This window comes from Cornus florida, unplaced genomic scaffold (assembly GCF_030987335.1).
Source record: "Cornus florida cultivar Cherokee Brave unplaced genomic scaffold, ASM3098733v1 CherokeeBrave_3.0.0_Hap2_Chr03, whole genome shotgun sequence".
Lineage (NCBI taxonomy): Eukaryota > Viridiplantae > Streptophyta > Magnoliopsida > Cornales > Cornaceae > Cornus > Cornus florida.
Genome location: NW_026775573.1, coordinates 25,695,823 through 25,767,911, shown reverse-complemented (window position 1 = coordinate 25,767,911; position 72,089 = coordinate 25,695,823). Strand labels below are relative to the sequence as shown.

General features: G+C 34.0%; 4 protein-coding genes across 6 annotated transcripts; all 4 read right to left on the bottom strand.

Annotated features, from left to right (window-relative positions):
- Positions 1-9,330: 9,330 nt before the first annotated feature.
- On the bottom strand, positions 9,331-11,697 carry LOC132300004 (abscisate beta-glucosyltransferase-like). The gene has a single exon (XM_059796931.1). It carries the CDS (start codon positions 11,538-11,540, stop codon positions 10,086-10,088), a length of 1,455 nt encoding a protein of 484 aa, XP_059652914.1. The 5' UTR covers positions 11,541-11,697; the 3' UTR covers positions 9,331-10,085.
- An 8,028-nt stretch (positions 11,698-19,725) lies between these two features.
- LOC132300003 (abscisate beta-glucosyltransferase-like) lies at positions 19,726-22,823 on the bottom strand. Its single transcript, XM_059796930.1, has one exon. The coding sequence runs from the start codon at positions 21,722-21,724 to the stop codon at positions 20,270-20,272; it is 1,455 nt and encodes a 484-aa protein (XP_059652913.1). The 5' UTR covers positions 21,725-22,823; the 3' UTR covers positions 19,726-20,269.
- A 3,712-nt stretch (positions 22,824-26,535) lies between these two features.
- Positions 26,536-42,014, bottom strand: LOC132300001 (CBS domain-containing protein CBSX1, chloroplastic-like). Of its 2 annotated transcripts, XM_059796928.1 has the most exons (8): positions 41,547-41,996; positions 38,433-38,520; positions 38,289-38,353; positions 33,758-33,806; positions 32,989-33,047; positions 27,866-27,981; positions 27,103-27,160; positions 26,536-27,000 (listed from the first exon to the last, which is right to left on the bottom strand). In XM_059796928.1, the coding sequence occupies exons 1-8, from the start codon at positions 41,769-41,771 to the stop codon at positions 26,926-26,928; spliced, it is 735 nt and encodes a 244-aa protein (XP_059652911.1). In that variant the 5' UTR covers positions 41,772-41,996; the 3' UTR covers positions 26,536-26,925. The 2 variants fall into 2 exon arrangements, with proteins under 2 accessions (XP_059652911.1, XP_059652912.1); XM_059796929.1 differs by lacking the exons at positions 26,536-27,000; positions 27,103-27,160; positions 27,866-27,981 and adding an exon at positions 28,923-29,362 and having other exon boundaries at positions 41,547-42,014.
- Positions 42,015-46,043: 4,029 nt separating this feature from the next.
- On the bottom strand, positions 46,044-57,586 carry LOC132300000 (probable E3 ubiquitin ligase SUD1). Of its 2 annotated transcripts, none has more exons than XM_059796926.1 (9): positions 57,116-57,586; positions 53,119-53,811; positions 51,106-51,873; positions 50,806-51,017; positions 50,339-50,701; positions 48,041-48,201; positions 47,720-47,883; positions 47,492-47,638; positions 46,044-46,944 (listed from the first exon to the last, which is right to left on the bottom strand). In XM_059796926.1, exons 1-9 carry the CDS (start codon positions 57,431-57,433, stop codon positions 46,438-46,440), a joined length of 3,333 nt encoding a protein of 1,110 aa, XP_059652909.1. In that variant the 5' UTR covers positions 57,434-57,586; the 3' UTR covers positions 46,044-46,437. The 2 variants fall into 2 exon arrangements, with proteins under 2 accessions (XP_059652909.1, XP_059652910.1); XM_059796927.1 differs by having other exon boundaries at positions 48,041-48,198.
- Between the last annotated feature and the right edge of the window lie 14,503 nt (positions 57,587-72,089).

Here is a 72,089-nt window from a genome sequence, read left to right as displayed (position 1 = left end):
TGACGTTTCAAGCTTTAATTGTCTCTTCTAATTCCGACATCCTCTTTCTCTGATCCGGCCTTCTCTTTGCCGGCCTCCTTTTTGTCGGCCTCCTCCTCTTCTCTATCTCTACCTCTCTTATTTTTCTAACATAAAAAACCCTCGTAATCAAGTAATCTTATGTGTATATATAACCACATTAATACCCTAATCATTTTCCAATTATGACTACCATATAAAACCTTCCATAATTAATCATTAATTAATTAAATCATATATACATATATATCAATATATATATATATATATATATATATATATATATATATCCTTCCATAACACTTATTAAATATATTTTTATAATTATACAAAAATAATTATTAAAATAATCACATAACCATGGGCCTTTATTAATTAACCCAATAAGACTTCATACAAGCCCAAGATCACATCTTTTGGTTCAACTTCCCTTAACACAAAATTCAATTAATTTAAATAAATCAAATAATTAAATAAATACTTAAATTAAAATAACTAATTACATGAAGCACATAAATAAAACAAGAAATTACAATCAAGTCCCACCATGCCAATAAAATCAACTCATCAATAATTCATTCAATAATCAAATACACACACAACAATCATCATATCAATCACATAATATAATTTAATTAAAACAAGACAATTAATCTAAGCACTCAATTTAAATAAAACAAATCATTTAAAAATTAAATAAAAATAATTAATCCCAATTAAATCAAACAAATTATTTTAAAATAAAATAAAATTAATTAATCCCAATTAATAAATCCTTTAAACACACTCCCCCCCCCCCCCCCCCCCCGGCGAAAGTATAAAATAATGCAGAAAAATTTCAGAAAATCCCAGAAAATTCTAGAAAAATCCCAAAAATTCTGGAAACTTTAATTAACCCTTTTGGATCATAGATCACCCTATAAATTGATTTTTTAAATATATGCAACACATATATATCTTAATTAAAATCCAAAATTCCAAAAGAATAAAAATAGAATATTTCATTCTTTTAATTTATAAGATCTAACCATAATTTAATTAATAAATTTAATTTAAAGTCTCGATACTCTAGGTGAAATACTTATGAGTTCTAAGAGGAAAAATAGAGAAGAACTCGCATGAAGGTTTCAAAATGTAACCGACGCTTCAAGCTTTAATTGTCTCTTCTAATTCCGCCATCCTCTTTCTCTAATCCGGCCTCCTCTTTTTCTCTTTCTCTACCTCTCTTATTTTTCTAACGCGAAAAACCCTTGTAATAAACTAATCCTATGTGTATATATAACCACATTAATACCCTAATCTTTTTCCAATTATGATTACCATATAAAACCTTCCATACTTAATTATTAATTAATTAAATCATATATACCTATATATATATATATATATATATATATATATATATATATATATATATATCATTCCATAACACTTATTAAATATATTTTTATAATTATATAAATATGATTATTAAAATAATCACATAACCATAGGCCTTTATTAATTAACCTAATAAGGCTTCATACAAGCCCAAGACCACATCTTTTGGTCCAACTTCCCTTAAACTGAAATTCAATTAATTTAAATAAATCAAATAATTAAATAAATACTTAAATTAAAATAACTAATTGCGTGGAGTACATATACAAAACAAGAAATTACAATCAAGTCACACCATACCAATAAAATCATCACATCAATAATTTAATCAATAATCAAAATACACACACAACATTCATCATATCAATCACAAAATATAATTTAATTAAAATAAGACAATTAATTTAAACACTCAATTTAAATAAAACAAATCATTTAAAAATAAAATAAAAATAATTAATTCCAATTAAATCAAACAAATTATTTCAAAATAAAAAAAAATTAATTAATCCTAATTAATAAATCTTTTAAAACATCCAGTATTACAAAATCCCTCTTTTTTCTCTCAGCCGCCTCAAATTTGGTGTGGTGGGGGAGAATAGATGCTTGTGTTTCTTTACCAATGGATCTTTTACTATTAGTATTAGGGAATCTCTCATTTATTGAAAAAATATCTTTTCGTGCCGTCTGTTGATGTTGGCGACAGGCTTTCTTGCAATGCCAATATCTGTTTCAACATCAGTCACAGGAGCAATTGCCATCGATTGTTTTCTTGACAGCACAATAACATGATAGTGCACAGCCAATCCTGTATACAACAGGAAAGCTACACTTGTTGACCCGATGTGTTTATAATGTGGTGGATATTCCAGAACTTCGTGGATCACGTTTTCTCTTGTCCAAGTATGGCTGGCTTTTACTTTTCTCTACTTCATCAAAGAACCCATCATGTTCTAAACTTCTCTTCCTCAACCCATTTTTTGGTTCAATAATTGATTCGGCAGAAACATTGCTGATCTCTGCAATGTCTGGGTTGGTAGGTGGGTGCGGTTATAATGGTCATTTAGGTAATTAGATATTTTGTAATAAAAGAGATTAAAAAATTAAGGGTAAAGTTGTCTTTTTCCATGTATTTAACAAAACATCTAACGAAAAAATAGAAATGTATCTAAGTAATAGTTATTTTCGAAAGATGTTCGGGAGTGATATTTGGCCGAAGGGATGTGAGTGAAATTAACTCTTTATAATAATATTATGTGTAGAAGATATTCAAGACAAAAATGTAATAAATACAACATTCAAATTTCAGTTCTTGCATTTAACAAACAATCTTAATATATTCAGTATTTAAAATTAATATAATATCAAACAAGTTTACAGATTAATACATTCAGCATTTAAAGTTTTAGCGCTTAAAATTCAGTACTCGAAAGAGAAAATAAATAGAATTTCAAAGAAAGAATTGAAGCGAAGGAAACTTAAAAAGAGAAAGTAAAGGATAAAACATTAAGGATACATTTGTCATTTGTTAAATAATTATCTTTTGAAAACTGTTTAGGTAGATAAAATTTCAGCGCTAAAAATTCAAATACATTTGGCTTTGTTTGGTTAGGCTGAAACAGCGGGAAAAGAAAAGAAAGAGAAAATTTTTAAACTTTTTAAAAGTTTGGATAGATAGAAAGAGAATCGTAATGGAAATTTTAGTTTCTCGCGTGGAGTATTTTCCCCCAAAAACTTTCCCTCAAAAAACAAGCGGTAATTTTATTTTCGCGTGAAAGAATTACCTATTTATTTGCACTTCCTCTTTTACCCAGCAGTTTAATCGTTGCAAAGTTCTCTCCAAAGGTAAGTTCTCTTTCAACGTTTCTCTGGCAACGCAAATTATACATATAGAAATTTTTTATTTATTTTTAATTATCTGTTCTATATTTATTTACAGTTCCTATTTTACCCAGAAGTTTAATCGTTGCAAAGTTCTCTCCAAAGGTAAGTTCTCTCTCAACGTTTCTCTGGCAACGCAAATTATACAGATAGAATTTATTTATTTTTTTAAAATTATCTGTTCTATATTGTAATTCTAGCCACTCATAATTTCAAATAATTATCTGTTCTATATTTTAACGATTTCTTTCGTTCCAAATATATACACAATATGTAATATATATAGAGAGAATTATGACTGGTGGTGTGTTTTTCGATTGATCCATACGGACCATACCCTTTAAGTGCTTTGTCCGGCATAAATGCCTTTCTAAAAGTGCTTGTTTTTTTTTAACATTTATCATAGAGTCTCTAGTTCTTACAAGTTAACCTTTTTGATATCTCAAAGGGGTGACGTCAATGTATGCCTTCAATTACTTTTGTCTTTTCTTAATTGGATGAATATCATAAGTGTGATGTTTATATGCTTTCAATTATTATATATATATATATTGGATACAGGGTATATATAGATTCTGGGTATATCCAAATTATTATATATATATAATTATGCAGGAATCACCCAACTTCGTGAATCAAGTAAGGCATTCTTCATATACTTTTTTCAATACAATATACATAGTATGTGTGCTTGTGCTCAATGAGTCTTTCTTCATAAGATTTCATTGTTGGGTTCTCATTAATTTTAGTTTACTCAAGTGAGTTTTGATTTGTCTCTTTGTTTTTTTATATCTTCCTTGTGCTGCTTTGTGTTTCCCTTTTCTTTATGTTTATTTGACATATATTAGATTAGGTGTCTTCTTAATGTGCTTATAGTTTTGTGAATTGGTTATCAGTGAGTTTGATTCATGGAATTGCATGCTTTGGTGTTATTTTCAAATGAGTTGTATTTTTCCTTAATTAAACAGCAAAAAAGTGATGGTTAGCCTATATTAGTTATCATTGTGTTGTAACCATTGAAACTAAAATGGTATTTCTTTGTCATACTATATGTGTTTGATTATAATTGTTTCTTGTTATTAAAATTTTCAGATGGATAGTAATGACAAACATGATGAAGAGCTCAGTGTCATTGTTACACAATTTGTTGGTACTGTAGCTTATATGTGTACATACTACTTACCACAATTTGATAGGGGTCCACAACGTAATTGTTATTTGACTAGATGAGAATTTGTGAGTGACATTATGCGATCTAATGAACACTGTCATAACTTATTGCGGATGAATGTGGAATCCTTTCAAAGATTCGTGTACATATTTCGAGGAACTGGGAGGCTGAAAGACACTGTGCATTGTAGCATTGAGGAACAACTTGCAATGTTTTTACACATCGTATCACATAGTGTTAAAAATCGAAGTGCAAAATACTACTTTAAGCGTTCAGGTGAAACTATATCTCGACATTTTAAAACCGTATTAGATGCAATAATAGGCATGGAAGAAGACTTCTTAAAACAACCTAGCTCTGAAACAGAGACACCAAAGGAGATACGCGATAATAACAGAATGTGGCCATATTTTAAGGTATTGTCTTATTTAAATAACCTAACATTACTTCAAAATACCTAAAAAAAATTAACTTTATAGATATTTTTTAATATAGGATTGTGTGGGAGCAATTGACGGTACACACCTCCTGGCAAAAGTTCCAGCTGAATATGTAGCAAGATTTCGTGGTAGAAAACAATGGCCTTAACAAAATGTATTAGCAGCTTGCACATTTGATTTGAGATTCACTTATGTACTAGCTGGATGGGAAGCTTTGGCATCCGATTCTAGAGTTTTAGAAGGTGCCACTCACAGAGAAAATAAACTTACATGTCCCCCAGGTAATTATGTAATTTTCAGGTATATATAATCCTTTTAAAACTTCTAAAAAAATTACTAAAACTACTATTGTAATTTTTTTAGGTAAGTACTACCTTGCAGATGCGGGTTTTCCTCTATTGGAGAATTACATTACACCCTTTAGAAGCACACAATACCACCTAAATGAAATAAGCGGGCGTGTTCCTACAACTTCAAAAGAATTGTTCAACCATAGACATTCTTCATCACGGAACGCAATTGAGCGAGCCTCTGGGATATTAAAAAAACGATTCCGAATCTTAGTAGATGAACCAATGTTTTATTTTAACACTCAAGTAAAGTTAGTGATTGCTTGTTGTATCGTGCACAACCACTTTCGGGGAGTGATGCCAGATGATCCACTTTTAAATGATGTTGATAACGAGATTAGTACTCAACCAGTATATACTCATGATGTTGTTGAGACACATTTAACTAGGACTGAAGACGGAAGGGAAGGCAAGAGAATTCGAACACAAATAATGAACGAAATGTGGCATGATTTTAGTAGTGGACGTCGCTAGAATTTATATTATCATTAATGTAAACTTGTTTTTCAACATTTTGCTCGCTTGTATATGATAAGTTGATTTTGGTGGACACAAGTATTTATTAGATTGCAGTGCATTTCTATTTTCCTCAATAAAATTCTTGAATGGTACAATTTTGCTGAGTTTGTTTAGGATAACCAATAGGCTAACTAGTAGTACTAACATTATGTTTATACTCTCAAGGATTCTTACAATGACAATAATTTTTTGCATCAATTGTTTAGTTTTGGTAAAACTTTAAATTGTTTAGAATTGTATAGTTTAATTTTATTCGAATGTAATTGTTGAATTATTGTTCTTTTCTTTGATTTAATATTTAGTTGATATTATTAATTTTTATAATAGGAATGGAGCCAAATGGGAAGAAAAAAGGCAAGAATGTGGTATGGTCTAAAGAGATGGATAACTGTCTTATTATGGAACTTGTGCATCAAGCTAATGAGGGCTATAAAGTAGATAAAGGTTTCAAAGAGCATACTTATACCACAGCTTGTTCAATTTTAAATTCAAATTTTCAGCTGTCACTAAATCGAGAACATTGTGTTAATCGCTTGAAAACTATTAAGAAAAAGTATAGACTTATTCAAGATATGTTGAGCAAAAGTGGATTTTCTTGGAATGGGGTTATGAAAATGGTAGAATGCAGCGATCAAGTATGGGCTTCATTTGTTACGGTATGTACTTATTTTCAAATAATACTTTATTTGATAATTTTTAAATTAATCTAAGATTACTTATCTTTATTCATATTCTTAACTCTCTTCTTTCAATTTTACTTTTCTTTTACATACTTCCTTTTTTTATCATTACAGTGGACTTTTTAATGATAGTTACAAGTTTTTTAGATGCATGCATTTATATTACCTTTTATTTATTTATTAATATTTGATTCTTTCAAATGTTGACTAGGCAAATCCTGATGCAAAGGGTTTAAGAGGTAAAAAAAAATGACTTGATTGATGAATTGACTATAGTTTGCGGCACTGATCATGCAACCGGAGAATGGGCTAGTTCTGCGAAGGATATAAATGCTAATATGTCAAAGCAAATGAATGATAGTGAAGAGGAATATACACCTTTAGCGAATCCTGGTGGCAACATGATTGGGGATGACTTAGGTGACTCTGAAGGTAATTGTTTTGCTAATCCATCGGGTAATATTGGTAGCCAAACAACTGGGGACAAGCGTAACCAAGGATCTTCTTCATGTCCATCAAAACGTCGTGTGAAGAAACCACGAACCGCAGAAAGTGTTGCTGAAACAATGACTACTATTGCAAATAACATGGCAAGATTAGCTGATGCATATGAGAAAAGCAAGCCATGTATCAATTATTCAGAACTTTACAAAGCTGTGATGGATGTTGAAGAGCTTGATATCCCTAGCCGAATGAATGCATTTGAGTTCTTGAATGCTGATCCTATCAAAGCAAGAGCCTTTCTGATTTATCCTTCTGAGATGCGTTACTTGTTTTTACTTCGACAACTCTTCCCAAGTAGTTCTTCTACTATTTAAATTTTTATGGAAAAACTTTGTTTTATGAATGTTTTATTAAAAGACCATATTGAACTTTTGATTTGGTATATTAATGCAAGTTAATTCCGTATGGATATGCATATATATATATATATATATATATATATATATATATATAGTTATATGGTGAAATATTTGATTTTTCTCTCAAAGGGTAGTTTTGGTATGTATAATCATTTTCTTTTCACTTTCATGCTATCCAAACTAACAAACTAATATTTTTCTACAATTTTCTTGGATAAATTTTCATGCTAACCAAATGCATGCTAGAAAATTACTTTTCTTGTTATTCACTTCACTTTTCTTTCACTTTTTATTTCTTTTCTTTTCTACCTTATTTCCATCTAACCAAACGGAAAAGAGAAAAGTGAAGCGATAGAAACTTAGAAAGAGAAAGTAAAGGATAAATATTAAGGATATTCTTGTCATTTGTTAAACAATTATCGTTTGAAAACTGTTTAAGTAGATGAAATGGCCAAAAACACGTCAAATTCGGTGCATATTCAGGGTTAATTCTTTGGTCCTCTTATCATTATTCATTTTTTTATTGATGCTATAACTGTTGGCTTCAGTGTTGGGCCTGGACTCTTCCATAAATGAACTGGGCCTTCAAACCTATTGGGCTTGGTTTAGCGCTTACACCTTGGGGGCTCCTTGCTTTAACCGGATCAAATTTTATTTTTTCTTTGACAAAAAAATGAAGATAATTGCTCATTTGATTTTAGATAACATATACATTTTATTTCTTGGTTGTGAGTTTTATTATTATTCATTTGTTGTATAAATTTGTATTTACTTTAATAAGCTAAATTCATGTAGCAGTGATTTATTGAGGGTTTTATTTTTATTTTTATTTTTATTTTTGAAAGGTAAAAAATTAAAAAATTAAAAAAAAAAAAATCATGGTTTGAAACTAAACCGTTGATTCGATTTGGTTCCACCAGCTCTAATTCCAGTTTCAATTTTAATCATTAAAACTGATTCCGTTTAAATTTAGTGTGTACTCCTAGAGATAAACTCCCACGTTGTAGGCCATGGGTACGCATGGACCTATGGAAAATTGGAAATGCATGCCAGACGCCAGAACCCATATTCGAAAGAAAGAAGGCGGGTAATAGTTCTTTTTCCTTCTTCTTTTGTTTTTTTTTTCTCTTTAATAATGGGATATCCCCAATTCAAATACCTAAAGAATAATAAAAAGAATCTAATTGAAGTGTATTTTGTCATAGTTTTCTGGAAGAGTTATGTGCATCAATAAAAACGCATCATATTAATTTTTTGTCAAGTTTTTTTTATACATAAAATAGTTATATTTATTTTTTCGATACAAATTAAGTGACTTTATTTCGTACATGCCTAAAGAATTACTAACAAATAACTGGTATCATCTATTTTTAATTATATAAGTATACCAACAACATGGCGTATTGAATGTCTTCTTCAAATTATGAGTTTGAAAGAGAAATTTTAATTTGACTATGTCCATAATTATAGAGATTGTGTCCATCAAAGAATGGATATGATGCAAAAAAAGGTGTGATTGTCAAGTAGATTAGGAAATGCAGAGAGTCGAAATCTTACACTTCAAAATTCACCGAAGGCAATAACCTACTGAATTATAAAAACATTTGTTTTATTCCACATACAAGTCTTATCTTTTTATTATCATAAATTAAAAATAACAAAAAAAATTAATTTTTATTAGAATAAATTACACATGAATAAATCATTTAGCAAATATTACTTCGACACTTTTTTAGTATGAAAAGTTAATAATATTTTTTATATTTTAAATTTTTTTATAAAAATTTACTTTTTGATCCAACACTATTAAAAAATAACCCACTCAAAGGATGGGCAAGATGGTAATTTTAAAAATAATAATAATAATCAGAGAAAAAGTATTATTGAGCACACTCGCATAAGATCAAAGTAATAAATTTGTGTAATTTAAACAAATTTAAATTATATACAGGTAGTTGGTTAAAATCTAAGAAAAAGAACTATAATACCAAATAAATTGGTATGAATTTGTAAAGACTCAAATTATCATCTCACAAATTTTCAATTTTTTATTTCTAAAACAAAATTGGTACTTAAGCAAGTGTAAGCTTTTCAAGTCAGCATTGGTAAATTCTCTTCCTTTTTAAAATGAAAGGAAATGATGAGAAAAAAGCTAGATCATAGTAATCACATGTGAATTTTTATTTTGTTCTTGTTACCCGCAAAACTTACTGTACTATTATTTTTTTTCCAAAATATGGTGACAAAATTCTTCTTTTCAATTCATCATATATAAATTGCACGACTCAAAAAATAATAAATAAATAAATAAAGGAAGAATTTTTGCAAATTAAAGTTACATGTTTTTATCTATTATATTATTTTTGCTAATTTTTTGTTTTGGGGTTATTTTCTTATTCACTTTGGTTACAAATTACAATTATGTTTGGAAAATGATATGTATCACAAATTCATTCTCCTTAATAAGAAAACCTGGATAAGTTTTCATAATAAAAAATCTGGTCGGGTAAGTTTTAAAAATAATTTAAAGAAAAATAGTGATAGTTATACCAAATATTTACAATAAATTGACTAATTAATTATTTATATCAAATACAATTAAGACCTCCGCTTCCACTTCGTTTCTTTTCTTTTCTTTTTTGCAACAAAATTTTATGTTCACTGTTAAGAAAACAAAAAAGAATAAAGGGATAAAAATGTATGAAAAACTAGGATAACAATTTTGATATTCACTGTGTTGCTGCATAACCACCCCCACCACCTCCACGAAGTTCTCCGACGACTCAGTGCGAATCTCCGGCCGAACCCAATCCTTCTTTCCGGCGAGTCTTCAACTCCTCAATCAAAGCAACAGCGTCATTATAAGAGGACCCACCTTCTTCCACCGCTCTCCTCGCCTTCTCCGCCAACTCCTTCGCCCGACGCCTCATCTCCGGCGTCTCACCGCCTCCCATCAACCGCCGCACCGCCGCCTCCACCTTCTCCCTCCCCACCACCTCCTTCCTCTCCATATTCCACGACGCCCACTCCAAACTCCCCACCCTCACCCCAATCCGCAACACCTCCGTCACCAGCTTCTCATTGTAGAACTGCTCCGCCGAGAGCGGCCAAGTCACCATCGGCACGCCAGCGCAAACACCCTCCAGAGTCGAATTCCACCCACAGTGGGTGATAAAACCCCCCACCGCCTCGTGTTCCAAGATCAGTAACTGTGGAGCCCACCCTTTGATGATCAACCCTTTCTGGGTTTCCATCATTCTCTGCTTAAACCCATCGGGTAACCAATTTTTATCACTTTTCTCATTAGATTCCATTATTTTTCCGATCACCAAAATGAAACTGTAATCAGACGACTCGAGACCGTAAGCAATTTCATGGAGCTGAGTCGGCTTCAATCGAACTAGGCTACCAAAACTAACATATAAAACTGAATTGGGAGTTTTTGAATCGAGCCATTTCAAGCAGCTCTGTTCATCAATGGCGGAATTTTGCCCTCTTTCGGCTTTATCTGCAACGTTTCTGTTGCAGAGCGAGACGGGTCCGATTAGATATGCCTTATTTCCCATGACATTTCTGAAACAATCAACATAAGCAGGCTCCAATTCATAAAAGCTATTGATGACTTGGGCAAAGCTGTTTTGCTCGGCTCTCGTGGATTTCCCGGGAAATTCAATTTCTCTTCTCGCGAAGATCGAAAGCTGAGACCTCGTCAATTCGATCCGATCAGGAAGACCCTCGAGAACGAAAGGCTCTGAATCAGAACCCACCTTCAGATGAGGCTCGTGTTTTTTAATACTGTCTTCGCAGACGCGAGAGAAGCAGCAATTGCCGTTGAAGATGACTCTGGGGACGCCGATGGCGTCGACGACGTCGGGGACCCAGCGGTGGAACGTGTCGGTGACGAGGCAGTCGGGGCGGCGGCGGAGGAGGAGCTGCTTGAGGGGTTCTTGGAGGATGGAGGTGTCGGTGAAGGGCGGGGCCGACATGTCGACGGAGGAGATGGTGGTGAGCTGCTCGCCGGGCGGTGGTTGGAGGGTGTGGAGGTGGATGTCGTGGCCGGAGCTTTTGTCGCGGTTGATGACTTTGTGGAAGACGACGGCGTCGTTTGGGATTGCGAGTATGGTGGCTTTGACACCGTGAGAGGCAAATAGTCTGGCGAGGTCTATCATTGGGATCAAGTGACCTCCACCCACAAATGGGAAGAAGAACATCTCCAGTTTGGTAGATTCTGAGTCCATGGCTGCCTAGAGAGAGAAAATGAAGATAGAGCGAGAAAGAGGGGGTTGTAATGGAAGTTTAAACTAGGTATCGCTTGGACATATATAGCATCCATGTCTTTTTACTATTGAAAACTCTTACCTGTATTATCAATTTAATACTTTGAACTCTTCCAGTATCAATTTTAAAAGACTTTAATGTTGCCTTTGGAACATTGTATCAGTATCTCTTGAATATTTAATTAACAAATTTAAAAAAGTTAGTTAAGTAAATGATAATGACATCATCATAATAACATTATAGTTAATAACAATATCATAATATTATTTTTTACTCACGTAACAAAAATTAGATTAGTTTGATAAGACTATTTTATCATTTTCATGCGTTAAATGACTTCTAGACTTAATCTGTTTTGCGGCGCTAACACACCATTATATTATGCATATTAGTGTCTTACTCCAAAACATGGTCGGTGTACTACAACAAGACTAGCAATTGATAATGATATATATATATATATATATATATATATATATATATATATATTTCACAGTTTCATACCCAAACAGCCACAAAGAAGAAAAAGACTTTCAGTCGAAATATGGACCAACAGTTGAAAGAACCTAGTCTTGAGTAGGCTTGTGGGATTGATAAGGACCTTAGCGCTGACTATTAGCTAAGATATAGAAGAATTTATAATTTTCTATTAATAATTTGCCAATCCAGTGCACAAAAGTAAAAGTTTAAAGAAATAAATTCGTGTAATTTTTTTCTATTCATAAATTTTTTTCCTTAATTATCAAAGGGTGTGAACCAAATATGAAAAGATGCGATTTGAATAGGTACTTTTTAATTATTATAAGCATGGCATCCCATGCAAATATGCAACTGAAGCCATAACACACAAAGAATAGATATTAAACAGTTTTGTGATCCATACATGAGAACTCATTCTAGTATGATTCACTCAGTACCTGATCAGAGATTGTGGACTTATGTGCATTGTAGCCATGTGGAAGCTTCAGTTCCAAGAAAAAAGTTAGACAAAAAAAAGCCAGGAAAGGAGATGAAGATGAACCTGCACCTGCAACTAGTGATGCTAGAAAGAGCAAATCCCAACAATGCTCACAGTGGGAGAATATGGGCACAACAAGAGAACATGCAAAGTAGGTCCACCCAAACAGGTAACTCACTTTTAATATTAAGTCATAACCTAATGCCCTTTAACTTGTGACATTATTTGACATTATATAAGAGTTTGCTGGAACATACAAATACAGCAACAACCAGTCAAGTTGGAAGTGGAAGTTCAAGTTTTACAAGTTAATAAGTTTTGCCGGAGATTAAGCTACTGGACTGAACTGCAACAATACTGAAACTAAATAGGGAAGAAAAAAAAAGGTTACACGGACTAAAGGACAAAAAAAATCCGGCACCTAACACAATACATTTTATTTTATTTTTTTATTATTATTTTTTTTACAACAGATTCAATAGAGAGGTCAGGAAAAGTGATACAGAGGTACAGAGGAAACAGATAAAATGAGAAACCAAGGAGCTAACAAAGACACGGATGAAGCTCCATCAGAAATACAGAAAAATAAATAAATAAATAAATAACAGAGGCAACCACCAAGATGAAGAAGAAGGGCTAAACCCTTTTTAGTCATTTCACAAAATATTATATATATATTATAAAATGTGTTGCTAAGGGCATTTTAGTCCAATTTTTATAAATAGGATCTATTTGCACAAATGTTATAGTTTAGGAGTGTTTTTTGCACGAAAGGAATGCAATATGCACTGTAAACATATTATAAGAGTGTTTTTTGCACTTGGCCTATTTTAAATTTATATGATATTATACCATCCACGGAAAAATGAGTTTTTATGCTCTACAAAAAGAATGTGTGACTTGTGGTGGGCCCAATACTATGAAATGGCATATCCTAGGAATCAATCCATCGACTAAACAAAGTTTTTACTTTTTGCTATCAAGCTTTTTTTTTTTTAATTTGGGAAACTCACACATACTGTATCCAGTGAGGTTCGAACCTCTAACCTCCCTTTGAGAAGTATGAACCTTATACCACTAAGTCACAGGCCTGTTGGTAAGTTTTTATTAAGATAAATTACACTATACTTCTCTAAAGATTAGGGACTTGTTTGGCTGGACTTTCTGTAACCTCAAAACGGGCTTCTAAGTACAAAAAGTCATTTGCCAATAATAAAGAGCGTTTAGTAAAATTTCTGAAATGGACTTTTAAAAAGTCTCCGATTGACCAAAGCCAATCAAATATGTTTCCTAATTGACTTCCCACAAACTACACACTTTTTTAAGTAATAAATATAAAATTTCAATATTGTCCATTATTTAACTTATTTCTATTACTGAATTTCATTGCAAACTTTTATCTTTCTATTTTTACATCATCTTCTTCTTTCGTTCTCTACCGAAAAATTTTAAAAAATAATGCTGAGCAAAATTTCACAAAACTTCATTGAAAAAAATATTATTGAAAAACAATTCAACAAAGGAAGAACAAAAAGATTGAGCAGTTGCATGAAAAAATAATATTGCCTCCTATTTGACTTCATTGTCTGAAGAGTTCCAAGATTTATAAACTCTCATCCAAACTTCAATCTATGTGGAATTCTAAATAATTTTTTTTCCTCTAAAATATATATATATATATATATATATATAGACACACACACACACAATATATATATATGTGTGTGTGTGTGTGTGTATAATTTTTTTTTCTTTTTTGAAGGCTACCCATTCCGCTGTTAAAGTGATTTATAAATATAAATAAGAATAAAAATGGAATATTTTTGCTGCCATCTCTCTCTTTTGTTTATTTTTCTTTCCTTTTCTTTTTTCCATCCCTTTCAACTTCTATCATGTAGTCAAGGAAAAAAAAAAATTCTACAATGTAAATTGGGTTAAATTTGTATATCCTGATCTTCAGTTTGCCAATTAATCGTTGTTATATCATTAGCAATTTCACTCCATCACTTTAATTATGATTTTTTTTTCTTTCCTTCTTTGTACATTCCAATTCAACTCTTTACTATTATTCATGGTTTATTAAGGATATAATTGTCAAGTTAAATTATGTTACTAGTTAAAAGAGCTTCAAACAATTTATCCACCAAACAACTTTTTTGTTTTAAATTCCTTTTATCAAAATGCATTCTTCAAAGCCGATTGAGTGGAAGGAATTTTAGAAAGTAAAAGTTTCGCCAAACAGGGCCTAGATAACGTACATATAAATAAACCGTTTAGCTTGTATTACTTTGACACTCTTTTAAGTGTAAAAAGTCAATAATATCTTTTATATTTTAATTTTTTTATGAAAACTTATTATTTTATTCGACACTATTAAAAAATAAGGTGAAAATCATAAAACCTCCCTCTTGCTTTCAAAAACTATCAATTAACTCCCTTAATCACTCCATCCCCGTTAGCTTCCCGTCTAAAATTAATAGGACCGTATCACGTGAAAATCATGTGCGACAGTTACATCATTTTGCTGACCAAAATAACCTTGTAATTCGTAATGACAAAATTGCCCTTCTCACATTATAATTTTAGTTTAATAAAATATTAAAATACTATCAAGGGCATTGTTATCATTTCGCAATAACTTAATGTGGGCAACGTGATAGTTTTTGCTAGTTCAAGGGATTTTTTTATAACTGGGGGGTTATATGACGTTCTTGGAAACAACAAGGGGTTTTTATGATTTTAGCCCTATTAAAAGGAACGGCAAGATGATAATTTTATAAAGAATAATAATAATAAGGGAAGGAGTGTTATTGAGCACACTTGCAGGCGATTAAAGTAATAACTTTGTGTAATTTAAACCTCAATGTAAATTTATCCTTTTTATTATATATAGGTAGTTGGCTAAAATCCAAGAAAAAGTGCTAGAATGCCAAATAAATTGGTATGGATTTTATGGATTTATAGGGACTCAAATTATCATCTAACAAAATTGGACTTAGATCCTCTAAGTTATCCGAAGTTGAATTCTCTACAGATTGACATGTGACATTTAAAATCTATCTACTATTTGTGTTAAATCACGTCAACTAATTTAAAGAAAGTTTGAAAGCCGCATTGTTTTGAGACAAAAAAATTTTACCAAAGTTTGAAAACTGTACCATTTTGAAATTAAAAAATAAAAAAATCACTATTCTTTAACGAAGTTTACGTCGTTCTCTCTCCCTCATCTTTTCCAAAAAAAGATGATTGGGGGAATATTTTGTGCCAAAAATGAATGCTCTTTCCCACCATTTTTGGCGCCTAGAAGTTTTGGTTCACTCTCTTTTTCTGAAATCTGAATTGCAAAATTCCCCTCTTTTTTTAAAATTTAAACTACAAAATCCACCACAAAGGCTTTTAATTTGCACATTCATTTTTGGCTCGAAATATTTCCCCAATCGTGGGAATAAGCAAGAGGAGAGGGAGAGGGAGCGATTGTTTTCCAGAAAAGATGAGGAGAGAGAATGATGTTAACGTCGTTAAAGTATGGTGAATTTTTCTTATTTTCAAAAGGTACAGTTTTCAAATTTTGATAAATTTTTCTTATCTCAAAACGGTACAATTTTAAACTTTTAATTAAATTAATGGGTTAATTTCACTAACGCCCCCTCAGGTTTGACCAAATATCACTCTGAAACAACTTTCGAGAATTACTATCACTTAGGTTCAATTTTACTTTTTCATCATTAACACCGTAAAAAACGTGTGAAAAGACAAATCTACCCTTATTTTTAAAATTCATTTTAAACTAAAATATCAATAAATTTAAAAAGACAAAATTGTCCCTGACAGTTTCTCTCTCTAAAATATATATGTGTGTGTGTATATATATATACACAAATATATATACAAATAGGCTAGGTGGCCTTGCACCAGCAACAACGACGGCGATGATGATGGCGACGGTGATGGAACTACTCCAAAGATAATGAAGACCAGCAACGATTCCGACTAGGTTTTATCTGAAACAATCATTCCCACAAACAAAAACCCAAATCACCATCGACCCTGTGAGCTAGAGTTTTGGGGTGACTCCCATGAAGCCACAAGGCCGCCGCGTAGAATCCTTATTTGTCCCCTTTTCCGGTGCCTCGAACACCTCTCAAGTTGCATACAAGTTTAAGAGCAATCAGAGGGTCTTGGTCCAAGGCTAACTGTAACCGGCGGGTTATTGCTTTGGAGGGTATATCAGGAACCACATAGAAGAAGAAATCTAGACATGAATTTCCAGTGGATAAGAAATCTGGGGAGGGGTTTTGTGTCAAACCCATATTTAGTGGCTCCTTATTGTAACCGGAGACCATCAAATCCGTGAAGGGTTTGCTGATGGCTGGGGTCGGGGTGTAAATTTCTGGTGGACCGACTAGTGGAAATGGAAGGTCAGATTCCAAACTTTGACTGCTAAGATTATACATGTAGCGCTTTATCAGTGGGGGACGAAATTTTGTATAGCGGATGTCTCTGAATCGAACACATCTGAGATTTGCTTGAAGCAACATTTTGATGTAGAATTAGAAACATATAAGAATCTGACATTAAAAAAAATGGTTAATATTACGCCTTCACCTTCTTCTCTCTGCGCGACGTCGTTCCTTGCTGTCTGATCTCCGATCCACAACCTCTCATTTATCTATATATACATACACATATATATATATATATATATATATATATATATATATATATTCACATGAAGAAGGATAGAAGGTCAGGTCCAGATTTGGGACAGCGCCGGCCAAACAAATCTCGTCACGTTACGCTCGCACTCCAAGGCCACGATCGGAGTGGAATTTCAGACGGCAAACGCCGGCCAAGCGATAGGCTCTGTTTGCAATGGTTTGAAATTTGTTAATTATTGGTCTCAATTTTTTCTTTTATTGAATGAGTTACGATTGATTGGTTTGTGTACCAGACATTAATTACTCAATTGGTTTTTTTTTTTTTAATTCACAATTGGGTTATCTGATCTCCATAACCTCCAAATGGGAAGGAAAAAGAGAAATGTGCGTGATATATGAGTGGGTAGGTTTTTAAAATTACATAAACACCCATAATTTTTATGAGGTGGTAGATTTTAGTAGGGGTAGTTTTGTATAATAGTTTTTCCATTTATATATATATATATATATATAATATAATATAATATAATTGTAAATTGAAAAATATTTAGGGATAATTTAGTCTTTTAATCTAGTTTTGTAGGTCAAAGCATCATTTTGACAAAGTCAAAGGGTATTTTAGTTAATTTACATGGTGTCAAAACTCTGCATGTGACGATTGGGGCGTGAGTGAAAAACGGAACAAATATATACAATATGGGTGACAGTAATTTTTGAAAGTTGTTTTAGAGTGATATTTGGTTAAACCTCAGGGGTTATTAATGAAATTAATCCTAAATTAATTGACATAGTTTAACACAAGTAGCAAATAGATTTTAAATATCACGTGTCAATTTGCAGATAATTTAACTTAGAATAACTTTAAAAATATTTAACTTAGAGGACTCAAATCCAACAAAATTTTAATTTTTTATTCCCAAAACAAAATTGGTACTTAAGCAAATGTAAGCTTTTCAAGTCAGCATTGGTAAATTCTTTTCCTTTTTAAAATGAAAGGAAATGATGAGAAAAAGATAGATAATGGCAATCACACCTTAATTTTTATTTTGTTCTTTGTCACTCGCAAAACTTCTTGTACTATTTTTTTTTTTCTTCCCAAAATATGGTGACAAAATTCTTCTTTATAATTCATATATAAATCGCACGAATTCAAAAAAAAAATCGCAAATTAAAGTTACTTGTTTATATCTAAGGTAATTTACAGTTACCTCCCCTGCAGATAGGTCAAATCACGCCTGCATCCCCTCTAATTTGGATAATTTCGCTTACCTACCTTAATTTAAAAACTTTGTAAAAAACACACCCATCTGGTCAGCTTCTGGCACAGTCAACGCTGACATCATTACTTTCTCACCCTCAAAATGACTATACTACCCCTGTAATGTCCATGAAGACAATTCTGTCCTCTTTAAAGAAAATACAATTACCAAATCACCTTCATACCTCATATCCCCCCCACCCCACACACACACACACACACACACAGAACTCCTTCCATCATGTTCAGGTCTGATGGGTTCGCAGACAGCGAATCGTCATATGGCCGGGTTTGTTGGTCGCCGAAGGAGACGACTTTGATGAAACCATGGTGGAATTCGAGTCAGCGGCGAGTGTGGACGTGTAGCTGTGGTTTTCTCAAATTCCATGATCTTCTCCTCAAATATGTGTATGCATATCTGGGTATGTCAATGTGCGTTTAAGAAAGGTGTCACGGTGTGGTTAAGAAAGAAAATTGATGGGGGTTCTGATTGAGGGATATAATGGATTCCAGACCACGTTTCTGGAAATTGATCAGAATTTGTTTAGGGTTTCGTTTGGAGACGTGTCTGGTAATTGATTCGAATTTATTTAGGGTTTTGATTTGAGATGTAGAGCGTATTGTTTAGCGTTTCAATTAGAGACGGAAATGGGTCAACAATTTCATTGTGTTCCACTCTGCTGGAGACGAAGATGGAGAGGGTTTCAATCTCGATTGGAGAAGAGATTGACTTTGATGTTGTGTGTGTGTGTGTGTGTGTGTGATTATACATATTGATTTTGATGTAAGGCTTATGGTTTGGTGGTAGAAAGATAAAGACAATGGTGGTGGGGGATGGTTGGGTGGTTTGATCGAGGTGTCACGATGGTGGGTTTTGACGAGGTTTCGGTGGTGGTGCAATGGGCGGCGAGAGGTGGTGGGGGTTGATTGGGTGGTTTGATTGACGTTAAGTTGGTGGGGGTTGATGGCGAGGTGTCACGATGGTGGGTTTTGCCGAGGTGTCGGTGGTGGTGCAATTGGGTTGGGGGGGTGATTTCATTGAGTGGTCTGATTGAGGTTAAGTTGGTGGGGGTTGATTGGGTCGGTTTGGGATCTTGAGTACTCACACTCATTATCTGTGCAGAAGAATTGATGAGGAAGACGAAGAACCTAATTCTCTCTTTCTACAATTTTTCACTCTCTCTCTTGCTTTATTATAATTGTATTTTATACCACTAAATGTGCAATAGCCATAAAAGTAAACTAACAATCAAGATTTTTTAGATTAAAAATGAATTAAAATAACGAGGATAGAAGAATAATTTCATTACTCCGGTCACCGCATATGAACGCCGGCCACTTGTAGGGGAAGTAACCGAAATTATGCTAACTAGGAGAGATGCGGACGTAATTTGACATGTCTTTAAGGGAGGTAACTGTATATTACCTTTAGTTTATTTATTTTATGTTTTTTCGGAGTTATTTTCTTATTCACTTTGGTTATAATTCTGTTTGGAATGATACATACCATTTTCCTTAATAAGAAAGCCTGCTCGGGTAAGCTTTAATAATAATCTAACGAATATACAATTCATATAAGATACTTATCCAACAAAAAAATAACATATGACAGCTAATTTCATTCTTTTTTACTTTTCTTTCTTTGTAACAAAATTTGTTTTTTTTGTTTTTTTTTTTTTTTTTTTTCAAGACAAAATTTGATATTCACTGTTAAGAAGAAGAACAAGGGATAAATATGTATGAAAAACCTAGGATATTCAATGTAAGTGTTGCTGCATAACCACCCACACCACCTCCACAAAGTTCTCCGACGACTCAATGCGAATCTCCGGCAGAATCCAATCCTTCTTTCCGGCGAGTCTTCAGCTCCTCAATCAAAGCAACAGCGTCATTATAAGACGACCCACCTTCTTCCACCGCTCTCCTCGCCTTCTCCGCCAACTCCTTCGCCCGACGCCTCATCTCCGGCGTCTCACCGCCTCCCATCAACCGCCGCACCGCCGCCTCCACCTTCTCCCTCCCCACCACCTCCTTCCTCTCCATATTCCACGACGCCCACTCCAAACTCCCCACCCTCACCCCAATCCGCAACACTTCCGTCACCAGCTTCTCATTATAGAACTGGTCCGCCGAGAGCGGCCAAGTCACCATCGGCACGCCAGCGCAAACACACTCCAGAGTTGAATTCCACCCACAGTGGGTCATAAAACCCCCCACCGCCTCATGTTCCAAGATCAGCAACTGTGGAGCCCACCCTTTGATGATCAACCCTTTCTGGGTTTCCATCATTCTCTGCTCAAACGCATCGGGTAACCAATTTTTATCACTTTTTTCATTCGATTCCATTATTTTTCCGATCACCCAAATGAAACTGTGATCAGACGACTCGAGACCGTAAGCAATTTCATGGAGCTGAGTCGGCTTCAATCGAACTAAGCTACCAAAACTAACATATATAACTGAATTGGGAGTTTTTGAATCTAGCCATTTCAAGCAGCTCTGTTCATCAATGGCGGAATTTTGCCCTCTTTCGGCTTTATCTGCAACGTTTCTGTTGCAGAGCGAGACGGGTCCGATTAGATATGCCTTCTTTCCCATGACATTTCTGAAGTAATCAACATAAGCAGGCTCCAATTCGTAAAAGCTATTGATGACTTGGGCAAAGCTGTTTTGATCGGCTCTCATGGATTTCCCGGGAAATTCAGTTCCTCTTCTGGTGAAGATCGGAAGCTGAGAGCTCGTCAATTCGATCCGATCGGGAAGACCCTCGAGAACGAAAGGCTCTGAATCAGAACCGACCTTCAGATGAGGCTCGTGTTTTTTAATAATATCTTCGCAGACGCGAGCAAAGCAGCAATTACCGTTGAAGATGACTCTGGGGACGCCGATCGCGTCGACGACGTCGGGTATCCAGCGGTGGAACGTGTCGGTGACGAGGCAGTCGGGGCGGCAGCGGAGGAGGAGCTGCTTGAGGGGTTCTTGGAGGATGGAGGTGTCGGTGAAGGGCGGGGCCGACATGTCGACGGAGGAGATGGTGGTGAGCTGCTCGCCGGGCGGTGGTTGGAGGGTGTGGAGGTGGATGTCGTGGCCGGAGCTTTTGTCGCGGTTGATGACCTTGTGGAAGACGACGGCGTCGTTTGGGATTGCGAGTATGGTGGCTTTGACACCGTGAGAGGCAAATAGTCTGGCGAGGTCTATCATTGGGATCAAGTGACCTCCACCCACAAATGGGAAGAAGAACATCTCCAGTTTGCTAGATTCTGAGTCCATGGCTGCCTAGAGAGAGAAAATGAAGATAGAGAGAGAAAGGGAAATGTTCATGGAAGTTTAAACTAGGTGTCGCTTGGATATATATTGTGTTTTTTCAACATTTTGTTGCGTGGTACCCAATTAAGGAACAATGTCGTATCATGTCTTTGTACTTTTGAACTCTACCTGCATTATCAATTTAATTGCCTGATTTGAATATTATAATCTTCTATTTAGATGACTTGCAGTATTTAATTTACTTTTAAAAATTTTGAATTAAAGTTTAAGTCAATTTAAATGTGAGTTGAAGTGAGAGTGTTGTGTAACAAAAATTTACTAGTACTTAAATAGTATTAAATTTAATTTTTTTTTAAAACTTTAATGTTGCCTTTGGAACATTGCATCAGTATCTCTTTTATTTTAAATTCAAGGCACTTAATTAACAAATTTAAAAAGTTAATTACGTGAATGAAAAATGAGCATTATAAGTCTTATGAACTATTTATCATTTTCCTGTGTTAAATGACTTCTAGACTTAATATGTTTTGCGGCCGGAACACACCATACGGTGTACTACAACAAGACTAGCACTTGATAATGATATGTATTCATACCCTAACCATATATATATATATATACACACACACACACACACGTAGTATATATAAATTTTCACAGTTTCACACACAAAGAAGAAAAAGTTGTTTAGGCGAAATCAATGGACCAACAGTTAATAGAACCTAGTCTTGAGTATACTTGATATCCATGAGGACCTTAGTGCTGGCTATTAGGAAAGATATATAAGCATTTATAATATTCTATTAATTATGTGCCAATCCAGTGCACAAAAGTAAAAGATTAAAGAAATAAATTCATGTAATTTTTTCCTTTTCGCATCTTCTTCTTCATAAATTTTATTCCTTAATAGTCAAAAGGTGTGATCCAAACATGAAAAGATGCGATTTGAATAGGTATTTTTTAATTAATTAGTATAAGCATGTAGATACCGTGTAATTCAATGTACTTTATAAAAATAAAAATTTTATGACAAGTACGCGTCAGTATCAATTTATCCGGACCAAAAATTTCTTTACTCTTTAAATATTCAATATCAGTTTGTCACGTTGAGAGAAGAGGAGAATTGAACTCTAGACTTATAGAATGGGGATATTAAAGACCTGACTCTGACTCTTTATCAGTCAGACAATACCGTCACACCTATATAATATTTATGGTGATTACTAGGATGAAATTATAGAAAAAAATCCCCCAACAAAAGCTTGTCACAAAAGCATTTGACTGCACGTCAAGAACATCTTTAGTGGGCTCACGAGCATTATCATAGCACTGGATTAGAGTCCTTTACATTATATATATATATATATATAGTTTAAAAATCTTTAACTACTTCATATACCCAATCACACAATTCTCGTACCGCGCATCTATTCTTACTTTTATTCTATGTGGCTTATATTTGGCGGTTTTCGTTTTCACTCTCACTTATTCTTGTTCCTGCTTTGACTTAATGTCTACCTAAATTCTGCCGTTTAATTAAGAGCTTAAATAATAAAACTTTCGATACTTTCATTTTTTTTATTCTTATTTGTAAAAATTCTAACAGAATTATAAAGTTATCACTTTATTTCAATTCTGTGAATAAATGGTTAAGAGTTTATGAAATTACTAAATTACCCTTATAATATTTAAAATAAAAATTCATATTTTACAAATTACAATATTACCTTCTTGCACAAAACGATCCGGTCTCCAGAGCAGTTAACTCTCTATCTCTTCATGGAGTATAACTATTGTATATTTATATGTATATTTGTATCTATCTATATATATGTTTGTGTTATATATATACATCTGAATTCAAATGTGTTGATTGATTTCGTTATTCGTATAGATAAACATTTGAAAGCTCTGCGAATGTATGCCACATTCAAATTACAATTTCTATGCTTATTATTCTAATTGTTGGTTGTATTCAATGGTTCGTTTTGGTCATTTATGGCATTTAGAGATTTCCCAACTTTTTAAGTAGCATTTCAGAAAGCCATTATAAAAGGTAGCCAGAATGTTCGAGTAAAACAAACGGACCATACGCAGATAGTAAGAGCTAGAGCATGGTTTGAACAAAGCCTTGAAGCCATGGTCCTTCAAATATTGGACCGCCTACGCCGTTTCTGGATTTTCTTCGAAGCCGTCTTTGATGACAAATTTGGCCTCGGTTTCAATAGGCCACTCAGCCCAATTTGGCGTGGGAGGTTCCTCGGATGGTCCCTCGGAGAAGCGAGCGCACTTGGAAGAGGTTTTGGGTGCCATTTAGAAGAGGGAGTTGGCTTAGGAAATTTATCAAACACCTGGCGGGCAAGAAAAATAAGAAGAGAGACAAAGAGGATTATAGATGAGGAAAACCAAAAATTTTTACTTGGAATTGACAATATATAACTCCAAAACAATCACAAATCCTCCATATATATAATCCCACCCGCCATTAATCCAAAATTGAGAGAAAGAGAAAAAGAAGAAAACTTACCAACAATGGAGGAAATAAAAGCCCTTTCTTGATGCAAAATGGGTGTGATATTGATGAGAGATTGATGGAGATGAAATGGTTGGATGGGATAAGGTTGGAGATGAAAGTGGGGAAGAATGAGGGAGAAAAGGAAGAAGGATAAGGGAGATAGAGAGTGAGCGTCGGCTAGAGAGATAGGAGGGAGAGTTAAGAGGTTTGAAATGGGCTTGAACTTAGCCCTTTTAATGAATCTGCAAAGTGCGGCAGGTGCCCGCAACGTAGGCCGGGCGCCCGCGAGGTGCCTAGGCTTAGCTTTGGCCAAGCTTGGCGTGCAGCTGGAAGGCCCCATTGGCACTCGGTGGGGGCCCACAAGGATTGGCGGGCGCTCACAATTTTGGGCAGAATCTGCCTTGCTATTATGGCCGAACGGAGGCCGGGCCAGGGTCCAAAAATTCTCTAATTAGAAACTTCAGCTCATATGAACCCTAGACACCTTGTATAACCCTCAGAATGGGATTCGGAGCTCATTTGCAAAAATTTTATTTTTAAGGCCCGAATTTCCGGTGATTTTTGAATTTTCCGAGAAAATTGCCGGAATGACCTTGAAAAATTCCAAAAAACCTTCTCCTTCCCCTTCCTCCTCTTCGACTTCTCTCCGCCGTCGACGTCGTCTTCACCGACCGACTCTGCGCCCTAGCTCAAGAGCCGTTGTCGCTTCTTCGCCTTCTCTCTCTCCGTCAGCGACGCATCGGCCTCGATCACCTGAATGGCGGTGAGAAGCCCACAGGAGGTGTCGTCTCCTCCGGCGACGGCAGATTTTCCTGCATCGACGCCGACGAGCGTGGTACAGTCCGGACACTCCCACTGGAGTGTACCAACTAGGATTTCGGACTTGACGGTGGTGTACCAACTAGGATTTCGGGCTTGACGGTGAGGCGCTTACGAAATTGATAGCACTTGTTTGGCACATGTTCCTCCAGGGATATTTTCGTCACTAAATTTTGATTTCAAAACACTTGTTAACCACGCGCTTGGTTAACGGCCCAATATAACAGAATTGGAGCAAAGTGACAACTTTGTAATCTTGTTGAGATTTTTACAAACAAGTTAAGATTTTATGATCAAAAAATGAAAGTAGCGAAGGTTTTATGATTTAAGCTCTTTAATTAATAAGAGAGTATAACCAGTGATTTAACAGCAAAAGAAAAAAATAAATAAATAAATCCAATATAGAAAATTATTTCCAATCCCACAACTGATTAGATTGATTAGCATATGATTAAAAAAAAATAATGTTGGTTAGTTCCAAGAATAATTATAATTGAAATATACTCTTGATAAGACATCAGTATAATAATTATAATTGAAATCCACTCTTGATAAGACATCATTAAACTTGAGATAATCCTAATCTATTGAGTTCCTTTCAATCCACAAAATTCATATGAATTGATAAGGTTACATGAGCCAACAGTGGGATTCATGATGTATATCATGAAAAGAAAAGAAAAAAATCAAGAGAAGTGTGTGCCTCACAATCGTCCTAGAATAAATATGAAAACACCATAAAACTGAAGGAACTAGCCTCTACCAAGGAATCCATATTAGAACGCCCAGGAAAACTCTCTCTCTCTAGAAAGATTCTCTCTCCATCGCTTTAGAAGTCCCTATTAAACTAAAAAATATAAAAAATAAAGAATAAAGAATAAAAAAAAGAAAGAAAATTACAAATGGATGTTAAAGCCACCATAAAAACAGCTCCCTACAACACTGTCCTCTTCCACAAATCAATTCAAGGAGAGGAAGAATATGATAAGGTGGGGACAACAAAGTTCCTCATCTTAGAATATCTAGCCATTGGAGGGGTTCCATGAAACGTTGGTGGAACTCAACAAGAGGGTGTTCCAATGACCACATCAGAGCATTTCTTGATGAGAAATTTTATCAGAGGTGTTGAAGGTTGTGATTCCAGTTAGGATTAAAGAGTAGACGTCGTGGAACAGCAACCCGAAAGTGTTACAGTGAAGAGGAGAATGAAAAAGAGTGGTGGTACGGTTGATGAGCGGTGAAAATGACAATGTTAAGCAATCAAAGGCAAGCAAGAGAGTTGGCAGAGAAGTTAAACAACGAGCTGTTGAGCACCCTATTGGAATATCACTGTTATGATGAACGAACTTAAATCTCGTCCAAAGGAAACATCTAGCTTTTGATTGAATTTTGAAGGTAAAAGCAATGACACCGAATGCATGCCATGCCATGCCATTACAAAGCATAAATTCTCTTCAACAAATAAGTTGACAACTTGAGCTACTACCAGTAAACTGTAAGATTTACATTTCATTATGCGTAATAATGTAAATTAATACAGGAGTGTGCAGTTCTGACCAGAGTCTGAAAATAATACAGAAGTTTCACGCAAAATAAGATAATTACCCCTCAAGGGCCTCAACATTTACAAGCACAAACTAAAATATGCAATTTCTAACAAGAAGACTAAGCATTGGGAGATCAATGGATCACTAACCTCTAAATGCTCTAATCGGTCAAGAAAAATACATGGACAACAATCAAATGCCTCCTGCCTGATGCTATGGTTGAACCAAAATAATACCTGGGACTGCAAAATGCGTGAATTTGATAATGTGAAGACACCATCACTTCAAATACATCGGAGATATTGAATTTTTCAATCTTGAAATTATGGGGTCTTCTCACTAGCACGTTTAATCTTAAGGGCAGCTCTAACAACATTTCCCCTTGTAATGATTCCAATCTATAACATTGTGACAAATAGAGATCAATCACATATATTTACTGCTCATAATGATCCAAATTCAATGAACTTCAACAAAGAAGCACAAAATAGATCACTTACCAGCTTGCCATCACTGTCGACAACTGGAAGTCGGTGGTACTTTGTTTCAAGCAACAACCTAAAATTAGAAGAATTATTTTAGGGTACTAAAGTCTCCAATGAGAAGCCAATCGTTACGTTTCAAAAGCCATGAGATCGTATTTGAAAGAAGGTAAGTCGAGACATAATTTATGTTGTATGAGTAATGCTGTGTGATAACTTTCTGTTCCTTCTCACGTCTTTGCTAAACACATGCTCAAAAAATACACTGAAACACAATTTTTATTACCCATAGAATCCCTTTTCTCTAATACTTCAGGCTTTGTAAGAAGCATGTGCTTCACTCTTAGTAAAGCAGACAGTAAAAAAGTTTGCAAGCTACGCCAGTTAATTTCTCATCCTTGGATGGAATCCATTATATAAATTAGAACATCTTATTTTGCTTAAAATAATGAGCCAAAGCCTCATCTTTAAATGAAAAAACTGATTTACTGTATAAAAGATTAAAAAAAATAATAACTAAATAAAATAAAATAAAATAAAAGAACGAAAAAAAAAAGTGTTAGAACATGATATACACTGTTGGAAACATTATCTAACAACTTAAGCCTTTGGAACAACTGGTAGTTAACATGGTATCAGAGCTTTAATTCTGTCTTGGGTTTAAGTGACCATCTATGCATTTTTGTGACCTATTTGCCAGCTAGAGCTTGATTTATATTATTAACGACATTCTCTAACAGTTAAGTTTTTGAGCAGTTAATAAGTTTTAACAGAATGTTACCTCACAGCATCTTCAAGATTAGTGGTTTCACGAACAACAAGTGGAGCAGGTGTCATCAAATCGCCAACAACTTTGCCATTGGTTTTGTTAAGCAGTTTTTGGATCTCATTGAATGTCTGCCATTATAGTCCAAAAATTAGATAAATTAGAAGTTGAAAGGGAACCGATACAAAATATTAGTTTGAGGGATCCTTTTGCCAATTAATTGGACAAATGTCATGAAACATAACTCAAGAAAAACTGCTTTCAGTCTTCAGGCCAGGTGCTGTCTCCATGTAAAGTAGATTCTCACCTCATAATAACAAAACTGAGCCAGTTCATGTGCAAGTGAAACTCTACCAAGAAACTTAATGGCTCGTAAGAAGCACAGGCACTTCTATGAAGGTGCCGTGTCCGTATCGGATGCTGACAATTTAGAAACACTCCTAAATATGTGTTCATCATTTCATGAATACGTCAATAATTTAAAAATAAATTTCATTATCTCATACACTTAATTGTAACATTCCAAACACTTGGTGGACACATCCCAGATATTCCTCAACACAAGTCCAATATAAGTTTATAACAGAAACATATTTACGAGTGGGCACGTTAGACGATATCTGTTTCGGAAACAATATGAACACACCTCAAAGTGACCAAACTTTTTTTCTTAAAGAAAAAAGAGATTGTAAACATGGTCACCATTAGTCAAGCATGCAATGACTCTTTTCATATGGGACAAAATTATAATTGTAATTGTAAAGTAGATGAGTGTAGTTTGTGTCGATATAAATTAATAACAATCCTAATAATATTCTCGTATCGTATCTTCTAAATTATGTAACTCTTAATATAAAAAAAATGAATAAATAAAGTTCTATAACAGTCTTACTCAATAGATGTATATATATAGAAATTTTTATTTATCTATAATTTTTCCTTGTCACTTCCATGTCCTTATTTTTTAAGATTTGAAGTGCTGGTGTATGTGTGTGTTGTGAATGTACAAAATAGAATGGCACACAAGAATATTAAAATATCTGACATCACTCCTACAAAGGGAGGCAAAAAGTTCAAGTTCTTAATAAATGTAGTCGTATTTATGGAAAAGCACGTAAAATCATTAAACAGGAAAATTACGGTCTATAGGTTATGAGGCCAGAACGCAATAAACATAACAAAATAATAGAGTAGTTCTGCCATTGCAGGTCTAGCCAATGCTGGCACGCAATATTTCGTGCAGAGAAGAAACTACGCAACTCTGTTCACGAAGGAAAACATACTACAATAAGATTAAATAAATAAATAAATATATTGGAATTATTATCATGGAGCATATTCTCTATGTCTTCACATTCCTTTCTCGGCATAGTTCCGGCTTTTCCCCGCGTTGTTCCGGCCATTTCCCCTCGTTGTTCCGGCCTTTCTCCGGCGTAGTTCTGGACATTTCCCAGCGTAGTTCCGGCCTTTTCCCGGCTTAGTTCCGGCCTTTCCCGGCTTTGTTCCAGACACCTTTTCATTATTTCAAGGCATTTCTTTATCAAGTTGGGCATTCATGATATTCATGCTCCAATTTGAAGGGAAGTGTTGAAATATATAAATATTTCTACATTGGAGCAAAATCCTCCACCAATCATGGTGATCCGATCAATTTCCTTCCAATTATAAATATATCTACATAACGGGGGAGCAAAATCCTCCACCAATCATGGTGCCTCCTTTGACTATTGTACACCTTCCATATATTTTTATCTTTACCATGCCTATTATTGAAATATATAAATATTTTTATATAATTGTTGAGCAAAATCCTCCACCAATCATGGTGATCAGGTTAATTTCCTTCCAATTATAAATATTTCTATATAATGGTGAAGCAAAATCCTCCACCAATCATGGTGCCTCCTTTTACTATTGTACACCTTCCATATATTTTTGTCTTTATCATGCCTATATATAGGCTCCTTGTACTCGAGCAATATATAGATATGAATAATAAAAATGTAGCCCTTAGTAGCTCTCTGTCCCTTAATGTAGGCCTTAGTGCCGAACCATGTATATGTCTATGTTCTTAATCGTTCTCTATTTCATCTTCCTATTTTACATCTTATATTTCCGCATCCAATTTTAACATGGTATCAGAGCATGCAACGTTCTTTGTTCATTTCTCTTTTTTCATCAGAACCATTCTTGGTTCTCTTCTCGGATCTCTAGATCCATTTTTATTGAGGTGGTCTTCTTACACCTCTTCATCAATCAAGGTTGCTGCTACTCGTTTCGGATCTTCAGATTCATTTTTTAATGAGGTTGTCTTCTTACACCTCTTCATCAATTGAGGCTACTGCTACTTGTCTTGGGATCTTTGGATCCATTTTTATTAAGGTCATCTTGTTACACCTCTTCATCATATGCACTAGTTGCTACTCGTCATCTCAATAGCAAGTTGGACATCCATGCCATTCATGCTCCAACTTGAAAGGGAGTGTTGAAGATTTACTAGAGGAATCAATGAAGGAAAATCTTTCAGTTTTGATGCTCTTTCCTATTGTTAAAGATTTACTGTTATATTTGTTATTGAAGGAATCAATGGAGGAAAATCCTCCATTATTGATGTTTCCTTTTAGGAATTTGTGGAGAAAAATCTTTCAGTATTGATGTTGTTTCCTATATCTATTTCTTTCCATTCTCATTATTTTATTGATGTTGTTTCCTATATCTATTTCTTTCCATTCTCATTATTTCTTTTCCTATATAAAGGAGTCTTCACCATTGTATTGAGCATAAAAAGGAAGATTATTATAATAAAAGATATGTAGCACTTTGGGCTTTCTGTGCCGTGGATGTAAGCCCTAGTGGTTGAACCACGCATATTCTTGCCTTGTGTTCTTCATACTTTGTTTCTCTATTCAATTTTAATAAAATAAAATCTCTCTCTCTTTGATAGGAGGGCAAGAAGCTCAACACAACAAATTTCATCATGCCTTGGTCAACCAACGCCTTGAAAAGCCATAATATTTTTTTGTCATAAATCACATGATTATATTTAATCATACTTTTAAAGTGCTAATAGCTGTACTTTTCTAGACTTATCAAAATTTGACAAAAACTTGCAATAACTCACACCCTACTCCATAATTTCGGAGGATAGTAGATGCTGCATCCAGTACACATTAAAGGGCATTCCTCTTGGGAACTTTTTGTTTCCAGTTGTCATTCAAAAGTAGATAAGATTTAACTTTTTGTTTCTTACCTCACTCTTTTAATTCTCAACTGAACAAGCTTTTTTTACAACTAATTGGGCCGTTACATAAATTCTGATTCTCCCTTTCACTATATCCAAGGCCATAACCTTAATAAACCGCATGTTATTATATCCTTCCTTAGTAACTCTACCTATGTTAACTTTGGTCTTCTCCTTCGCCTAGCATTATCCTCAATGTGGACATTGTCACACCTTCTTTTTTTCTTTTCTTTTTTTTCCTAATTAGTACTCACACACACTTGTCTCTTACGAGACTTAAACCCCTGACCTCCCTTTGGAAAGTAAGAAGCTGATACCGCTAAGCGGCCCGTTGGTGACATTGTCACTCTTCCTGGCACTTAGTGGTCTTCTTTGCACATGACCAAAACATCTTAATCAATTTTTTCTCATTTTTTCTCCAATTGATTCCCTACTCCAGCCAGCCCACTCCTCTTAATGAGTATATAATGCAGTACTATGCCCATCGTCACGGTTATAATAGTAAGCGCCTGTTTGATTTCTTACTTCAGCGCTGAATGCAGAAAACGGTAAGTGATTTTTAAAAATAAGTGTGTTTGATAAAATTTTAAGATACCGCTTCATATGCTAAGCACTGCTTAAAACAGGCCAAAATTTTAAGTAAGGAGAGGGTTGCTTATCGCTTATCGCTTATCGCAGAAGACGGTAAGTGATTAGGTTTTAAAACTATTTTTTTAATAACTACTCTACCCTCAAATAATCATGATCTCTTCTGGGCTTCTCTCTGCGTTTTCTACAGGACTTCTCTCTACAATTTCTTTAAAATTCTCTTTGCAATTTCTCTCTCCATCTGGAAACAAAGTGAGTTCTCTCGTTGAAAAACTCTTTATATATATTTAGTTGGTTGTTACTTTTTAATTTATTTTTTACTTTTACACTATAGAACAAATTCTTTAAAAAATATATAATTTTACCAAATTCCCAAAATATTATAATAATAATAATAATAATTCTAGGTATTATCTTATAAACACGTCTCTTTTGGTTACCTATTCAAATTGATTTAACACAAATATTTACATAATAGAATTCTATTTCTTTGATTTAACACAAGTATTTATATAATAGAATTCTATTTCTAGATGAGAATTCTTTTTCACCTACTTTCTTCGTAACACCCTTTTCAATACCATACATAAATATTATGTAATCCAAAATCAATATATATTAAATTTTACTTTCTTTAATTTTGTAACACCTTTTTCGATATCCTACATAACAAATATTATGTAATCAAAAACCCATAAATTTTAAATTTTACTTTCTTTAATCTTTGTAGCACCCTTTTTGATATCCTACATAAATGTTATGTAATCCAAAATCCATATATTTTAAATTTGCATCAATTATTTATATAATATAATTCTATTTCTAGATAAGAATTCTATATTTTTTTTATGATTATTTAACATTATTATTCATTGTTAAATTGATATATTTCATTGAGTGAATTAATGTGGTTATTTTATTAATAATTTTATATTATAAATATAAAATTGTTATGAGTACCATATATTGAGGGCAAAAATGTAATCTGTACAACTTGCAGACTTCAGCTTTTGTATATAACAAACAATCTTAATGAATTCAGTGCTTAAAATTAAAACATTATCGAACAGGTTTTCAAATTAAAATACATTCAGCACTTAAAATTTCAGCGCTTAAGTACTTAAAATTTTCAGTGCATAATTTTCAGTTTTATCAAACAACACCCAAGTGCCACAACTTCTCAATAAGAAGAAGCAAGCCACAAAACTTGGTCACTGAAAAAGTGGCATATCTCACGTAGTCACGTGCCAGTAATTAAATCGCTATTGGAAGTAGGAATTCAATAAATAAAAGAGGAGATAGCACATACTTTCCAAGAACTATCAACGTTGGGAAATAAGTTTGCATCAGCTTGACTACCAACTGCACCTAGGGACCAGAAATAAGAAAAATAAGTAGTTAGAAATCTATTCAGGAACTTTTAAAATAATTCAACATCAAGTTGGTTGACAGTAAGTCCACTGATGATAAAGTGCACTAAGAAGCAAAGATTAATACTGGTGAATCACAATTACCAAATCAGGTATATCATCCACATGCATATGAACTCTATAAAAAACAATTAGAGACTTAAAAAGAGTCTTTTCGGAGTAATTCAGGAAAAAAAATTTGAAGGAGAAAAAAAAAAGTCATAAAATAGCTAAATGACTGATTAAATGAATGATCAATCATTTCTACCATTTCAAATGCAATAAAAGCTGAAGTGAAGTGAACAAAATTCATGTCTAACAAGGAAACATAAGTTCAAATAACAGTCCCAGAAAGGTTAAAATGTTGATCGATGTGAAAGGATGTAAAATATAATATGATAATCATGTTGAAATGTCCGAGAGAATGAACATATCATGCATAATGGAGCATTTAATCAATACAAAACTAACTTAAATTTTACAATTTGCATTGTCAACGAGGAATATACCACAATAACGACAATGTTGTCTCTCCTCAGAGTTTCAAAATTCAAACAGTAATTATTAATACTTAAAACTCTCCAGAACAAGCAAGAAGCATATGGTGAATAATTCCAAGGACAAGATTGCCCTAACAGGTAGAAATTAGGTTTACAACTTGAATGGTACCTGAAATTGAGTCAAGTGCTAGCAAGTCATAATCCGAAACAACACCAACCTGCAGCAAATATTTACTGTGGTCAATGTATTGTACTCAATTTCCTATATAAATAGATTACTTACAGAAAGAAGTTCATTAAAAAAGAAGATTTCAGAAACGGAAAACTGGAAAAAGGGAGAGTGAAAAGAAAGTTGGTAACCACTATGAAGTAGCAGTGCAGCGCCTAACAAGTAACAACTACAGAAACGGGGTCTCCCACGCATCATATTCTATGGCTCGAGCTACCTTCTTCATACCAAGTGAAGTGGATTCTCATATACAATACTGTTCACACCCTAAGTTATTCAACTGAAAAATGCATGGTTTGGAGAGGATTGATATAGACTATGGAGTTTTGACCACAAATGAGCAGTTTCCTAGAAGGTTGGAATGCAGATAACAAGTATCCATCTGTTCAATCTAACTCTAGAATTCAATAAGAAGCTTGTATGATATAAGTGTACTTAACCCAAAACCAGACATGGATTCCAGTAAAACATCACCAAAATTACATCGAATATATCAGCAAAAATAAGTATCATAATTAGCTGTAGATCACGAAAATAACGATGGAGTTTGTTTGACTTTATATTTGTGATTTGAAACAAAAATAACCATACATCAACGGATTTCTCGTACTGTTATTACTTATCAAAAAACAAATTATCATACTGTTATTAACCTAAGAAACATATTTATCTCTGATTGGTATTTTGAATTCATAATCCTGGTTTCTTATATATTTTTAGTATTTCTAATTAATGAAATATTGATATCATATTATTATAAACAACTCTAAAGTGTGATGTAGGCCACTAGAGATTGAACAATGATGACCTGTTCGTGGAGTTCACTTAAGAAATAAGGTACCGGGCAAAAGAATAAGCTTTCTTTTTGTTTTTTAACCTGACCAAAGCAAAAGAATAAGCTTAATCAGACAGTCTAACCTGGTTGGTTCGCCTTAGATGCTAAGAAAACAAGAAGCAAGAACTGATATCTAAGATTACTTTACGTAGTAGCATCATCAATCATTCAATAAAACTACATTTTAAGAACGGTGCCTATGCCAAGTCAATTTATTGTTGTTCAAATTGACCATGATGTCCTTTTCTATTTCTATGATGTAAGCAAGTTGATTTACATTTGACATCAAATCATCCCTGTTTTATGGTGTGACCTATTTTTCTACCAAAACTATCCATAAACGATGGGCAGATCATGTGCAAATCATCCCTGATTTACATTAATTTTATCTGAAAATTTAAAATTTTGAACTCTGTTTTATCACTCACTCGTATGACTTTGTGGAACACAAGCCAACTGAAGCAAAAAGATGGGCAGATCATGTGCAATAAGGAGCAAACGGATTATGTGTGCCACATCTTTAGTAACAGGACTTGGTAGCATTTTACCATGATTTTGCATTTAATATTTCTTGGTCTTGGTTTTCTAAGAGAGATTTTCTTTTCTATTCTTGTTCATCATCCTTTTTTTTTCTTTTTCCTTTTTTTTTTTTTTTTTTTTTTTTTTTTTTAAGGACATACAAGCATCTGAAAGCCATGAACAAGATAAATGAAGCCAACCTAAAGCAAATCGCAAGTCGGAGACTATAAAGAGCTTCCAATCAACAAGAACATGCAACGCGGAAAACAATTAAGAATATGACCAAATCATGCATAAAATCTTGGAGTGGAAAGTCATAGTGTACTCTAAATTCAAGTCATAGTGCTTGAATTTAGAGTCATCACCCTTTCCAGCCTATCATGGTGTACTTAACCTCTCATCTCACCTTAACTACTTGTCCATGGCTATTGGGACCAAAATGGCTTAACTACTAAACCTCCCAAAGACACAGCTGCTACTTAATCCAGCAAGTGATTTGAACCTTTAAAATTACTACACACACAAACAATCTCATAAGCAACATGGGCATGAAGATAATGCATCTTGTGAGAGAGTTTATGAAGTATGGACACGGATACCATATACAGATACAACACAACACAAATATGACAATATGAAAAAGTCTTAGGAAACAGGGTGATGGACATGGAAATATATATATATATATATATATATATATACGTGTATGTATATGTTGTGTATGTGTACATATGTATAAAAATCAAAATGTACATATGCATCCATGTATAATTATATACATATATTATGACTAACATTCCCTAATAAAAATATCAAATATTCTAACTTTCTATCTAACAAAATATATTCTCACTGTATCTTAATTCTTCTTCCTAAGAATGTTCAAGTACTTTAAACCCTTATTTCACTTCTCCTAACTGTTAGGTTATAGTACGAATGCTATAATTTGGTAGGAGGGAAGGAAGGCAGTATGAGGAAAGAGAGGAGGGACGGAGCAAACAAGGGAAAATTAGATTGAAGGAAAGGATGGATGCATGAGGCATGCCTCCTGGCCCACCATTTTCCATCCCTCCAAAAGTGGATGGAAGAGAGGAGGTCTTGAGAAGGATAAGTATAGTATATTATGTAAAGTGATGTGATTACTCCTAATCAATTTTGTAAAATTATATAATGCAGATATAGTTGTAAAATATATATAAAATACCTCCTTCCCTTCCCTCTTACCAAACAAGGGAAGGTGTCACCTCCTTATACTCCCTTAAATGAAAGGGAAAAGGACACCTTCCCTGCTCTGGTGATGTTTCATTCATCCTTCCGAACTTCCTACCACTCATTTTTACATCCTTCTTACCAAACGAAGTATTAGGTCGACAAATTTGTAATCAAAACTTATGCTCCATTTGGTAGGATGGATGGAAAAAGGAGATGGAAAAGAGAGGAGGATGGATGGATGAGGCAATCCTTAGATAAGGGAAAGTGTCAATCCCTCCATTTGTTTGGTTGGATGGAAGAGAAGTAAATGGTTACTTATCAAGAAAAAGAAAGAAGAGAAGGAAATAGATAATATTACGACTTTACCATTGGACCCTAAAATATATAAATTAATACATTTAAATGAGGTTAATAATGTCATTTCCATTTTATTTAACAATTATCATATTTTCGCACTCCTCTTCCACCCACTATTGGATGGAAGCAAAATCATGGGCCCAAAGGTAAGCCTCATCTCTCCTCCCATCCTTCCCTTCTTCCTCTCCCTACTACAAAATAACAGAAACTTGTCCCTCCTTCCTCTCTTCCCTCTCCAGTCCTTCATTCCGCCCTACCAATAGAAAATGTATTTTTGTTTATTTTAGAGTGTCTAGTTAGTTAAGCCTGTTGTGGTACCTTGTCCAATGGCAGATCAGGAATTTCACCAAGTTGCAAGGATGAAAAGGAAATTTACAACTTGAATTGGGACATTAGCCAATAGGGTTTTGCATATAGTATTAATAATTAAGGTTTGTTTCAAGACCTATTCAACTTCTACTCTAGGTCTAAAACACGGCCTTGCAATACGCAATTCAGAGCCTAGAGTGTGGTCCAATAAACTTCTCACTAACAATTATAAAAAAAAAAAAAAAAGATGCAAGTCAATGCTCAACTACTTGTCAAACATGTGTCCTAGACTATTTAAAAAGAATTAAATATATGTTCAAAATAATATCTATATATATACATTCAAAGCATGAATATGTTTGGGAAGAATAGGACACATGCCTGCAAGTATCTAAGGAGTATCGATATAGATACAATATCAATACAACTCCGTTATATTAGTATTTATGCTTCATGGGAAATCGTCTAAACAAACAAGTAATTCTGCCCATGTTTTTGGGTGCTTCATTCAATGAATTTTCACAGCTTCTTCTAACATGAGACATGCTTTTAAATCTTACCTAATCACGATTTTTATCATATATAACCAAAATGCATGACATCATGCTGCTTCACTAGCTTGTCCCAACTCATAATTTGCCTCTAAGCTTCTAATTACTATTGCGCAGATATAAAATAATTTTTCACATTCAAGCAATGCTGAACATTTCCAAAAAGGAAATTATGAGCTTCATTTTATCACAATGAATTCCCCTTGCAATTCCAAGTTCCATGAGATGTTTCATCCCCATTCCATTCATATATTTGCTTTCATGGAGTATATTTGTGACCAAGCCTTCACTTTGATGGATCCTTCCAACAAGAACATCACATATTACCGGCAGCAGAACTTTGTTAGGTGCATAACAATCATAAAATCAGTGCCTTTCCTGATGATAAACTACAGAATAGGATCATAAAGGGAGGCACATTGCCACATCAATTAGCAATTTATATCATAACAATTTCATAGATTTTATCCTTCATAATTCCAAAAAGTGTATATCCCAACTCTAGGAACCATAGCTGTTCTCAGAAAAGTAGTCAAACAAAATTTCACCATGACTTAGAAGTTAAAAGCATGAATGAGATAAAATGCTAATAAAACAGCAACCCCATCCACACAATCCATGATCTAGAATAAAGAAAATAGGGATATTGACCATATAAAAAGGATTATCAATAAAAAACAAAAGTTACCAATTTCCAGTCATCATCTATCACAGGAAACCCAGTAATTCTTTTCTCCACAAGAGTCTCCAGTGCTGTTAATACAAAGGCTAGTAATCAGATAATGAAATATAATTAAGATATTCACAGTAAGGAAACCAGGACAAAAAGTACCTTCATCAACAGTTGTCATAGGTTTCACAACTTGTAAATTTTCTTTTCTTGTCATAAAATCACCAACCGTATATGTTCCATCTCTTGACTGCAAATTAACATACTAATTATGATTAAAGACTGAGGGAGCCAATACAAATAGAAAAGGTTAACAAATGCATTCTCCCCATTTCTTGCCCAACAAGAGAAAAAATTGAAAAGGGCATCCAAAAAGAAGATGAGAACGGTTAGGGATACCGCCAGAGACTATGGATGCTTCAATGGCTTCCTACGTGTAGCTGTCCAAGCAGCTGCCCAGGTATGTTGTAGAAGCATCTAGGAGCTCTATCAATAACATTCCAAAAAGGAAAAATCTGATGTACCATGAAATCATTCAAAACCACCATAGTAAATAATTCCCATAAGGATAATACCTAGGGATGGCAATTTGCCCCACCCCATTTAAACCGGTTTTGGGGGAACTATTTAAGGAATTTGGGCAGGGACGGGTTTTATGAGGAAAAATTCGCGCGGTTTCTGTGCAAGGGCAAGAGATGGTCCCCTCGCCCCGCCATGTTTAGGATTATTGTGTATTGTTTTTTCTTTTGGAAATTAAATTAATGTGTATTGTTGTCATTTGTAATTTGAATTTTATGCTAAACTATTATTGATAATTTTTTTTGTGTGGGTTGTATTATTGTATACTTCTAGTCTTGTTTAATTGTGGGATACATTTGGGGGGGGGGGGGGGGGGGGGAATACATTTGGGAGTAAACGGGGCCAGTCATGTGTTAGTGGAGGTACAAAAACATAAACGGGGACGGGGTAGCAGGGCAACCCTTTTAGGCGGTTTTGGGTGGGGGGCGGATTGGGGTATTTTAAACGGGGGCGGGGTCGGATGGGGGTACACCCGCCCACAACCGCCCCCATTGCCATCCCTAATAATACCTCTAGAAAATATTACTGCAAGATTAAACAATAATAGTTCAAGAAAATCCTCAAGTAATTAACCTCAACATGAGGGAATGGAATATAGTAGCTTTATCTTATTAGTTATTAATACAAAAAAATTCCCTCAACTATAAATGGATTTGACTTTTCTGTTAGGACTTAGAAACATGTTGCTTATATTAAAAGAGCTCCACTAGATTCTCTTACTTTCCATTAAATATCAGGCGCTCAAGTGAGAAAAAAGCACGTTTGCATGTACAGAAATTAAGCAACCAGTTGTATAAATAGTGCCAGCAGTTAATTCTATTCCAGAGATACCCTCCTAGCACTCTGAATTGGTAAAATCAATACGGGCAATTGCCATTGTTAGGCTTTTGCTCAGGCCTACATGACCAGGCTCTGACAAGTTTATTCAAGCTTTTGAAATTCACAAACAATGTAGACTAGTCCCGATTTAGCCTAGCCAAGATCAAAAGTTGAAATTCTAGTAATCAGATCCAATAAGCAAACCATTGTTGTGTAATCTGAGATTCACGTCAACCACACCAGCAAACTGCCACTTATCTAAGACAACATAATAGCATAAAAAATCCATCAAATAGGTAAAGCACTATTGGGTATTGAGTCTCAAATTCCTACTCTAATTAGGCTTCGTTTTAGAAGCATTCTGTTGAGAAAATTTCTTGCTGGGATATACTTGGGTTCTAAGGAATTGTGTTCCTTGTCAAAGAAGAACTTTGGTTTAGGATTCTATATATAGATGCATAGGCTTTTCACTTTTGGTTTGGACTTGAGAGATTGAGGGAGGAGTAGACTCATGGGGGAATTGATGGCTCTCCCTAGAGATATGGAGATGGAAGGTAGAGTTAAAAGAACATTGACAGTGAGCAAGGAAGCTGTGACTTTGTTGGCTCATGGAAGGGTACATCAAGAACAGCTCGGGTTTTGGTTGCAAAATAGTTTAGGGGAATCCCAGTACTAGGGTGTTTGGTTTTCTCTAACAAATTATAGTGGATTGTCTCTTCTCATCCATTAATCAGCCGGCATTTGTAGAAGCACATGTCTTGTGTTTCTTGAGTGATTATCTATTATTTATGATTTATGATTGAATTGGATCTCTAAGAGTAACATCAAATTGATAAGAAAGATCTTTCTTATCTTCCGATTCATCAAGATCAAGAACGTATTCCAGTCAATCAAAACAAAATCTTTTTCGATTGGTTGGGAATGAATGAAGAAATACTAAAATTTTCCCATATCGAATCTGGAATTTTGGTTCTTCCTAGAATTTTCTTTACTTAATAAAAATATATATAATTCAACCATGGGTTATACCAAGCAAATTACTTCCTTTAAACTTGAATATAATTGAAAATTTTAGTGAAAATAAAAACATCAATGGAAAGCAAGAAATGAATTGTTTTATACCTTCCAATAAAATAAAATAAAAAATCTTTGGAATTAAATAATAGAAAGCAAGAAGAAAAAGAAAAAGAATTGGATCAGATGCACAAAACAAAAAATATCTCGGATCCCTTCTCTCAAACCAACAAAAAGATATTGAAGAAGATTATCCGGGATCAGATATGAAAAAACGTAAAAATAAAAAAACAAAACATGAATAACACGGAAGCAGAACTCCATTTCTTCCTGAACTAGTATTTGCTTCTTTAGTTGAGATGGAATGAGACTTTGAATATAAAAATAAATAAAAAAATCAATAATAAGTGCTTCCACCTGCACAGATTGCTAAGAATCCAATATCTAAAAAGAATTAAAACATAATTTATGAACAGAACATATCCATTTTCAAAATCTCCCTGATTATGTAAATAGGTTCTAACTACTTCAACATAACCCTCCCTTTGGTGCTGAGATAACCATGAAAAAGAAGAAGTAAAAACTTGTTTTGAAAACCTACACAATTATATTAGGCAAAGTTTGATTTATCAGGAATACTAATCAAACTGATAATTTGTATCCATACATGTAACATAAAGGTCAGTATGGAGACAATAAATTGTGAATTTGTACTCATTTCTCTAGCCAAATGATCTCCACAACCAAACGGGACATAAACAATTTGGTAAAGCAATCTTATTGACAATGTGAAGAAAATCATAAGAAGTTTCACACGTATACATATGAATCTATGTGTGTGTAGGGAGAGAGAGGGTGATTTACCGGCGAGGAATTAGTGATACCGACGGCGGAGGGTGGGCGGCGAGGTTGAACGCCGAATTGGAGGCGACGGCGAGGGAGAGAAGAGGAGTGGGAGAGAGGAAGGCATGGTCGGTGGGGGCTACGATACGAGAGAGTGCACAGTAGGTGATGATGATGAACGGCTGATACAGCAGCGCCGGGTAGTGGGGCCACCATTTGAGAATCGGCGAAGCGGATCGAATCCATGAGCGTTCGTTTTTTTGCAAAATGAAGAGAGACGATTCGTTAAAAAATCATATATATATTCCACTGTATGTATATAATATCATACATACATTATATATAGAGAGAGAGAGAGAGAAGAGAAAGAGAAGTGTGGTAGTGCTTGTAGTTGAAAGCAGAGGAAAATGTGTTCTCCGTGAAAAATGGAAAGGAGAATAGCACCAAGTGGGGGCGGTGAAGCAGCTGAAGCTCCAAAACCTCCAACTGAGACTCAACATGTGGACCCACACCGCACACAAGTTGGTCGAGATTTATGATTTTTTTGGCGAGATTTATGATTTTTTCGGTTAAATAATATTCTTTAATCAAATATTTACACAATTTGATATCATATCATAAACGAGGCTTATCAACTTAGATAAATATCTTTTTCTTTTTTAAAAGATTTTTTTTTAAAATTAATAATCTTTTTATTTTTTAAATCTAACTTATAGCCCTCATCTCCTCGTTAAAGATAAAAAGATAATATTATTGGACTGCAGCTGTTTAAGTAAAAGAGTTGTAAAATTATTTTAATGAACAGATCATAATCTTTTTATTTAGGTCACATAAAGCGCCAGAGAGAGAATGAGAGCGAATTCGAAAGTGAGAACGTGAGAACAATAGAATTAAGTCATAAATGATGAGAATTTAAGTCAAAACGTTCACGAAGCATGAGAGCGAAAGGAATTAAGAGTAAACTACCATTTAACTTTTTATTGAGAGGAATTATGTAACTTAATTTTTTATTGAGTTAAATTAAGAGTTTACCGACTAAATCTAAATTAATTAATGTGTAAACTACCATTTTTTTATTTGTTAAAAAAAATTTTAAAAAAATGGGGCCCAACCAAAAGGCATGAATAATTCAAAGCAAAAGTAGGTCGGCTATTTAAAAGTTGGTAAGCCTCGTTTATGACATGATATCAAATTGGTACAAGCAACTGTTTATTGACTTTTCAGCAGTCAATATCATGCCCTAGAAGTTTTAGCTTGTGAAAAATTGAGTGGTCAGAGAACATTCCATTAGTTTGTTCTCTCTCGCTCTCTGTTCAGCATTCAAACAGTTTCATATGCAATGTTCAATTTGTTGAATCTGAAATTTCAAAGTTCTTAATTTTTGGCAAAATATTAACTTTTTCTTTCCCAGTAAGAGCACTCCCTTAGCCTCATAAAGGGCATGCACAAAAGTAACATCATCTCCCTAATAGACTTGCTCGTCACATTTAATATTAAGGTAGTGTTATTAAGAGAGTTATCTTATTTGTGACGAGTCAAAAATTTTCTAAAATTTAAAGATGTATTAAATGTTTTATTATAGACTTAAATGGTCAATTTCCACTTTAAAGTTTAATAATTTATCATAATTAACATTGAAGGGTAAAATATAATGACGTCTCCTATTGAATGTATGAATAACACGGACCTTGTTATTAAAATCCATTTGTATTGTCGGTTGATGCCTTAAAATTAACTTAAAACCCAATTTTGCCCTTAGAAAGCTTGAAAATATATTTGTGTCCATGTGTTGTAATAGAAAATAATATAAAAGTATAAGGAGTATAATTGTCATTTAATATCTTCAAGTCAACACTGAGACGGGAGGACAATATCATTTTTTTAAACCATAGAGCCTTATTTAGGCATTCAACAGGGGAGGTTAGGGTAGTTTACTTTAAACTCTTGTACCATCTTCAAAACTTGGTTTAGGTGCACAATGTATGTATTTCTTGAGACGTTTTAGCCAATGTCATTGACAATTGAAGGGCATATAATTAAATTGAAGATCCAATTATTTTATTTGATTCAAATGCTTTACTTTATTTGATTCAAATGCTTTATTTGATTGTTATGATAATACAATGCCCAATCAAGTATTTACTTCGACTCAAGTGAATTGCAGAAATATTAAATACCCATTTAATAAATCAACCAAGAACTTGAATGACCAACCCTAAAAGCATAACTTAATGGCAAAAACCTTCGCATCACATATTTCCAAAAAATCCGAATGCCCTTAGGGCCATCCCTAAGGAATTTTTTCAATAATTGCCTATTACTTGCGAGACGCGGGAACTACATGTGCACAATAGTAAATTATGAGGCGCTTTAAGAGAACAGACACCAACGTGGGTTGGCACAAGAAAAAAAATTAATAATAATACTGTTAACTTCTACCACCTAACTCAGTATAATGTAAGTCTCCACCTGGATATGTGGAAGTTTTACAACAGCAGCCAGACATGGGCACTCCTAGCACTACTATGTCAACAATTAATCAGCCTACATGGAAGAAATGACCACCCAAGTGTTAGAATCTATTCATTTATTCATGTTGGATTTAGGACATATAGAGGACAGTGAGTTCATATATGATAACCCACTAATCTGCTCCAGTCCAAAGCAAAATTTATTACACACGCCTACCAGCTCTCCACGGACAAGAATCCTCTCATGTGGAACAGGAGAATCTGTTCTCCCGATTCCCACTGTTCAAGCACTGTAGCGGTGGTAAAAAGGGCTAAATTGGACTTTTGAGTAAAAAAAGTATATACACACACAGAGACATATACGAAAAACACACACACACATATGCATTGAAACTCAAATTTAAGCGGCAAATTGGAAATTCCAAATCAGATTTAGCCCCTTTTTCTAATCTTCGTTATTCTTCTTCTCTCCCAATTTTTCTTCCTTCTTTCCAAATTTACAATTTCTTTCCAAAGGTTTGATCGGAATTGGCGGGAACAGGCACAGGAGAGGATTTCGTCCCGCTCTCCACCGCAACTGCTTATACAATACCAAAGTGCTGAATGAGACTGAAAAACTACAAACTCAAGATTTCCACAATGGTACTGAACTTAATATATGACAGAATGACTTCATTCCAATGTTATACATAAAAAACCTCATTACTTATGTATACGGAGACGTAAATATATATGCATGTTAGATTTAGGGTTCGTTTGGCATAACTTTTGCTTCTGCTCTTACATAAAAGAGAGAGAATCAGAAGCAATCACTTCTATTTGACTTATTTGTTAGTGTTTGGAAACTATATTTTAGAAGAGTTTTTAATGTTAGAAGAGTTTTTCTGCCTGTTTGATAAAGCATTTGTTAAAGTTTTTTACTATCTAAATAATTTTTTTTACCAAAAGATGGGGTGACTGTATATTTTAAAAAAACTATTTAACAGCATAAAGTACTTACATTATTTTACATAACACTATTTCTTTATCAGAAATGTAAGAACAATAACTTGCTTTAAAAAAGTCAGATATTAATTTCATCTCATAGCTAATACAACAAAATGGAATTTTAACAAAGTATTTACCTAAGTTCCATATCAATTTTATGTTTATCAAAATGAAATTTTAACAAAGTATTTCCATATCAATTTTATTCTGAATAGCTTTCATTTATCTCATTTTCAATGAAGAGTTGGTAAAGAAAAAATAAATATAAGGATTGGGATATAAAAATAAAATACACATTTAATGAAAAATTAAGTAGCACAATAAAATAAATAAATAAATTGAGTTGCAGAACAACCAAGTGCATTGTGATGTCATTATTCTATTTAGTGTATTTTACATATCAATTGTTTTATTTCTTTTTATTATTTTTTTTATTTTTGTATTTTTTTTTATTCCGAACTTCGTTTTTGTTTATGAACACGCTGGTTGAATCCATTCTTGTCTTCATATGGGAGGAAAAAAACAAAACACAATTCTTATTTATCTACTTCAGCGTGGAAAAACGAACATATGCTAAACCATAATATATATACTAAAATTCAGATCCACCCGGTATATCTTTGATCGAATAAAAAATAATAAATAATAAAAAAAAAGAAAGCAGAAGAAGAAGATGGGCTGAGATAGAACAATGTTAGATGATGGTGGATCTCATGTAACCATGTTAGGAAACTTCCTGAATTCTCGAAGTCTCAACCAACACAACGGACTAATCTTGAGGATGAGAAAAAGGAGAGGACGAACCTGTTGCTATATGAACCAAATGAAAGAAACAATCTATGATGCAATTAGGTTACTTTACATATATAGGTATACAAGTAGAATACTTCATTTTTTGTTCACAAATATGGAGCACCGTGTCTTTAAAAAATTAGCCAAACACTTCTCAAAATAACTTCCAACTCCAAAAAGGCTAAAAGCAGCATTTCAAAAGCCAATCCAAACAGATGAACGCAACTTTGGCAGACAAGTATATGCACTCTTTAATTACAAGACTTGATTAACAAGAAGAAAACAAACAAATGGATGAGAAACTTCAGTAACTACATAAATGTTAGACAAGCGACATCAGAAGCTAGGATAGAACACTGACCCACTTTATCCCTTCTGTTTCTTAACGTTTCAGTCAAAGCCCTTGCTGTACAGCCAATTCATTATGACGACAAATCATCTTAATTTGCAAGAATATGACATTGAAAATATGCTTTTCTATAAACAAACAGTAACAAATCGGTTCATATCTTCAGGCAACTAAGCTCCCACAAAACTATATGCACAAACTATGTAAGGAGTGAAAAAGCATAACACCCCTTGAAGGGTATACAAACCTGTTGACAAATTGTCGTAACAGCCTCAAATGGGGACCTAAACTGGCATTGCACCAGTTCCTTAAATTAGGCATCTTGTCTATTAACATGCCTTAGCCTAATTCCTACATCAGCTTCCCGGTCATGTAGGATAAAACCAGGTCCCCGTGAACTAGAATTCTGCATTTCTGAGGGCACATCAGCCTCGTTTTGTCTCTCCATTACATGTTCCCCGTAGTTATGAAGCCTACGACCAATCAAATAACGGTCATCACGAATAGAATTGTGGAGGTTGGTGAACCATACATGGAATCTCTTGGCACAAAAGCACAAAAAGCTGAATCCAAGGCATCCCAACCAAGCAAACCTGTAGACAGCTGAGTTTACTACTAACGGGTACCCAAACACGGGAAACACCCCTCTAGCTAAAACGTAGGGAACACACAGCGCAGTAAGCAGTTTCATAATAATAGGGAACACTATCTCCCGCAGCACCCAAAAGCCCTGCAGCCTGGAGAAACCATCTTCCCTCACCCTCTCAAATTTTATTCGCCAACCTTCATCCACCAGGGGCATCATGTGATCCAGCATTACCTGTTCATCACGAAACAAAAACCAAATAAATTTTAGTCCCTTGAATATCAATAATTAACAGATCTTTCCATTTATGCCAATATATTTATATCAATTTGGTTTTGGTTTTGGTTTTGGTTAAGATCAAAAGAAAGAAAAAAAATAAAATTATTTTCTGAAATATAAAATGAACTTCAATTCTTGTCAAGATGACTTGCTTGGAACTGAAATTTCGAAAGATTAACTTATGTCTAATCTATATACTTAATATCATAGAGAAATTTTCATATATTAATGTGAAAGGTAACTTCATTAAAGAAAGAGATAATTAGTAAAAGAGTGAGCAAGTTTTCAAGGGAAAAGCATATACAAGGAGAACAACGAAACGAACAATTAGGGTCATAATAACATAATCATCAATTATAAGGCCCTATTTGCAACAATCAAACTGCCATTCCAACTGAGCAAAAATTTGCAACAAAGCACACTAAACAGCAATCCAATAAGTCAATGTGCAACAGAAAAATATGAATGCCTTATTGAAGTCCAGCGGAAGGGTATGACTTACCAATCTGGTCCAGATCTTAAGAAATATGAGTCCCAAAGCCCAGTCCTGATACAAAAGGAATACTGGGCTTTCATCCACAGGCACCCGCATTGGCACAATTACCAAAAGTTCAAAAAGCAATCCAATTAACACCGGGATGACAAAAATCTGGAACACAATGGCAATGTTAAATAATTTACAAGATAGAAACACTTGAAATAAGGGCCAACATTATGATCTTGTCTTTACCCATATAGACAACAGAGCGGAACTCTTCAAAACAATCCCACACCATTTCCAAATTTGGTTTAGCAGAACTGCAGCCCGCCTTGTTTGAATGTGCTCAACAGAATACCTAGCTCCAGCTAGAGCAGTCCAAATCACATAGCTTCCGATGATGAAAGCATAAAGATCTATAAGACAGATAGCGAAAATTATACATCTCATCCTAAAAGAAAAATTAATAAAAATAGTAGTAGTAGTAGTAGTAATAGTAATTATAATAATAATAATAATACTGATGATGATGATGATGATGTGATTAGAAACCAATTCAGTCAATCATATTACCATTGCACTTGATGCCATGAGTTATTGGGAGAAGGGGGATGGCATTGAAGATGGCCCTTCCAAGATAAACGGGTACAACTACTAATGCAGAGTTAAAAATAAGTAGAGTCATCCACGCCACCACCAACAGCAGCACGATGCGAAGCACAAATCCATACCTGCTAAAGACGGAACTGGAAAATTTAGATGATCACCCGGAGAAAAAATAATTTAAGTAAAAAGGTTTCAAACTATGAAAAACAATAATAGTGTTAACATAGCCTATTAATATAATGACGGTAAGATATATACATACATACATAAATATATATATGTATGTGTATATATATATATATAGAGAGAGAGAGAGAGAGAAATGAAATCAATGCGCAGATACACTTCTTTTATCTGATTATGCAAATATACTTGATAAAAATGTCAGGAAAACAGATCATTAAAGAGAAATAAGATACATAATTGCTACAAATCACCTACACAAATTCAACTCCTGAAATAAAAAATTTACTACAAAAAGGGAAGGGAATTCTTTTGGGTAGAGAAGAACCATTCCAACCAGGCGCCTTTTGGACTTGTGGCTTCTTGGCTTCTGACTTAGAATTAAACCATACTTTAGTTTCATACACCACAATATAAGAAGTAATTAACACACACCACAATACTTTTCCTTAATGTGGATGGTAATTTGTTGGGTAACAACGCCAAAAGATAGCAACCAACTTCAGCAGTTAATAAATTCCTTTTATGGTCAGAACTTCACAAATTTCTCCTTTTACTCCCACATAAATACTGTTACATCATCCATGTCTTAAGATCACACCAACTTATCTAGTTAATATCATTGTTCTCAAGAACCACTTCATCAGCTTGGTTTTCACTCTCTCTAGATCTTGTCAACAATATCCAATAAAATCAACCCCAAGGTAGATATTCCTCCACTCGAAAACAAAATTATATGCCCCAGTGTTTAATATGATGCTACTGACTTAATTCAATGATGGATGAAAAAGTGAGAGAAGAAAAAAAGGACAAAAGGCATTGCCTCAATATTTGCAACTTCCAAATTATTGTATTGTTGCCTCAAAAGTCTAAGCAATTACATCTCCTTTTCGAGCATTAGTAGAAACTGAGAACATCAGGGAGGATAGTACACACACTTGGGAGGGAAAAAGAGACAGAAGTTCTAATTCAATTCATTGGGTGGTTTAGGCAAAGGGGCTAAGCGAAAATATGGATAAGAAAGTACCCAAACCTTTTATAAAATGCTTTTGCCTTGTGCTTAGTATATCGGACTCCAACTTATATTCTTAACATTTTCTCTATATTCTCATAGGAGGTTAAAAACTTATTCAGATAAATTGTTTGTGGCCAAAGAATATCTATCCACTTTGCTTTCCTCTTCTTTTTTTTTCTTTTTTTTACCCCTTCTGAGTCAACAGTTCTCAAGAACTCAGAAAAACAAAAAAGTATTTTCAGTGAACTATAAAAGACTTTTTTACCAAAAACTGTCAAAACTGTTTTCTGATTTTCAGTTCTCTAAACAAAAAATTGCAGAAAACTAAACCAAACAGACCCGGAGAATTTTCTAGTTTTCCTTCTTTCCAACTCTACCATCCAGAGGAATCAATCATTGACAAGATAGGAAAGGGGGCCAACCCAATAGGGTCAACTTGAGAAACTTTGATTGCATTGGTCGTACTAGCCAAGCTTAAAGGAGACTATGAGACTTTTAGGTATGGTTGAACAGAAAAAATAACAGTACTAGGTAAAATTCAAACACTTCAATGCACAACCCAACAAAACCATCATCAGCAATTGGAGTAGGCAACATATATCCTGTCTTGCCACTCCATTTTTTAACCCAACCAGCATAAATCCAAATCAAATAATCAATCACATCTAATGAGAACAAATAAAATAACTCGGTAAAAAGACACCGTATTTGAAACACATACTTTTAAACTAATCATAATCAACTGGTTCTGCAACAAATAGACATGTAAATACACAAGTGTGAGTGTGTATGTGTCCTACAAGCAACCAACTGATTATTTGATAAGCAGTGCAGGTGAGTTCCATGGTAAAAATTTCAGAGAAGCTTCTTCCTTGACTGTGTTTGCACCATAAGAGTGAGATACCCCCCCCCCCCCCCCCCAAAAAAAAAAAAAAAAAACCAGTAAGTTAAAAAAATGAGGAAAATTTAAGACAATAATAATAATAAAACAGACACACCAGAACCAATAGAAATTGTATAAGGGACATTCCAGTAATACTATAACCGTACGGCTTTGTACAACTTACTCTGAATCAGATTGTTCGTCACCATCACCCTCTTCAGTAGTATTAGTGCTCCCTGATCCATGCATGCCTCTGTTCAAATTATCTGGGGCTGCAAGTCCTACGAGGGCCCGATCTTGTGCACCTTGCTGTACATGTAGTCTATCCTGCCTCACTGGCTCCCCATTTCCAGTTTCCTGGCCTCCATTGTCTTCAGGTTTGGGCAGTAAGAAATCAGTTAAACCAAGTGCCCAGCCAACAGCAGTGAACCAATAGCGGAGAAGGGACTTTATAGTTGTCCGCAACTTAAAATGCTCAATTGCAAATGGAATGCAGATTTGAAAAAGCAGCATGTCAGCAGGAATTTCAGTAAATGGGTCGGATACACTGCAATACACAAGTGCAAAGCACTAAGTTAGCACATAGAATGCATAAACTGGAAGATGCAACAGAAATAGCAAATGCCCTTAAAACATGGAGTTCTATCTTACGAAATATCAAGTGGGAAAACAGACGGAGCCATTCGCATGGCAAGTTTAACTGGTAAAAATACCAGCATCACTATTAGACTCCCATAGACAGCAACAGACAGCAAAACCCTCCGAGCATGCTTGTGCACGGGATCATCAATAAGATCACGGAATGGATTGTAGTTTGGATCAGCAGGATCTCGAAGAAAGTAGAGAACTCCATTGCGCAAAACCTATCCAAAGATTAATTAAAAAAAATTAGGAGCAATTAGAATTTAGAAAATCAATGAAGACTACATGATAAGATGGTAGCTGATATACCCCTCGAAGAAGGCTGACGAATATACTTATTTGTAGCATGTAAAGGATTCCTACAACCCAATGAACCAACGAACTTGCTAATGGAGAAACTGAGAAGAATTCTACTCTTTGAGTGATTGACTTCCCAAACATCCTTATCGTACAAACATCTAGCCACCAACCACACATCAACGGGAAGACTCCAAGTTCAATGACCAGAAGGAAAGCAACTTTAATCATGGTCATTAAATGCCTCATTGCAGCCACAAACTGCCTGAAAAGGGATGGAATTGTTTCTGCTATTGAAGCAATACCATAGAACCTCCCCATAGTCAAAGGCTCACCTTTACTGTATCGAATCAGTGCAACAATTCCTAGGTAGAAAAAAACTAGAGAGAATATAAACATATAGCCAACGGCAAGAGTCGTAACATCAGACAGCCGTGATGTTCCAACAGATGCCCCTTTCAAGATATCTGTAGAAAGTGGTGCGCTGATGTTGTTTGAGACATCGTTCAGTCCGCTAGCATTTACTTTCAACATTTCTGCAACCTGGCCAAGCAAACTGTTCTCCTGATTTTCAGATGTCAAATTCACAACGGCAGTTAATGCATTCTTCAATGTGATATTAGCTAACGAGAGGGCTGACTCTGTAAGTGGCATGACTGTTGACAGCACTGGACCAGTAGCAGATGGCAAAAGCCACGACACATAATGCAGTATGATCCGTCCTAGTGAAAAGGGCACAAAGATAACAACACCAAGGAATATCATATTGCTTGCGAGAACCTGCAGAAAAATCATATCAATTAACTAACTCCAAAGCAAGAAAATGGAAGTTGTTAATTAACTTAATTTATCATTTGGTAAGCCTAGAGATACAGAACATTTCCAAATATAATGAAGAGCAGAAAGAAGAATATCAATTTTCCCACTGTACCCCCCTCCCTATATATATAAAAAAATAAAAAAGAAACAAAAAAGAAGAAGAAAGAAACAAAGAAAGGGATAATAAGATTTTATATAGAAAATGTTCCAGTAAGTGTGAATCCGTGCAGAATTCAAGCCATTTTTCATCTCAAGTCGTTGTGTATTTAGAGGTAGGAACACAAATGGAAGAAAACGCTATGCATAAAATTTAAGAATCAATAATAATTAGCATAAGATTCCACACAGCAAAAGGAAGTTATTGAATCAGGTCATTTTATTTTTCCCTATTCTCCTCGGCTCCTAGCCAATGCACATAGAACAAAAGGCTCAAAAAGAGAGTCCACAGAAAAGCAATGGGGTATAAGTGAAAAAGGAATTTGCACCACCTCACCTCACCTCCCCTCCCCATTAGTATGAGCCTGATACGATATGAAGATAAGGAATGCAATTGATCATATAGTCATAATCTAGCATTTTTCCAGGAAGTAAAGGATTTAAAATAAGTAATCCACCCCGCACCAAATGTTACTGACAACCACCCATGTTTTAATCAATGTAATATGGGGTAATAAAATTGATTCTCCACCAATTGTACTGCTTAATGCTACCAAGTTTTCCAGTTTTAATGCTTTTGATCAAGAAAATTAATTGAAACTTAAGCTAGCTAGATGATAACCTATCGGTATAGTGAAAAGCATGCAATTGGAACGTCAAATCTATCACAAATCAGGGTCCTGAATATAACAGAAATTCCTTTCAATCAACAAAACAAAAAGAAGTCACTTGCCACACACTTGACCATCTAGACAGCACAAACACAATCAAGATCCCGTATCTAATTAAGTCCATACCTTTAAACCCATAGTAGAATCTCTACATATAACACAATCAAGTACCAAGTCACATTGTATGATTACTTTGAACTACTTCAACATAATTACTAAAAAGTCACTGTAACTCATTTGAACAGACAAAAAAACCCAGCTTTTACAAATATGTTAGACAATGCTCAAAAAGGTGCAGGAGAAGATAAAAGAAAACTAAAAACACAATGCAGAAAATAAAGAATGATAGCAACAATTGCAGGAGAGATGATAGACTCACAGTGAATGCATTTTCCACCAAATGAAAAACAGGTCCCTGCATGCCAACTAGCTCATCAAAGGGTACATCCTCTGCACCATCAGCATCATCTAGACCATCAAACATCTGTTCAACGTGAGCCTCAAGACGAGCAGCCTGCATCTCCCACCGGGCAGCAACATTTTCTGCATTCCTTCTGATTATTTGTCCAGCTCCTGCAATCCCTTGTGCTCCACCAGCATCTTCAGCATTTCCATCACCTGCAAAATTCCTGTTCACTTGTCCAGGAGGTCTTCTTGCAGCACGAGCACCATTTCTGTCAGCTTCATCTTCTCTGTCAGCATCCTGACCTCCAAGCTCCCGCAAATGTCTAAAGTAATCCCTCAGAGAAGTTGCCCCAAGAAAAATAAAGACAATGCTAGCAGAGAGCAGAAACCCATGCAGACAATCAGTAAGAATAACTGTAGTGGAGATATGACTCAAGAAGAGTCTCTGTGCTTCACCAAAACTCCTCACAAAAGCCAACCGCCATATCCAAAATGTGATGAAGGGAATTATGAGAAGCCAAACAGAAAGTACAAAACTAAGGCGCAAAAAGAATTGCAGAACATGGCATGCTTTCATAGCCATCCCAATTACAAACTCCTGAAAGGGAAGCCTTGCTGGAGCATTTTCCGCATAAACAGGGGAGAATGAGAATGCATGTTTGCAGACCTGCAAAATAGTAATGATCATTAGAGGGAAAAGGAGAAAACAACAGCGGACAATGCTGATTAGAGATGATAGAGTCAGAATAGAGCTACAAATGAACTGAGCAGCCAAGTATTAGGCAGATCACATTCAGCTTGGCTGAAATATAAGGCATCCAAAATTGGTTTGAGCTTGTATCAAGCCCAGATTTGCTGCTCAAGCTCAGTGGAGAGGCCATTCAGCAATCTTACGAGCCACTATGTTCCATCACATTTTCACCATCTGTTGATTGTTGACTTGCACTTACCCACCCGTTAAAATCCTATTGGTTTGATTTCAAAATCCAAATAACAAGAGTTGAATAACATAAAGATAATCTTAGGTTCCACAAAATGACATCATTTTTTTTTTTTTTTTTTTGTAAGTTAAACTCTCTATTGAAAGAACAAGAAAAATTATGCAAGGGATCCATCAGGCAATATAAACGACAGTTCATTGGGGAGAACTGAAGAAACATATGAGAAACAGCAAGAGCATGGTTAGCTCAACACACAAACCAAACTGTTTCATTCCATTCTAGGTTTTTTAAGGTGGTCTAACCAAATATTGGAATGGTAATGTACATTCTATTCTTGCATCTATCCATGTTTGCAACTAAACAATAGAATGAGAATGAGAATGACCATTCCTTTGCTTTCCTAATCTCATTCCATTTCCACTACATTCTATTCCCATTCCATTCCTGTGCCAAACGTAGCCTCAAAAAAACCTATAATGGAATGAAATTTTTTTTTTGGGTCTCTTTTTTCCTTTTTTTCTAGTTTCCATGAACTTTTCTCTTCTATGGATTCTTACCTTTATTTTTAACTAAGCCCTAATCTTTTTCTAACAAAACCCTAATCCTCTTTGTTTGTTTATTTTTTCCCTCTTTCTTAACCTTCTTTCTATCATTCTTTCTTTTTCCCAGCAAAACACAATTTCTTTTCCTTATTAGGTTGATAAAAAATCATGACTCTTAAATTCTTAAAGTACATCAAATATATATAATATATATTTATTATTCGTCATGTCCCCAACATGTCCGTGTCCTAATTTTTTAGGATTTACCGTGTCCGTATTGTATCCATGTACCGCATCTGTTTCCATGCTTCTTAGGATCTTGGGTAGCATATGTTTTCTGAATATCAATAGAAATCATATTAAGATTTTTCTTCTCCTCCATATATCTTTTTGTTACAAGGATTTAAATATTATAGTTACACCCTCTAAAACAGCATAAGCTTTTAAAGAAGATGGTAGTTAACATAGAATCAAAGTAGTTAAGGTGATATGTTCAAACCTCACCATCACCCTGATAATTAAAATTGAAACACTTGTTGCACCAAAAGAATGCCACACGTGACGGGGTGTGTTGAAGGATTTAAATATAAAAGTTACACCAACAGCTTAAGCTTTTAGAGTAAATAGTGGTTAACACTTTTCATTAGTCTAATCAATCAAGACGTAAATAGCCTCCATCATTGACCTCAACAAGAATCCAAATTGATTTCCCAACACTTCTATTTTCGGTTTAATCATTGTTCAATCACTCTCTCCAAAGAATTAAGAGAAATATTTAGAAAGCATACACTTCCAAGATCTCTCCCTAATAATTCTGAAATCTCGTAAAAATAAATAAAACTATTAGCATAGAAACCTTAAGATTTCATAGCATTTTCTATTATAACATACTCAATATGGTGTATAAAACTTAAGATGTAATCCTATATTGCCTCAATATAACATACTTATATATGAAAAAAGGTGTGCTTTTAAAATAGTCAAACCTCTCAACAATGAAAGGTGGTGTAGAAGAGAATATAATATATATGGTAAAAATGAGTATTAAAATTACTTTAGATGAGTATTTTAGATGAAAAGTTGATTCTTTTGAAACAAACTTTCTAAATTTTAAACAGTGTGATATTGCAGTTAGAAGTGCAGTGGCCTTTTGCCTAAAAGAAAAAGGAAAATGAAACAACACTGAACTCATACCAGTCAAAATAAGTAATCAAATAGCTTATATTAGTTGCTAAAGTAGTTGACTAGTTCGAAGCACACGAGAAGAATCATTGCAGAGTTGAAATAAGAAGGAAATTTTGACCTTATTGTCTATTTTATGACATTTGAGTAGGTTTTTCAACTGCTCAATGTCAAATAGTAACTAAAACATGTCATATCAATTAGGTTATTTTCTTTTATGAAAAACTATCAATTAGTATTCATTTTTAATTGACAGTTACATAAATCGAACCCAACTATTAGACTACTAGAATTTCAAACTCATCATAACTTCTCGTAAATTTGTTGTGTTAATTTGTGCAATGAAAATAATAACAACATCCACTCATGAATAAATAATTTGAACCCAAAGCAATCTGATTTTCGTAAACAGTGTTACTCGTCCCCGTGTAGAAATACATGTACCTCCATCTTCATCATTCTTCTACCAATCTTATCTGGTATAAAATATGTCAACTGTAACTTTCCTGTCTTGAATTTGTGCAATGAAAATAATAACAATAACATCCACTCATGAATAAATAATTTGAACCCAAAGCAATCTGATTTTCATAAACAGTGTTACTCATCCCATGTAGAAATACATGTACCTCCATCTTCATCATACTTCTACCAATCTTATCTGGTATAAAATATGTCAACTGTAACTTTCCTGTCTTGAAGGCACTGTCAGGATTCATAAGAATCAAAACGGAACAGAAAAAAAATTACGTACCTGGATTTCTCATTACAAAAATCCAACTGCCACAAGCCCCCCACACTCCTCCTCCTCCTCCCCTTCTTTCTCTCTCTCTCTCTCTCTCACACACACACAAAACCTTCGACAATTCTCCCATTATCTTCTTCCATCTATAACCATTTTGAACAGTTCCTATTCTTTCTAAGACCCAAATTGCAAATTGCAAATAGAAAATATGATAAACGATTAAAAAGCTTGCAAATATTCTTTATGATCTAATTTGCTTACAAATCAGGTTACCAACAAAGGCATCTCCGTGGTATTGATTCAAGGGATTTTATTTCATAAGAATAACGCAAAGATAAAGTTAAGAGGTACCTAAACAAACAATTCAATAGAACCCTAATAAAACAGTATACAGTCAATTTATCAACATTTCTACCAAATAAAACAACAGTTCAATATCAATTATATACGAATCACAAAGTCATGACATTAAAACACAAAAATCCCTAATTAATTCACGAAAACAACGATAATCCAAAGACATCTAATCAGATGACATATAGAGAGAGAAAGGGATCGCACCTCGCATTGGCGAGCATTGCTGTGATTGAGCCACTGAAGAAGGCAGTCTTGGTGAACGAATTTAATGCTTCCGCTGCACGCGCACGGGTACCGGAGGGGGTTATCGGGCTCGCCAGGGTTCCGGCAGATCCGACACACATCCTCCTCGTCATCGTCGTCGTCATACTTGCTCGTGACGGTGTTGTTAGCCTCCTTACCAGGCGCACCACGCGGAGAAGATGAAGAAGAAGAAGAGTGCTTGAGGCCGTCGACAGAGGAGGCGATGGTGTCCCTGTCGCCGCCGTCTTTCGAAGCCGACACCGCCGGTGCGATCTCCATTTGATGCTGGGTTTCCAGCGACTTTCTCTCTCCTCTCCCTCTCTTTCTCTCTCTAGGATTCGGAGGATTGCGTCGGTGAGCCTTGAATGGTCTTTCAATGGAACAAAGGAGACTGCGTTAGAGGATTGATCGCGGAAGGTCGGTGAGATGAGAAGAAGGATGTGCTATTCCAAGTTTACCCCTCATTTTTAAAGTTCACATATACAGTTGGTGCTTTTTAGATTTACAAATAACTATTTAAAGTCCGCCACGGAAAAAACATAAAAATTACAATAGCTGTGAAATTACCATGAAGCCACTCTACTACTCTAGCAGTACTGTATATATGCAAAATATACTTCTTATGTCATATTTCATTAAAAAAAATTAAAAAATTACAACTGGGAATATAAAAGGAGGGCTGCAAAAAGAATTAGAGTGTTTGCCAATAACTCGAACTCGGCTAGAGTTGATAAATAAATTAAATTAAAAAAAAAAAATTTAAGTACATATTTTAATTAGGGGTGGCAATTCGTGTTTGTGGATTGTGTTTGTGTTGTGTTGATGTAAGGATATTATACTAAATAGGTAAATTCAAACCCAACCCATTTAATAATCGTGTCAATAATCCTCAACATTGACCCAACCCGTTTATTAAACAGGTAAACGTGTTAACCCATTTAATGACCTAGTTATCAAAACGAGACATTTAATATTTAATAAAATATTAAATAATAGAAAAAATTGTCATAATTAACCCAAATATTTAAAATAAAAAGAAAAATCATAAAGCATAGACAAGGTTTATATTGAAATGACTTAACTATCCATAATAATTGAGTTAAAACAAGTAAAGGTCATATTCACAATTATAACATGTTGAGTTAAATGAGTCATGAACAGATTACACGGGTTGAACCCCTCAACCCTAACCTGACACGGTTAAGTAAACGGGTTAATCGTGTTAACCCTTTTATGATCCAAACCCGTTTATACCAAACTCAAACCCTTTTAACTCGTATCATGTTCATATCGTGTCGTGTCGTAATTTGTCACCCCTAATTTTAATAAATGAGTTAAGCTCAAAGAATCTTGAATTACTTTGTGGATATTTTACAAACAATATTAAACCATCTTATTACATGTATGTATGTGTATATATATATATATATATATATATATATATTCAATTTATACATAAGGCTCACTTTACTTGAGAATTAACTTGGAATCAATACACAACATGCATTCAAAATTATAGAAGGGTCACTTTGCATTAGACTTTAACTTTACTTGACCAACTGTGGCATGTAAAGTCACAAAGCATCATATGTGCACTTACAAACTTAACCTTAAAATACTTTCGGATAAGGATGGCAAATTTTGACCGATCTGCTAACATGACTAAAATACGAAACGATGTAAGTAAGTTTGAATAACTCGTTTGATGCGATTAGGCTCTTTTAATCAATCATGTCAAATTAACCCGATTAATTTATAACATGTTTTAACCTAACTACTATGCATTTTTTATTATTCATTATAAACTCAATATGGATATTGAATTTAGTCTTTCTTCTTCTTCTTTTTCTTTTCCTTTTTCTTCTCTTTCTATGTTTTTTTTTTTTTTAATTGTCCCAATTGTCCACATTTTCATGAACTTAGTCATTCGTTATTCAATTTTTATTTATTTTTTCTATTTGCATTTTATAATTAAGCTAATAAATGAGTTAGATGGTTCATTTAGTCTAAATGGGTTAAATAAAGTATTAAGCGGGTTGTGTTGTATTGTGAGTTAGACAACCCATTTATTAAACGAGTCACACGAATTATGTCGTATTACCTATTTAATAAAGAAGTCAAGTTCGTTTACAGAGTTCCTGATATGATTATTAAACGAATCATGTTTGAATTGACCTATACAACTATGAATAGACCCGTAAACACAAATTATCACCTTCCTAAGTTTTCCTATTGCTCGACAAACTCAAGCCCCTTTCTGCTTACCCAATAAACTCAGTTTATCCAAAAACCCGGTCTTCTCTCTCACTATGTTGTCTAAACCTTTGGTAATCAATAAAAGATGGGAGATGGAGGTTATTATTATTGGGAAACATGCAAGTTTTAAAAACTTTTCAAGGGATTTTGATTCATAGATCTTGATTCATCACATAGAGACAAGTTTTATACAAAAACAAAATATAATGTATCATTCAATTAATAGATTGAATACTTATATCAAAGGTCTAAGTTAACCTTTAAATCTTTCCTCTAAAGTGAATGCTCTCACTTATTGTACATCCCTTAGCAAGATGCCTTCTCCTTGGATCTCCATTTTCTTGGTAATTATTTTACCTTTAGGAATCACTCATAAGCCTCTATGAATGACATTGGAAAACTAGGCTTGTGGGAGTCTCCATTAGATGAGAACATTAACCCTAATTTTCTAGGGAGAGAAAATAGATTCATTTTTCCTTCTTCTAAAAATCACCTCCAAAATATACATAGATCAACTATATATATAGGTAATATAAAGATAAGGAAAAGGAAACAATAAATCATTCTCAATCTCTAATTCACATGTCTCAAATCTAATAGGATTCCAATATCAAGTTGGGCTATGAGTGAGAATCCTTTGGGCTTATTATTTTATTGGCTATAATGAATTAATAATTGGTCCGGTCCATGAATCCAATTCAATTAATTTCTACTCCACTAAAAGAAATTAATTGAACTTCAATTAAATAATAAATAACCTCTAAGTCAATGTTGCACTTTGACCCCTCTATGCATAATTAGTTATCGGATAAATAAAGCCATCAATCCGATTACTTAATTAATATATTTATTTTGGTACCTTTAATTATTTCTAACTCGATCACAATAAAACATTTGTTTGACAAAAATAATAATTTAAATAAATAAATATATAATAAATCATTTTGTCTAAAAACACACAAAGGCCTTCAAATTTACTTTCTGATCAACCATAATCAATACAAAATAAATACAAGTAGCAATGATGTAAATATTGAAAATATAACCCTCTAACTATTAATTACATAATTGCCCAAAGTGTCGGTTTAAGGATCCCGAAGTATCCGCTGAACAAATCAAAGTAATTATTAATTAATAAAAGAGTTTATACTTTTCTTATACTTCAGAGTCAAAAGCCATGACGGTGATAGGGAGTAATTGCATACAACGGCTCTCACAATATATCTCAACCTAAAACGGATCCAGTTCAAGTTCAAATCTTAATTAATTACGAGTCCATCCATAATTACTGACTATAAACAATTTATGATTACTATTTATATTCATGTATTGATCGCCATCACATACATATATAAATATCTCTTGTAATGAAGTGGATACTATCAATTCTATAATGAGTCGAAACATAATACATTGAATTCACCAATTGTATAAAGCATAAATATTTCAGAAATATCAGGAACATATGTCACTATAATTCAGATAAGAATTTGCTATGCCAGGGCATATAAATCCCAACAGCTCCCACTTGCCCTCGTAGCCAATTCAAATTGCATCTAATTCCAATGTTATCCAGATCACGATTAAAATTATTGATCAATGACACATTTGTTAATGGATCAATAAAGTTGTGTTCCAATGCAATGTTCTAGCCACGAGTACATTTTCTTGCCGGACAATATCATGAAGAACATGATACTTCCTCTCAGTGTACCTTGTTCCTCTATGGAACCTTGGGTCATTGGTTTGGACTACTTCTACACTATTGTCACAATATAGCTCGATAGGCAGCATAGTATGCTCCACAACCTCTAAATCAGTGAGATCAAACCAAAAGGCTTCCATTTGCCGCCTTTAAGGCTGCAATGTACTTCCCCTGCAGGTTTAAGTCAGCAGTTAAAATCTGCTTAACAATTTACTAACTGATTTCTCTTCCATTTAGAGAACATACACTAAGGCATGGACCTTATATAACTAATTTGAAATCATAACTATCAAACCTGACTAGAACCACCACATCATCACATCCATAAATGAGTATGAGATCATTGGTTTTCCTGAGGTACTTAATGATATTTTTTATAACAGACCAGTTATCAAGTCCATGATTGGACTAATATCTTTTGACTATCCCTACAATGTAGCGAATGTCCTGTTTGGTATAGACCATGGCATATATGATACTCCCATATACCAAAGCATATAGTTCCAGTCTCATTTGCTCAATCTCCTCTGCTAGTCTTGGAAAACTACTTACTAGATAGAGCAATCCATATCAATAAAGCAAGAACTCATTCTTTGAGTTATGCATACCAAATCTGGTCAAAACTTTATCAATGTAGGATTATTAAGATAAGCCTATTTTCCTTTTAACCTGATCTTGCAAAAGCTTGATCCTAGGAATATAGCTTACATCTTGAAAATTCTCCATTTAAAAGTAATTGAACAACTACCTGTTTATTGATGACAATACTTCCACGTCATTATAAATGAGTAGGATGTTATCAATATATAGAATTAGGAAAAATAATGACATTCCCTTATACACTCATGATTTAATTACTAAGAAATCTTCTTGTATCCTTTTGTAGATTAACTTGCCTTCCATAGGTATCACCCTACTAGAAAGTTCTACAAGATCCCAGATTTTATTAGAATATATAGATTCCAACTCTGATTTCATAGCAACTTGCCAAAACGATCTATATCCATATCGGTTCAAGCTTCCGTGTAGCTTACTGGGTCTAACTCATGTTTAACAGGGATGTCCATAACGGCCTCACTTAAAAACATGACTCTGTCGGATTGGATGATAATCCTCCTACTACAATAATGTACCAATGCAGGAATCTGTGTATAGGGAATTCATATATTATTCTCAATCTCTATAATAAGTGTGTTCACATGTGGTACATCTGGTACTACAATAATGTAACGATGCAGGAAACTGTATATAGGGAATTCATATATTATTCTCAATCTCTATAATAAGTGTGTTCACATGTGGTACATCTGGTACTCATACCATATTCTCTAACATTATGCTACTAGGTATGTAATTCATAATATGATCCTCCTATAGATAAACAGTAAGTGCAAACAATCAACTTTTATCATTGAGATCATAAAATAATCCATCCTAGTGCCTTTGGAGTATCTATCAAATCTATCATGCATATGATCTGCTTCCAACTTACTTGTCCATATCAAGCGCACATGTAAGACTATCCTATAAGTGCATGTGTTTTAAACTAAGATTTAGTAAAAAACGCAGCTCAAAAGATATCCTTGAGACAGACTAAGATGAATGTCATTCATAATGTGCATTGATATCGTCAAAGCTAAACTCTAAAATGAAAGAGATAATGTAGCATAACAGATCATAGATATAACCATGTTAAGCTTAATTCTGTTATTCCTTTTTGACACCTAAATCCATTTAGCGTCAATTGCGGAAAACTAGTACACAACACCCTCATTGACCATATAGTCTTTGCATTATCCTCAGAAATACTCATATCCACGATCAGATCGAAATGTTTTGATAAGTTTAACTAATCTGTGTTCCACATCAGTCTTGACACTTTCGAAATATACCAAAAGTTTAAGACTTGTGTCATTTCAAATAAATTTATTCAAAACATGAGTAATCTTGCTTGGATGTTCATAAGACTACACATGTCTGTGTGTACCGACTCCAATTGTTCTTTATGTCTATTTCATTTGGCTGATTAAAGCCCTTAAGGTTATTTATCATTCAATACAAGATTCATAAGTTGGTATAGGCTCCCCTGCCTCACTAGGTTATAAACGTTCTTTGACCAATCTTTAAATCTCATTTTGACTGATTACAACCCAAAAATAGACACTAAAAATACAATGAGTTGGGAATAACAAATTATTCTCTTAACATTCAATCTAGAAGATGCAACATTAATTTCTACATCCTGCAAATATTAAGAGCTTATGGTTATAATATATTAACTATCTTTCAATGCACCAGAAGCAATCGTACATCTATTCAATTTTATAAAACCAGTTTTACAAAATAACAACACAGTTTTTATAAAACAAACGTAAAATAAGAATTAGATTGCGTCTAATATCTGTGCATAAAGATAGTTTTTTAATACTAATATCATAATACTCTCTAAATTCAAATGTAATACTCCCACTGACTTAGCTACAACCTTGGTATCAGGTCAAGTACAAATATATATCCATATCATCGAGGCTTCTGGATTCCTGAAATCCTTGCAACGAATTGCAAACATGTTTAGTGGCTTATAGAATCTATTCATCAGGAATTAATAGATACAACCACATAACATGGCTCAATAATTAAATATATATTTTCCTATGCCACGTCGTTGCTTAGACAGTTCGTCCTTTAGTGTCTTAGTTAGCAGCAAAATAAACAGTTTCCTTCGCCCTTAACATACACTCCCTTATTCCCTTTAACCTTTTGGATACACATGTTTTGTGCTAGCCTAGTCCTATTATCATCCTTCTCCTTTCCTTTGCCCTTTCACTTAGGCCTAGAAGAAGATGGTATAGATTAGGTTAGATTGATAGGAACACCTATACTTTTGATTATCCCTTCATATGTTACCAATAAGAATATCAGTGAGTGTGAACTCAAACTAGTTCCTTATTTAGTTCACTCTAAAAGAGTCAAACGAGTTTGGTAACAAGGCAATAATCATGTCAACTTGAAACTTACCACCCAAGTCAGCCTTATTGACCTCCAGTTAAATTTTTCAATAATAAACAATCATTTTCAAAATACGATTTCTTACTGGAGTTCCTTAGACTATCTCAATGGTAATCAAGTCTGACACAGTACTAAGGCATAAACTCTATCTAATCTCATCAAAACATCTCATTAATTTTTAATATGATACTTGAAGAAAATAAAATAATGCAAATGTTAGCTTTGGAGAGTGTTTGAGATAAACTCTAGAATATTGCACCAAGCCCTATCATTTGCCTTATTTCATTTATTAAAAGCATTAATGTTCTCTTGGGTATCTTAAAGTAAAATGATTAGGTTTAGGAATAGTAAATATATTTTGTACCACTATGTTGTGAATAAAATATCTAAGTTCCTTTTTCAGTCAATATAAATGAGGTCCAAATACATTGAATATGTAAGCAAGCAGATAAATTGGATTAGACATAATATCTGAATATAAATGCATTCATACAATATGTAAGGTGAATTATTAATACTATCATGTATATTTAAAATTAAAATGAGTTTGTTAACCACATAATAAAATAAATCTCAAATTGTATAAGAGATCATTATCATTATTGGTGAACAATTCCTTTTAATTAATGCGGGTCCCTCAATTTTGTAGTATAATAAATCATATAATCAATACATCAATAACTTATCCTGTTGGAGGAGTTCATTATTACTATTGTTGAGATTCATTTGCTATTAGGCGAGTACTTTCATTAAAATAATATGTGGGTCCCTTAACCACTGCATGAAAAATTAGATAACTAATACGCTAATAATTTATTCGGTTGACGAAATTCATTATTGTTATTGGCAGGCAAATCCCATCATCTCCATATCTCTTAAGACAATGCATTGCCTATCTATATGAAATGATTCCCAATTATGTTTAACCTTTCTAAAATCACCTAGTGTTGACCAATCCGTTAGGGAGTTAACACTATTGATTTTAGATTGAGTGTATAACGTTATTAATACTCTAATGAAAAATAAAATATTAAATATCTTGTCATTATAATCTAGATTCTTTAAATCAGGCGTAGGGCCTTTTTTTTAAAGATCTAATTACAATGAACATTTAATATTTTTATTTTCATGAGACAACTATTCTTGTAATATTAAGACTCTTCAAATCATTCGTAGGGCCTTATTTTTAAAGAACTAATTTCAATAGTTTTAATAACGAAGGCCATGGGGCAATGTATAAAAATCCCCGCTCCCACTCAATTTTTAATTATATATAATTAAGGTTTTTTTTATTTATTCATATCTATGATATAATGCATGCAAAACGCTTTGATTTTAATCCAATTAAATTTAGAAAATAACTGGACTTTTAAATGATTCACTAATATTTAATTTGAGGCAAACTTTAAAAATAATTTACAAAAATAATTTTTCATTTCCCAATTAGTGCCCTCTAATTAATCAGTAATCAAGTCCAATTAATTTTCATAATTCAATTAATATAAATCAAGTCATTTAGATAAAAAATCATGGATCCAATGCATGAACAATAATAATCAACCATTAATTATTTCATACATCACATAAATAATAAAACAACATATAAAAACAAATAAAATGGCCAATGGAATCAGCTTTTAACATTTAAATATTATTCTTGTTGTACGGGCATCCACCAACGGCTTGTTAACACCTGAAGGGAGTAGGTACGCGCCTGAAGAAGCCAAAACAATGTCCCAGCAAGTCCCATGCACCCACACGCGGGTCTCACGCACCTAGAGAGTGAGCAACACATCCCCACGCGCTGGCACGCGCTAGGGGAGTGTGCAAGGAGGCCCCACGCACTCGCACGCCCTGGGAAGGTCAGCAGGCGCGTGGTACGCGCCTGTACGCGCGTCTAGAAGTGGCATGCATGTTCCAAGTGCTGGCACGCGCGTGATGTAGCCGCAATGCCTGGCGCGTGTCGTCCACTCTCTCCTTGATTGGTTGTTTCTTGAGCCTACCATGAATTGCGCTGCACACGATTGTTTCCAGCCACTGATCAAGATCTAAAGGCTGGTGGTGCGCGCGCATGTGAAGCGTGTTGCACCGGATCAGCCACCTCACTTCCAGTGCTGATCTCGCCGCCCGCGACGCTCCGGTCGCTGGAAAAACGCCAATAAATCCAGAAAAATAGTTTAAAAAATCCCAGAAATTAAATTTAGGCCCTAAAAATCCCAGAAAATTCCTAAAGCCGAATTTAACCCTCTTGGACTTTCTTGAAGCTTCATACCATCATTTGATGAAGATTACATGACTTTAATAATATTTACAATTTGAAATACAATGAAAAAATTAAATTACATCATTGAACTTTCAAACAGCTAAATCAAAGCCTTAATTACATTCATCCAAAGATAAAATTACAATCAATATACCTATAAACTTCATCCATGGTCCAAACACACATCATCATCCATTCACAATTATACATATATCATCATGTATCAATATATTAAGGGCAAATTTCTCAAAACCCCCAAAACAATCAAAAAATGATCATAAAACCCCGACCAGTTTTTAAAACCCCAACCAGTTTTAAAAACCCCTAACAATATAATAATATTATCATTTTACCCCAACTCTGTCAATTGCCCCGTTAACTGAGCGAGTGGTTAACAAATGCTTTGACAAATTGACTTTTGTGACGAAAATACCCCTACTGTCACATGTGCCAAAGAAGTGATGTGTATTTAAATGTGTTATACCAAAAATACCCCTAAGCATCTCTTCTCTCCTCCATGCCTGAAAGTGTTTTAAAAGCCCTAAAATCAGCACTTTGAAGAAAAAAGCAATTGCTTTGAGTCCTAACTTAAAAGTTGAGCAATTGTTTTTCATTATTATTTTTTTTATCTAACCGCCTTCATTAATTAAATGGGATTTGAATTATTGAATTGTTAAATTTAAATTTATTTTTTTAATTAGAAAATTTTAAAAATGAAACTATCTCTTTCCACTGATTTCCCTCTGCAACAGAAATATTTGGGCGACGTTTTAGAGAGAGAAACTGAGAACCTATGGACTGTTGTATACACACACAAATTTATCTATATCATACCGTGGTAACACATTTGCCTTTGTTTATTTTTGGACATAACTATAGTATATGTGGACAATTTTAACCTTTCCAAGTTAATTAATTTTTAGTTAATTTTTCTTTGTTGACTCTATATACTTTTTTTTTTTTTTTTCATTTGATCTTCTGTCATTTGATATGAATCCCCACGATTCATTAATATAGCTAGGGTCTAGATCCGCTGTTCAATATGTATTCTGCTGAACTCATATTCTGAATCTAATAAATTTTTCTGATCCTATCTTCTTCTTCTTTTTCTTCTTCTTCTTCTTCTTTCTCTCTCTCTCTCTCCTGTTTTAGTGTACTATACAAGAACCGATTTTCTGGTGTCATTCCTAAAGGAATTGGAGGGCTTAGAAAGTTGGAGGTACTGGACCTGAGAAATAATAACATGAGTGGAACTATTCCAGCAGAAATTGGGGGTTTGCAGTCACTTAAAATTTTCTGACGTTTTATTAAGCCCTAAACTGATTCCCTCTGCAACAAAAGGTAGCACTAGGCGAGATTGAGGGCAGTCTTGGCGCGAACGACGACATCGAAGGCGTCGCCGGGGAGGGAGAAGTTGATGTCGGATTGCGTCGCTGCTCGTTGCCGAAGAGAAAATCAATTTCTAAAGTGATAATGACTTACTGAAAAAGAATTCTCTAATTCGCAAATGGTATGTTGAAAATTCTCTTGAAGAGAATTTCTTATATCAGAGAGAAAGAAAGAGAGTTGTGGAGAAAGAAAGAGTAAGAAAATATGTTTATATATCTATGTGTATATATAAAGATAGACGTAGAGAGAGAATTTTCGTAACCATCTTCTCCGGCTGTCTTAATTACAGGGCTAAAATAATTGGGTTTGGATTAATATATCAATAATAATGGAAAATGTTGGGCTTGTGTTAAAGGATAATATTGTAATTTTAAAAATATGATTTTTTGGTTTTTTAAATAAAAGGGAATAAAATAAGGATAATTTAGTCATTTCATATACCCTTAACGGCCAATTGACAGAGTTAGGGTAAAATGATAACTTTGTTATATTGTTGGGGGTTTTTAAAATTGGTTGGGATTTTATGATCATTTTTTGATAGTTTTAGGGGTTTTGAGAAATTTGCCCATATATTAATTCATACATCAATAAATAAATATATGCATATCAAAATTGGATCCATAAATGATGAATTTTGAGAAAACATGATCTCTAATAATGAATCAAATCATGTTCTGATGCCACTATTGGGAAACGTGCAAGTTTTAAAAACTTTTCGAGTGATTTTGATTCATAAATCTTGCTTCATCATATAGAGACAAGTTTTATACAAAAACAAAATATGATGTATCATTCAATTAATAGATTGAATACTTACATCAAATGTCTGAGTTAACCTTTAAATCTTTTCTTTAAAGTGAATGTTCTCACTTATTGTAGATCTCTTAACAAAATGCTTTCTCCGTGGATCTCCATCTTCTTGGTAATTATTTTGCCTTTAAGAATCATTCACAAGCCTCCATGAATGACCTTGGAAAACTAGGTTTGTGGGAGCCTCCATTAGATGAGAGCATTAACCCTAATTTTCTAGAGAGAGAAAATAGATTCATTTTTCCTTCTTCCAAAAATCACCTCCAAAATATACATAAACCATCTATATATATAGGCAACATAAAGATAAGGAAAATGAAACAATAAATCTTTCTCAATCTCTAATTCACATGTCTCAAATTTAATAGGATTCCAATATCAAGTTGGATGATGAGTGAGAATCCTTTAGGTTTATTATTTTATTGGCTACAATGAATTAATAATTGGCCCGGTCCATGGACCCAATTCAATTAATTCATAAATTAATTTCTACTCCACTAAAAGAAATTAACTGAACTCTAATTAAATAATAAATAATTTCTAAGTCAATGTTGCACTTTGACCCTTCTATGCATAATTAGTTATCGGATAAATAAAGCCATCAATCTGACTACTTAATTAATATATTTATTTTTGTATTCTTGATTATTTCTGGCTTGATCACAATAAAATATTTGTTTGACAAAAATAATAATTTAAATAAATAAATATATAATAAATCATTTTGTCTAAAAACACACGAAGGCCTTCGAATTTACTTTGTGATCAACCATAATAAATACAAGTAACAATGATACAAATATTGAAAATATAACCCTCTAACTATTAATTACATAACTACCCAAAGTGTCGGTCTAAGGATCCCGAAATATTCGCCGAACAAATTAAAATAATTATTAATTAATAAAAAAGTTTATATTTTTCTCATGCTTAAGAGTCAAATGTCATCACGGTGATAGGGAGCAATTGCATATGACAGCTCTCGCAATATATCTCAACCTAACGCGGATCCAGTTCAAGTCTTAATTAATTATGAGTCCATCCATAATTACCGATTATGAACAATTTATGATTACTATTTATATTCATGTATTGATCGCCACCACATACATATATAAATATCTCTTATAATCAAGTGGACACTATCAATTCTATAATGAATCGAAACATAATACATTGAATTCACCAATTGTATAAAGTATAAATATTTCAGAAACGTCAAAAACATATGTCACTATAATCCAGATAAGAATTTGCTATGCCAGGGCATATAAATCCCAACAATTATATGATATAAATTTTGTAATTGACAAATTTCGGTGTCAAAATGTGTCCGATCGAGTTGTACTTTTTATTTTACTTTGAGTCTCGAAGGCAGAAGTGGAACTACAAGTGTTGCAATGTGCGGACATTCTTCACTCCGATGAGAACACCATTTAGAACAGGTTTGAGACTGAATAACACTTGTGAGTATCTCTAAAGTAGGGTACAAGCTAGAACATAGGCTGAAAATAGCATTCAGCAATGTCCAACCGGTTGCACTTCACTTTTGAATCGGTTGCATTTTCTAAGTAAAAAATACTCTCTAGACTTTTGGAACCAATTAAATTTTCAAGTACAACCCATTGTTTTTCCAACAAGTTGCACCTCAAGTCCAACCTGCTGCATTTGCCTGAATGTTCGAAAATCAGTTTTTGATAACTTTTTAGTTTCTTATATTTTTATCCAAACTTGTAGAGCTATCCTTGCACGATTTTAAAAGTTATTTGTACCTATTGTAAGAATTCTATAAGTTTATATAAAATCTCTTTCTTTTTTCTCCAAAAATTTTGGGAGGTTGAAGATTTATATTTTTATAATTGAGAGAATTGTTTGAGAGTTTTTTTCTACAGAAAATCACCTTGATTGTTCTGTATATTTTTATATACTTGAGAGCACACACTATTACACTAGATGTTCTCAATCTGATTGGAGTTCAAGCATATTGAAGATTCAATCAATTTTGTTCAGGAAAATCAAGGTTTCTATTTGTCTTCATCAACTCAGATTTGAAGAAAAGGAAGAATCGTTCGAGCTATAAAGGGGTCGGAATATTAGCGGAGTGTTTGTGATCTACCAGCAACCCTTCTATAAAAATTGAGGAGTAAGCCTGAAATTTGTAACAATTGGATGGAGAGTTGCAAGAGTAAGCGTGGGATGTTCATCAACTAGTTATTGATAGTGCGAAGGTAGTGTGAGTCCGAGTCAGAGTCTATTGTACTTTGCTTCGAAGATAGTAGATTGTTTCGCTAGAGATTGCGAAAGTCTTCGTGATTTTCGTCCCAGTTGGTCAGATTTCTTCCAACTAGGGTTTCTACGCACAAAGACTCGGTGCCATCTCTCAAACTTTATTTACTTTACATGCAATACGTTTTTGTTTTGTGGGTTTGATTTTAATTTTATTTCGATAAAATTAAAGTAAGTAAAAATTTAATAAAGGAACAAATAAAATTTATTCGCCCCTTTAAGTTATTTTTTACGGCAAACCTCTATATCCATTCTACACAGCGCAGCTCATAGCTATAGCACAACATTGTGATGGAGATCTATGGCCGATTGAAGGACGGAATTTCATCTATAAACTACAGTGGCATTGCGATGGAGATCGAGTGCAAATTGAATATTAATAGCCGATGGCTTTCTCCATGCATATATATATATATATATATATATATATATATATAATATTATATTATATTATATATGTAGATTTTATTTTTATTTTTATTTTTATTTTTTATTTTTTGAACAACGTATAGATTTGTTTGCATATCTCCATAATACACATATTTATATGATTGTGTAAAATATATGCATCTATAAACAACTTTCAAGCCAACCTCAAGCTTCTCGTTGTGAAAATTGCCAAGCTGAGCACAAACACTAGCTTCTCACACTTCGGTGAGCCAAACTTGGACATCCCACAGCTCATCTCGGCCTAATCTGGTTACAACCCTAGCTAAGAGGAATCCCAATAAGATGAAAGGTTAAATAGAATTTTTAATTAAATTGTTATACAACTATACATACATGTATGACATATCCATTCTGAAAATTAAGATTAAAAAGTGAACAAATTATCAATTTTATTGATTTAATAAAAGTCAATTAAGTTAAAGTGTTTTGTTATTATTATTATTATTATTATTATTATTATTTTTTGAATTGTTAAGAAATAAACACACGGTCATCTCTTTCACTAAGGCGACCTCCCCTTTGAAGTAGGCCTGATCACGGTTCAGATCGGTTCGGTTTGGGGGTAAAGATCAAACCGAACCGGTCCCCACAGATTGGCAAAAATTGAAACCGAACCGATCTGTGGGGGCCTTCAATCCGAACCAAACCAATCTATGAAGTAATGGATCAGTTTATGCGGATAGGCCTTTGTCAATCTTGTTCATTTAAAAAAAAAAATATGAATACAAAATCAATGATATTTACAGGAAAAAAGAAGAGTCCATGGC

Bases quoted from the DNA above. Each gene is read 5' to 3' on its own strand.
- LOC132300004 (XM_059796931.1), bottom strand. From the start codon at position 11,540: ATGGACTCAGAATCTACCAAACTGGAGATGTTCTTCTTCCCATTTGTG.
- LOC132300001 (XM_059796928.1), bottom strand. From the start codon at position 41,771: ATGGATTCGATCCGCTTCGCCGATTCTCAAATGGTGGCCCCACTACCC. The intron at 27,982-32,988 runs GTATGTGCTATC...CTATAATGGCAG, and splicing joins ACGTTGATAGTTCTTGGAAA to ACATTCAATGAGATCCAAAA. The intron at 27,001-27,102 runs GTAAGTGATCTA...ACAATGTTATAG, and splicing joins TCGACAGTGATGGCAAGCTG to ATTGGAATCATTACAAGGGG.
- LOC132300003 (XM_059796930.1), bottom strand. From the start codon at position 21,724: ATGGACTCAGAATCTAGCAAACTGGAGATGTTCTTCTTCCCATTTGTG.
- LOC132300000 (XM_059796926.1), bottom strand. From the start codon at position 57,433: ATGGAGATCGCACCGGCGGTGTCGGCTTCGAAAGACGGCGGCGACAGG. The intron at 48,202-50,338 runs GTAAGTTGTACA...TTCCGTCTTTAG, and splicing joins GACGAACAATCTGATTCAGA to CAGGTATGGATTTGTGCTTC. The intron at 46,945-47,491 runs GTAAGTCATACC...CGTGATGAACAG, and splicing joins TTAAGATCTGGACCAGATTG to GTAATGCTGGATCACATGAT.